Raw genomic sequence first — 71,985 nt, 5'->3', positions numbered from 1 at the left:
ATGCAGTTTACAGAAGAACACACTTCAATACACTTCAGGTTTTTATCACAGCAGACATTTGGACTACAACTGGTACTGATGAGAGATGGCTGTGTTCCATTCAAGTGGGCCATTGAGCCAGTGAACCATCATACACTTGGGCCCAATCCCAATCTCCACCATTAAGGATTTAAGGATTTTGAGGCGCGCTCCCGCAAAGTCCGTGAGGGTTTAGGGGTGTCCCACTGTCACATCGTTGAGTGCTTGAGGGCTCTCTGGCAGACATTTGGAGCCCTTTATGAACCCGTTCCCCAAGTCAGCATTAGATGCCGACTTTGCTCAAGGGAATTACCCAAAATTCATAGCAATGTGACGTTAAACACGCAGTTCCCAATGCAAGAATGGAGACGTAAAAAAAAAAGGTAAACAAAGAGGCACGTGGGCATTTAGCCCAATAAAATACCTTTACACTACAACATTACGGATTAAAGATGGAACATAAAAACACATGAAATTAGAGCAATGCAAGAAGAAAATACATATACTATTTAATTTCATTCATCAAACATTTCGTTTTGACAAAAACGAGTAAATAGATACTTTAAAATGACTTCTCATCTCGTGAGGAAGACGTTCAAATCAGTGAATAAAAAGTATAAAATAAATACACAATTGTACACAACATATTTTGTATGTAGTCATGTGATATGTTGCAGCAAAGTGCTGTCCCATTCATATTTACACCAGTTTAAGCCCTCACAGCCTCTCACACTCAACCACTTAGCAGGTGACGTCAGTAGGTCCCTGAGGGTTTCAGGTTTAGGGTTTAGGGGGGACATTGGGATTGGGCCTAAACCAGGAGGCTGGAACTGCAGCTAAATGGAATCTAGCCATCAAGCCTGCGCGTTTCCTTCTGCAACATGTCGAAATGTCTTCCGTGAAAGATGCCGGTTTGGAGACTTGCCTTCCAAATAATAATATAGTAAGTGAACCACCCTATTGTTGCCCATTATTCGGACAATATCGTTTACAGAGGAAAAATAATTGCGCACTCAGCACGCTAGGTGACGCTATCCCAGTGCATTTGACTCCCATTTCGCCGTGGGGCTGCGGGTGCTCCTCCGGTCCGCCAGGGGGCGCTGCGCTCGTCGGCGCTGTCGGGAGCGGCGCCGCGCGGTGGGGTTTTTTTTGTTCCCAGAGCTCCTCTGTGCGCTGTCCACTTCAGCACCACAAGCCGAGCGGAGGCAGCGGGCTGCTAGCTTGAAGAGGAGGGACGGAAGACGCGGCTCAACATCAGCACCGACCCGAGTCCCGAGCGACGAACATACCAGCGGCGAAGGCGAAGGACCGCCGGGATAAACAAAAAAAAGGTAAGAGTTTTTCCCGAAAGGGGGCTGAAATGGGATCAAGTTGGCGGAGGGAGCGGGGATAATAACGGGCAGCATCACTGAAGAAGAACGAGCGCTCCCCTTCCCTCGCAGGACGTTAAATACTGTCTGCGCGCATCGAGGCGGTGTTTACGTCCTCGCGCGGTCACCCCGTGGGGCGTTCAGGTGTCACTCCTCTGATGAAGGGCTTTGTGAAGGCGCCGTGTGTTTTGCAGCCTCTCCTCGCTTTGCAGATGGTGGTGGTGGTGTTTTTTTTTTTTTTTTAATAACTCGTCGATTTCCGTTGCCACACTGTGACCAGCTGCTGTTTTTTTTTGTTTTGTTCCTCCTCTATTTTCTCTCTGTCCTAGCTGCGGGGCATTTAATGTCACGTCACTGTTTCTTATATCGTTGCCATGCTTTTTGTGTGTGTGTGTGTGTGTGTGTGTGTGTGTGTGTGTGTGTGTGTGTGTGTGTGTGTGTGTGTGTGTGTGTGTGTGTGTGTGAATTGAGGGGCGTATTGTGTTGGTTAAAGCGCGTGCACTCAGTTTACACATTTACGGGATTACGCACCATGAACTCATCTACTTATACACCCAGCATTGTCTCCAATATGTCCATGTTAGTTATATGGAGCTGCATTCTCTGCAGGAAGGATGCTTGATTGACAAAGACTATTATGAGGTCATATATAGGTGGACGAGCTTTAACTTTAACCCAGTTGTATTCTTACTGTGAGTGAATCCTTTACACAATACTATACCGCTCACTGTACCTGTTTGTAGGGACTCACACACTCATTATCCAGGTGTTGTTCTATTTATAAGGGCCAGTTGAAGGGTGACACTTCATTATATGTGTGTGAGTCCTGTCATCCAGCACTCGGGGACAAAGTGTCAGGTGCACTGTGCACTGGGGGAAATGCTGTTTCTTACAGCTTCGGCTTCATTTGAAACTTTGATCTGTGCTGTCAGAAGAAGAAGAAGAAGAAGAAAAAAAGAGTCAATATAGAGATTTGTGGAGTTTGTTCTTTATAAAAGCAGGAACACAGATCACATTATAAGGATTCAGAATGAGTTTAAGTGAATTTCTTTGCAGTCATTAGGCTTCGCAAGATCCCCTTGGGCATTTCAACATATAATAACAAAAGATCCAAACAAATGTAGAATAATCTATTTTATTGTTAGAGAGAAATTGTCACACAGGAGAATAACAAGAGTTCATCATACACAGTAAATCCCACATGAAGTGGTTTTATTTCTTTTCAGCAAAGAAGACCTCAGTGCTTGTGACGGCTCTGACCCGTCTCTCAATACATGGAGGGATATATTGCAACAAAATATGAATACTAGAGCTCATACAATTACTGGAATCCATTAGTGGATTCACGGAAAAGGATTTGGCAACTATTTCCATAATCAATTAATCATTGGCAAATGTGTGATGTTTCCATCTTCTCATATATGAAGATTTGCTTTTTTTCTTCCTGCGTTGTATCATTGTAAACTATATACTGTGTAATGTTTGACTGTTGGTTGGCCATCTTGATGTCATTCTGGAGGGGCATTGTCATTATTTTCTGATTAACTGAACGGTTTATTAATTGGGAGTGAATCCTTAATATAATGAAGATAATCATAGGTGCGGCCCTAAATGGTAACAAAAACTCACAATCCAACAAGCTGCTGCATATTCCATCCCGCTGTGATGTGACAACATTCACAAAAGCCTCCAGCAGCCAATCGGCGAGATCGGCTCATGTGAATCAGTAATCAAGCGCTCCCTTCGTGACATGCAGCTCGGCTAGAAAGGGAAAAGTCAGCCGGACCCGTGTGAGTGACAGGCACAGCGACAGAGCCGACCAAACACTCGGCTGCGTGAGACTCGAGCGCCACTGTGCCGGTCCGGGCCAAAAGGAGAATATACCGAGCGTGTCTTGGAGAGCGGGCCTTCCATTTTGTCATGGCGCTGCTGTCTGGAGGGATTCGGCGGAGGTGAGGTAAGAGGCTGATCGAGGGATTAGCCGCTCATAGAAGGTGTGAGGGAAATGTCAGTCACTCTCGCAGTTATCTTCCTCCGCCGTCTGTCTCTCAGTTCCTCTCTCCACAAAGCATCTGTCTCCTGCCTGCTCCGCCTTCACATTGTTCCTGGCCGAGCAGCGATACACCACCATCACCACCATCACCACCACCACTCTGCAGCATTTCAGTGGTTTCCCTCGTCCCCACATGCAGCCGCCTTCAGTGCAGGCCTCCCCTGCGCTCTCCTCTTCTCTCTCCTCCTGCTGGCTCCTCCTCATGTCCTACATCCTTCCTTCTCAGCTGAAGGGCAAAGAGGGGGGATGGGGGGGGGGGATAGTGACAGTTGAGAGCTGCTTTTTTTGTATATATCAGGCTGAAGTGTTTCCGGCAAGCACCAGCAGCCCAGACGTTGTGTCACGACGAGGTCTGACAAAACAAACACAGAAATTGCTGCAATGTGAGAGCACAGCGGGGGTCGGGGGGCGTTCCAAATAGACTCGGATCTGCAAGAAAATTGGCCTGAGACACCACTTTCGGATTCTCCTTGAAAGTGCTCTCCAGTCGTCGGGCCGTGGAGTGCAGCATGGCCGTAGCATGGCATCACTGCAGGTGGTAATTCCTTTATGTTCTATTTAATAGGCTGTGTTTCTCAAATCCAAGTGCACTGTGGGAGTATTTCGAGCTAACGAGTTTTTTACTGCTGTATCGTGTGGGCGAAGGGGATGTAGGGCTGGGCGGTAATTCAAAATGATATTTCATCGTCTTTCAATGGATTCATATTGCGATGAGATATCGTGATACACAATTACGACGCCTAAATTGATAATAACTAGCACACGCTAACTCAAATTTGTTGATGAGAATTCTGCTTCTGGGAATAACCCCCAGTATAGTTAAATCAGGCTCATTTCCCTCAATAATCTCACTTCACAAACTGTACAGTCGGAGACTGAAGGAGGCACCGCACCACCAGTGGAAAATGAAAGCCTCTCAACAGTTATTGCAAATATATTTTAATGTTTTTATACTCAAAGCTTTAATTTGTCAAATTTAAATGCTGGATTTTGCTCCGCAAGTTGTCCTTTAAATTCTTGAGATGTCTGTCACACTGCATTTCGTAGTTTAAGTCACAGTGTTTTCAAGATTATATATATATATATTACTTTATATTTCAGACTCATGGGTCCATAAAACAATAAACACAAATACAACAATATATAAAATACAATACGAGGACACAGGTATAATCATTGCAGTTAAAAAGTCACTCGTGGTTAAAAACATACAGACACTTGTTCCAATATTTCCAGAAACAAGAAGAATACCTCGTATCACTCTGTGTTGGCTCAGTTAAGACTTTTATAATGACATTTTTGGAGTCATTTAATCGACATTTAAACTTGTATATAAAATTCCTCAACACAGCATGGAAAGTGGGAACATTACGAGTCACAAACATATGACTTGAACTGGTCCATCTGGGAAGCTTGAGCAGGGTTCTGAAAGCATCGTTAAATGCCACCTGAATCTTTTTCATTTTTGCTTTACTATAACTGCACCACATGTGGGATGTATAGAGAGGAGTACATAGGCTCTAGAGAGCAGTTTTAACATCTTCTGTACACATATGAAATTTACGTGCCATTAATGGTGAAGATAACGACGAGCTGTATAAGATCTCTCACAGACGCACGGCCAGAGCAAAAAAGTGTGTTATCAAAGAATCTCTAAAAGGCTGCATTATTAGAGAAGCATCATAATATGAGGTCGAAGAAAAGGCAGAAAGTCTGTCAATAATTTCTCGATTACTTAATGTATTCCAATCCCTTTTCAGGTACCTCAAAGACGTTTTAATAAATCGGTCATGCATTCATTGACCGCAGCTTGAAGGGCAGGTTCACAACTTTTCAAGTGTGTCTCAGAACAATAGAGCCGGTTTTGCTCTCTGTGATCATCCCTCCGGTTCATACTGGGCTTTTTATGAGACCCCTTCCCCAATATGTATCTTCAGCTGAGTCACAGAAACCAAGTGTTTTCCAAACCTGTGCTTTCATTGGTTCAAAAGAGGGAGCTTGGTAGCTGTGGAAGAAACCCACTTGATGTGAACTATATTTTCTGGAGATGTCCAGATGCTGTGACCTCCAGCCGCCTTGTGCTTGATGAATCATTAGCGGCTGCAATGAGACCCCTCAGCACTGAGTTACCTGAGATGAATTCTATCCTCCCCTCCACCGGCCTCGCAGCGCGGCCCGCGTCGCATCGCTCAGGCGGACAAATAGCACGCCACTCTCTCCTTTTCATCCATTTTTAATCCCCCTCTTTCTGAATACATAGGCACAGACTCTCTCTCACTCTCTCTCTCTCTCTCTCTCACTTCTTGAAGTTTTACCTTTGATGTTTTATCCCGTTTCTCACACAGCACATGCGTCATGCGTTTTTTCTGTGCGTAGCCAATGCTTTGTAAAGCATTATTTTGAACTCGCTGTGTGTGTGTGTGTGTGTGTGTGTGTGTGTGTGTGTGTGTGTGTGTGTGTGTGTGGGGGGGGGTTGTATTATTTTTATTCCATTCGGCATCCCCGGGCCTCTGAGAAGCCCACGTAGCATCTATATACAATGCAGCTCCTGTAATGTACCCATGAAAACGTGACGATTCTCAACTCGTGGAGGTATGAGTTGGCGTCTTTTTATTCTATGATTTCTAAGCAGACTCCTGGACTAAATCTAAATCTAAAAATGTGCATCTTGTCTCCGTGTGACTTTGATTAAGTTATGACTTTGTGAAGGAGTGCATAAGTAATCGTCATTTCGGCCTCCCAAAGTTGAATGAAGATGATCGACTGCTATATCTGCGCTCATAGAAAGAAGAAGAAGAAAAAAAAATCTAATCAAGCGCTTCCTCAACTAACAGCCAGCCACCAGGGAGCGATCCAGATGTTCTGGCTTCTCTTCGAATGTAACGAAAATACACTAAATTCAGGAAGACGAAGAGCCTTATTTGGGGTCTTATATTGATGCAGAGATCACATTACATTAGCATGAACGACATGGAAGTGAATGCAGTGCCCTTTTTTTTATCAAAACGTGACGTGAATAACAATAATTATGATAAATAATCATAATCAAAATGCTATAATTGCTTCTCTCTGTTAGCCCCCCCTGCTAGAGTGTGAGCATCTTGATAACCTATTCGCTGCGTATCTCCCGTACAGATGCTGAGCTCAGCCTCTCTCATCTGTTCGGAGCCCTTCGTCCCCTCACGTCCTTTTTGAAAACATACTTGACGTTCAGAGGTGATTAAGTTCCTCTTTCGATAGTTTGGGATTTTGATTCCTTCTGTGCGTCTGAAACGCAACTTTAAGTTCGAGGTCAGCCTCTCACTGTGGGGAGCGTTTAAGCAAACTTGGAAGATCAAGAGAACGCGTGCTTCATCTCCTGATCAAAGGGAGCTTAGCCCCAGATTCATCCTCATCAAGAAGCAGAAAAACATTACATCAAATTTACATCAAGGACTAAAAACTGAATTATTCAACCCAACTTTTATTTCTTATTTTTTGTACGTGGGTTTTGGGGCTGTTTCTGGCTGAACTTGGTCCTTTTCCGACGATTGTTAAATAACAGCATGTTTTATTCAGTTGTTTCCTCAGATCTATTATTACGCAATTCAATATTATCCTTATTATCCATTAGAACCAGTGCATTCTTCTCTCTACCAGACATGTGATTTCCATCAGATCTGGAGTGTGCGTGCACGTGTGCGCGCGCGTGTTTCTGGCAAGAGATGTGTGATACAAGCGAGGGCAAGGAACCGCGTCGCTGAAGTCAAGACGGTCATGAGAAACGGTCGCGCTCTTCTCGAGTCGAGCCCGTTTGAAGCTGTCGCCCAGCCACTGCTCAAAGGGCACTGAATGAATGCTTGTTAGACATCTTTGGGCTTTGTGTGTGTGTGTGTGTGTGTGTGTGTGTGTGTGTGTGTGTGTGTGTGTGTGTGTGTGTGTGTGTGTGTGTGCGCGCGCGTGGTACTGTCCCCTTGGGATCCCCTCCCTCTATCCTGCTGACTTCAGAGCTGCTTTGAAGTTCTTCCTCAGAGGAGAGGTGAATGGGAGGGAGGAGATATATATATATATATATATATATATATATATATATATATATATATATATATATATATATATATATATAGAGAGAGAGAGAGAGAGAGAGAGAGAGAGAGAGAGACAAAGAGGGAGGAGGAAGAACAGTGCAAATATCTATTCCTGCACTCACTGTCCTCATAGCGGAACTTCCCACCCCCCTAATAATTTGAGAGTGATGTCATAGGCTCCATGGTGTTTTTTGTGTGGGGAGAGCGAGACAGAGAGAGAGAGAGAGAGAGAGAGAGAGAGAGAGAGAGAGAGAGAGAGAGAGCTGTGTTAGGAATGCAGCGTGTTCAGGTGCTCATCTGCTCTCGGTCAGCTCGTGAATAATGGAGCGGATCAGTGTCGAGTTCCATCAGGTGATCCCGGTGTACTTTTCAGGAGCTCCGCGCGTGTGTTTATGTTTATGTGTGTGTGTGTGTGTGTGTGTGTGCGTGTGTGTGTGTGTGTGTGTGTGTGTGTGTGTGTGTGAGTGAGAGGAAAGGGTGAGAAGAATGGAAAGAAGCGCAATGAGAGCAGCTGCTGCGGCCAACACACCCTCAACACAAAGCCATCTGCCGCGCCGACTCCAGAGAACTGACACATCCCACCCTATTATCTCCTCTGCAAACACACACCATCTATTCGTCTATCTGGGGGTTGTTGCTTTACTCTCACACACTCACACACACACACACACACATAGTTTTTAATGTGGATGACACAATTCGCTTATTTTATTGCACTGTGGCTCAGGAGAACTGCACTTTTAATTTTTGCAACATTACGGAGGCAAAAAGAATTACAAGCGCATTAACCTTCAAATTTAATTTGGAAGTTCGCTTCGTGCAAAAATCCACAAAAAAAAGGCATGACATTTAAATAAGCACCCCCAAAAGCCCAATCTGAGCTCTTCAGCTCTGCCGCGAGAGATTTAACACACACACACACACACACAAACACACACACACATGCAGCGTCGGCAGGTGTTTGTTGTGTGCAGGAATAGATAGATGGTGTAGATAAAGGGAAAGAGCGAGTGGGAGAAATGATCCTCTCAGCAGCCCATAGAGAGCTGCCATAATCCTGAGTGGGTGAGCTGGTGGAGGACTCGGGCACAGACGGGATGATGAGTCAGTGAGCGTCTCTCACGTGAGGAGATGAGACCGAGCCTCAAGAACGTCTGTCTCTCTCCCTCTCTCTCCCATTAAAAAGAGTATTTCCAAGGGTAAACTAAAATAACCCCCCACCAGCACCCCCCTCCCCCCCCCCCTTTGTTTTATATACAGTCTATTTAAACCCAGTTTAAATGTTGAATCAGAACACCATTTATTTGGATCACGTACAGCCTTTGGAATAAACAGCGTGTTAATTGCTCCGGGTAAACAGTGTTGTCGGTGGGAGCGTGTAATGAGTGACAATGGTTCAGCGTGAGTGACACCCGGCAGACAGCAGCAGATGACAAAATGTCATCAGTGCTGAGCCGCGCCGCGTTGCACAGCTCCATTTATTTACCCCCGAGAGATTGGAATGGGAATGGAATTGGGGCGGGGGGGGGCGGGGGGGGGGGGCGAGGACGCAGAGGAATAAAAAGCAGGAAAAAAGTGGTGACGCTGCGAGCAGAAAGTGCGCAGAAGAGATGAATGCGGGCTCTGACCTTTTCCTGTCTCTTCTCCGCCGAGCCCGCTGGGAACTCATATTCATATCAGCACAGCCTGCTGCAGGCCCCGCCCCCTTATTTAGAGCGGGCCTAAAATAACAGTTTGTTCCCTTCATCCTCCTCCGCCGGTGCGTCTTTGCAGGCCGACCTCGGCGTTACACCGTTCTGTCCGTCTGTGTCAGAACAACTCCCTCATCGCTGTCAGGGAGAGTCACACAGCCGTTATGGGGGAGGATCCATCATGCTCTCCTGCTATGATGATGTCGAGGCCCGTGGACGTTGTGGTTGACGGATGCCCCCCCTGTCTCAGTGTGTGTCGGAGGGAATGATCCTCCGCAGTGAGAGGATGAGGAGCGCTGTGACCCAGAGGCTGCTGGTAAATAATAAACAACTTAACAGAGAGAGCATGATGCCACTTCTCCAGCAGCTTCAGTTTGACAGTTTCACTAACCTGGACGCTTCACGTTGGGGCCAGCGTTACGAAGAGAGACGAGTTGGGAGTAAAGACAAAGAAAGCTCTTTGACGAGTATTAGGAATAAGACTCATGTATCATGCAACTCTCCTACAGCACAGTGTCAAAGTGAGCAAATGATCACATTATTAAACGTGTGTATGGACTGAGCAGGACCAGCCAATCAGAGACCAGAATGCCCCCCACATCGTTATTTATGAAAACCCATCGTGTTTGTGTTAACGCCTTAACGTTTTCAGTAATTATCATGGGAAATGAACACTAATCTAATATGTGCAATAGTGTAATATATAGAGGATATGGTATGTGCTACAAAAACAACAACAACAACAAAATAAAATAGTCCATTGTTGCCTGTGAGAACAGTAGTAGCACCAGTCCGTCCCTTTTAAATAACGAGGGTCCCGCTGTCAGTGGATATTCTTAGAGAAGGCCCACTGATTTTTATTAACACTCTTATTGGCAGCAGGCACAAGTTAGATTGGGCAAAATATATCACTCAATATAGCACAACAATTTGTAAAGAGCATCAATTCTTTGTGGAATCGCATCCATAACGTGTCCTTTGAGTCTGTGAAGGCAGACAGTGAGCGAGCCTAACATGGCAGCCAGTGAGTATCTATGGAAACTACAATCTTCTGAGAGACAGCTTACAGGTATATAGACATGAATAGTGGATAGTGAATTATTTAGAAGCTCTATCAGACAGTGTCTGCCAGACGCAGCCCCCAGACTGTGAATTCAAACCTGATATTGGACTGCAAAGAGGAAGCGCTATATAAGGTGGCGACCCCCGGCGACAGACTAAGACCCACAGCAGACAGATCGCTGTCCAGCAACCCGGTCTCCTGCAAAATATCGCTCCCGTACCATCGGCCTTTAATGTAATTTGTAGCCCGTTTGGCATTACGCAGTCTAGTTAGTTGAAGACAGCGATGTCAGGTGCATTGTGGGATTTCTGCAGACATGTCAAAGCGTCTATTCTGCCGAGAGGCGAAGTAACACATCGCTGCAGTCAGTGGAGGAAATCGTCTTCACATCTCACACTGACGCAGCCCTTTACCAAACCTCTGTCACCACTTTGATGAAGCAACCGCAAGTAATAACTTTGACTAATTGTGTCCAGTTTATAGAAGGAAAGCGTTGGCAGCATGAGAGGCCAGTTCATCAAGACCTTTGGAAGGATCCGCCGGGTTCTGTCCAGATAAACATTCACCTCATGTCAGTGCTTTCATTTCCTTTGTTACACAGAAAAACACACGCCAGCAAATACAAAGTACTTCCTTTACTAAACTTGAGTATATGCTTCACTACATTTCAGTCTATTTTCACCCTGTTTCATTAATTCCCCTATAGTTTCAGTTAAACAACCGTTCGAGGCCAAGGTCAAATTGTTCAAAATTTCACAATAAAAGTAAAGATTAGAAACAAATTTGTGTGGCACAACAAGTTGGGTGCCACATATTTTGGAGACATTGAGAAATCATGAAATACAACAATTGAATTTTGTATCTTAATCAATTCTCCATTCCTCCCGATACTGTTTATCTTTAAGTGAGCTCGGCTTTTTTGGCTTTTTAGTAAATTGTTAATTTTACAATTTCATTATTCAATTTACTACAACAGCGGTATTCAACTAAAGTTCAGCGAGGTCCAGAACTCATTGTAATTCCTCTACCACACCTGCTCTCACTGTCGCAGAAATCTTTCTTTGTACCATGCCACTATCAAAGTTTCCCATCCTTAATTTAGTGAGCAATCTAAACTTCATGCAATCAGTAGAATTTGCTCTTTGGTCATGAGTGAAATGATGCCATTTCCAGCTCCTGATGCTAATTAGGATGCTCCTGATTAAACTGGATGCAGTCGGCTTGTGGCTGCAAATACAGCAGAAACGCTCTCTGTATTGTTTAAGTAGAACAGTAGAAAGAAAGAGTTCTGCTTTATCCACACGCAGGCGAACATTGGCCCCAGGAGAATGCACTGCAAAAAGAACACTAACCAACGAGAGACAATTAAACAAAGAGCCTCCAGATCAGATAAAGAAGAGGAAAACACACCGCCGGTGAAATGGAGCTGTCCTGGGAGCTCAGTGAGGCCAAACACCAGCAGCGTATATGGACCCCGGCTACCAATTTCCTTTTGGGGAGAACGTTTGGCTCCATTGCTCTCCGTGGACCTTTTAAGAGTTTGAGAAATTGGGATGTGTTGGGAGGCGGGCGCAGGGCTGTGAGGCTGGGAGGACGTCGAGGCGCTGCGCTCCTCCCTGGCGCCCCTGTTGAGTTATTCAGGGGCCGTGATCGCCGGCAAGGGCTTCAGCGAGAAGATGGAAATAAAGAGGGACATTTTACTACTGCTATTGTGTTTGAGTCGGATTTGTCCATGGCAGCGCCGCTATTTACCACGGGAACCCACTTATATTAACCAGTCTGATGAAAGGGACGCACTGACAGCCTTTCTATCTCGGAGGCTCGCGGTAGCCATAAAAGAGCTTTTGTTGACTTACATATTGAATGGGTGTTATTGTGAAGACCGGCTTTCATAGCAATGGGAACCTCAAGGCTTTAAGCCCTCTTACATCAGTAGTGGATACCTTCTAGTCCTTTAACAAGCTGCAGTGTTGCTGGATAATTGTTTTGTTGCAGGGAGAATCTCATCTCCTTCAAAGACACAGGGTTCAAGGATTCACGAGGGATATCAGATAACTAGTGTATTTGCCAGTTAGATGGATGGCTATTGGATCTGTGTCGACAGTAGTAAAGCACCAGGAGAGCGCGTTGGGTGTAAATGAGCGTCTGCCGGAGTTCTTTGTCAAACATGAAACTGGCTCGGCCATCTTGAAATATCAGTGAGAATATTTTTTGGCTTTTTTTTTTAAAGTATTAAACTTCAACCACAGTAGACGTCACATGATATTCTACTGTGCCAGGACTCAGTGGTTTTGTTAAGTGACCCTGGCCTCCTCCAGAGCCATGCCACAGGAACATTGTGTGGCCCCTGGGTGCCAGGCTGGGGCCCAACGAAGGCCGCCACCAAAACCGCTCATTTGTGTTTTGTTCCGTCCATTAACAGGCCTGGAGCTATAACGCGGAAAAAAAGCAGGAATGAAAAAAAGAGTCTGTCTTTGTCCGACGATGGCGTCTTTCCCCTTCCTTGACTCTCATCTGGATTCTATCCTCAATCCTTCAACCTCATTGATTAACCCCACAGTGTAGAGCACATCTTTTGCTGGGTTTAAAGGAGTCAGCTGTCTGGGGAAATTTCATGCCCAATGCCTTTTCCATTAGGGGGAAACAGAATCTACCTCCCTCAGGGGAACGCAGCTAGAAGTTGAGGACCATGGATCCTATAGGTTCTCTTAAAGCTCACATTGTGAGTCAGGAAGCATGCGAGGCCGCACAGCTCACTCGGCCGATACAGAGCAATGCAAAGTTCTATGTTCGACCCGTCTGCAACTGGTTGATGAATATACACTTCAAAGCGCTTCAAAGCACTCGGGGCATTGGACGCCGGGCTTTTGGCTTTGGCAGCTGTGCAGTTGTTTAAGGGGGAGGGTTTGTGAGGATGTTAGCCATTTATTCAGCGGCAACAAATATGATTACCAACAGAAAGTGGGAAATGTGGGAGCTGGACAGGATTAGAGTGAGTGAGTAAGGGCAGAAATGGATCTGTGATCTAGTTACCCCTCAGGGTAAGTGTGTTAGAATCTGACGCTGAGTTTCTATTCATGCAGCGGGTTGACTGAGATGGTGGAAAGTGATGCTTGGCTCTGATTGGCTGATGAAACACCCCGCCTCCTGGCAGTCATACCGCTGTCAGTAACCCAAAGTCTGACATGTTAGGTAATAAGCAGATTCGCTTTTTCGCTAGATGAGAAGATTAATACTATGCCACCAGAAAGCAAGTAAGGGTAGTGCAAAACATGTTGAACTTTTGCCTTAAATTGCTTTAATTATCCTCCAAGGTCGACATAATCTCTTCTGGTTTCGATTTGTAGTCCGAGTAGTGTGGGCCAATCACTTTGCAGCAGGCTTTGGTTGAATGTAGGTGAACAGTGTGGAAAGCAAAGGAGGCGCTTTAGACAAAACGCAATCTCGGAATCCAACGTCTATCGTCTTGACGACTATTCAGCTATTAATTTGTATAAATGTAGTTGTAAACTGGCAACTTGGAGACAATCCATTCACACACGTCGTCTCGCATCTCAAGAGCCCTCCCCACCCCCAATAAACTGACAAAACGGTGTGTCACCTTTGCAGCGAAGAGTAACTTCCAGTAAATGGATGTCATTTGTCAGTTTTTCTGAAATACAAAAGTGACGCGAGCTCCGAGGACAGACAGTCGTGTCATTGAAGCGCGTACTTCATTGCAGAGGAGTCGAGATGAAAGGATCGGCAGCGTGCCACATGCACAGCCTGTGAGCCGAGAGGAGGAGCGCAGACCCCCTGTGGCGCTGGAGAGAGAGAGAGAGAGAGAGAGAGAGAGAGAGAGAGAGGGTGGGGGGGGTGTTCAATTTTTAAATGTACAATATGTACGGAAACTTACTGACGACTTTGTGGAAACAGACATAACAAGTCAGAATTATTTTTTTTGCATTTCTCTCTCTACATCTACAAAATTGGCAACATTTATCTTAAATTGTCTTTTTTGTTTTTTTGCGTGTTTTTTTGTTTAAGGATTTTCAAGGATTTCTTTTGCTCTCATGAAAAATTCAACTCATAAACCTACCATGGAAACTCTAAGCTTTTTAACACCGGTGTAATCGCCTGAGAAATGTGTCTACACTCAGATGTAATTCTTCCTGCTTGCAGAAAATCCTACCAACGGACTGTTAGTGTGTATTTGTAACTGAGCATTAGACGCGTGCATGGAGAGCGTCTGTATAGATCGAGGCGCATTTTCGAAGCGAGCCGGAAGAGCGGGAGAGACCGATGCTCAGCGAGGGACTTAAGCCAGAATGCTGGGAGAGGAAACAGATGGCATTGGTGGAGGGAATGGGGGGCGGGCGGTGCCTGGCCAGAGAATATTACAGCAAGCCTGGACACACTCATCCTCTGTCCCCTGCCTCCCAGGGGATTAATAAGCCCATCATGGCTGCTGCCCATATGGGGAGCCACAGAAGGGATGTGACACTGAGGGGGGAGTTGATACTCTTAGCCATTTTGTCTTCTGATGTTTCTCCTGGTCTCCGTAATGTTCAGGGATCATGTTATTGTTGCGGCTGTAACATACCCGGTCGGCCTCACTTTGTCGAGCAATGGAGGCCGGAGGAAGAGAGTCCGGCAAAGGTGGGGGCCCCTCACTGAGAGCACTTACAAGACTGCAGGTGTTCAGCGGTTAAGTTCTGTTTACATCAGCAGAGCCAAGCTTATGATTGGCGTAAAAGCCCAACGAAGGAGCCCCCCCCCCCCACACACACACACACTTTCTGGTATGCTCCTCCAGTAAGGACATCCTACCCACCACCTCGACTGAAAATTGTCGAAGCGGCCTGCGCAGCTGCTGCTGCGTCGGTATCGACTTTGTCTGGAGCCGCATTGGTGTTGGTGACATTTTCTTGTATTCTCACATCACCTCCGGTGTGGCCGAGGGCTCTGTCTAACCTTTGCGGCGCCATGTGGTAGCCCACTGGAAGAGCAGCAGCCAGCTCACCTGACCTTTCAAAGCGCATTTTTTGGGTCATTAATACATGGACATGAATTCAGGAGGATGAGAAGCTACCCCCACGGACCTCCATCACCTCCAATCCCAGTCTTCACCTCAGGTGCCTGAGAGGAATGAAAATGAAAATCCATATGATAACATGACCTCACTTCTTGCTGGTAATAACAGCTAACACCTCTGAGAGGGGAAAGTGATGAAATGAGCTTCATTAGTTCATCATTGAGCGACACAACGATTTAAAACATCCTGTTAGAGGCCCACTTTTCTAACCCCACTCCACTTCACGTCCCTAAAAACATGCTCCTAATGTTATTCAAATCACTTCCTCGGAGTTAAAGTTTCTCGCTTCACGTTCCCTGCCTTTTCCCCACTGATCAGCTCAGGGCACGCAGAGAAGTGATATCCACAACTGCTTCACTTCCCAATCTGTGTATGAATATCCAAACCGTTGTTTGTGCCGAGGCGGGGGATTAACGCGCGACGCCTCCTCTGAAAGGTGCCTTAATCCTGCCCCCAACCTGCAGATTAGAAGCTCCTGCTTTTTGAAGATTTTACTCCATATCAGCTCCTTCCTGCGGCATGTAAACACATTTCATCAGTGATTAGCCCAGAAACATTGCTTAAGACCCCCACCCCCAGATAAATAAATAACCACAGTCCTCATGAGATATCAAAGGCATTACCACATTTCATAAAAGCATGTGCGTGTCGTTTCTCGGGGCAGTGGGGTGGAGTGTTAATGCCGGAATATGTGCCGCTTCGTAGCTCACTAGCACGTAGTCCGTTCTGACAGATGGCCCGAGGAGATCTGCAACCTGAGCCGGAGTGGTGGGATGTCCTTCGTGCTTCGTCTCATGTTGCCTCCCGTTTTGCGCCACGCATGGCCGACAATACGGGAGAGATTGAGGTGTAAAAGCAGGGAGCAACAACACAGCGAAGGGGAGGGGGGCCTCCCCTCGACAGTTTGGGGGAATTTCAAATTAAAAATGAGTTTTTTCACTGTCGGTGCGTTCACTAGTCTCCTCCTCTCTCGTCTTCTGACGGAGGCCTGCTTTTCTCCCCTTGATCTCGATCCGATCCCGTCCCTTTTCTTTAGGATGTGGGCAAGGACTCGGGGTCCAGGAGGATCAGAGACAATACTGTGACCCGTTCCCCTTCCATCAGGCAGCCAATCGGTCTCCCTTTCCCTGTTTGACATTCTCTCTCAGTCTTCCCAGGCTCTGCTTTTTTCAGCCGGTCAATATCTGAGCCAGATTAATCTCGTCCTCTCCTTCAGTTGCTGTTTTTTTTGTCTGCACAAGCAGGTCCAATTTTACATTTTAAGGTTTGCATTTTTCAGTGGGCGCAATTACGGAGAAATCCTGTCAAAACAGGGCTTTCTGCAAGGTTGACCTTGATTTAGTGGATGCTATAAGTCCTCCGGCGTCAGCTAATCACCGCGTGTCTCCTTGCAATGAAGAGAACACTTCCTTATCATGACAAGAAGGAAGTGGACCTGTCAGTGATTGTGATGGAAAGGGACGAGGCCCCCAAAATATCGGGAAAAACGACAAAACCTCCTCTAATCGCTCTCCTCTGGTGCGGCGGCATCAGACAGCGTTCCTGATCCGTCAGCATACTCCGGTGCGGCCGCCGGTGGACGCCCCCCACACACATATACGAAGTAGGAATTTATGTGCACATTATGAATGCAGAGAGGGAATGAGGCGCAGTGCTCAATCCTGTCTCTCCGCTGTCACTGAACTGCACGTACGAAAGGGATGAGAGAGCAGAAGGTAGGAGGAGGAGGAGGAGGAGGATGAGGAGGCAGATATATTTGTGCGTCTTATCTTCGTGAGAAGGGCAGCGTGTGACAGGCAACACAGTGCACTGCCTCTGAAAAGCCTCCCCAGTCACACCTGTCCCCTCTCAAATCGGTGTCCGGTCCATTATTACTGTTGACGCCCGTCTGAATGTAGATTTCGACAACTCTAATTGGAGCACGCATGCATATAATGCGCTTGTTTATTCTTATAGATGATTACATCCGCACGCAGCCGGCCGTGAAATGGAAACCAGCTACTGAGAGTTTTAAATGGACAGGTTACACCCATGTTTATTACAAATATCTTTGACAAATGTACAGGCAAGCCTCACTTATTCACTGCATAATAACTGCAGGTATTGCACAGGTAAGTGCATCTCTTACGATCATCATCATCATCATCAAAGAGCCACCATCAAACACACGAGAGTTGCTCCTCATGCTTTCAAGAGGCCTACTGTGCACAACAGTCTCCAATGGACTGACATCTTGCCCCGCGTTTTTTCTTCCTTTCCCCATTTAAGATTGAATGAAGCCTCCGCTGTGTGCTCGATTTTGCGAAAGCGCTTCTGTCCAAATTAATTTGAAATGGAACGTCGGGGTTGCCTTGGAGACACGCTGAGGTGGGAGCCACTCATTGTAACTCACCTGAGCTGTCACAGGAACGGCCGCCTCTGCATTTTAAGAAATGAAATACTCATTTCATCGTGGGCAGCGGGGACGTGGGTGAATCATAAAGGGAAATAGTTAGGATTTGTCATTGCCATTGATTTGTCAAGGCCGGTGTATTTACAGCCCCAGCAGTGTTTTACAACAGAGCACAGAGGGTTACACGGGAAACACAGAACATCGGCGGCAGTTATTCAGAGGCCCTGAAAACAGATGAAGAAAGATACGTCAACACGAAGCAATCGGCCAAAGTTCAACAACTTTTGCTTATTTCACTTTAGAGAGTTCTGTTTTCCTTTTCTCTCCTCCGCGGTTTAAAGTGGGCTCTGCTGAAGAAGGGTGAGGATCTGCAATTCAGTATTTAGAAACATTTGAATCTACATCTGATCGTTATAAGTCTGCATTCATATTAAAGTTGCTATATTGTGTCGTGAGTTTTCATACCCAACTGAAATGAAGAGAAAAACGTCAAATCTAAAACTGAACTGAATGCTTTTGAAAATGGTCAGCAGAAATGTGAAATACACATTATGTGTAGTTAAAGAGCTAAAGGTTGCAAACACATGCGGTTCTTTAGGAAGGCAAACACATTCATTTGGTCTGCACCGGTCCAATGTGCTGATGAAGGAGGTCTGCCTAATGAATCATAGCGCCTCTCTAATTAGCGTATTGTTGCCATGTTTGTTCTCCTTGCTGCACTTTAGCTCGCCGCTCTCTCAGGCCTTTTCCGCTAAAAACACTAATTAAGGGGAAATGCTAGTTCAGCTGGTTGGATACGAGCATCAGTCTTCTCCAGTAGTGCATTGATGCTCCAGATGTCAGGGTGTTGTTGCAGCCTACCTCCCCGCCTCATTGTTCTCCAATCAGCTAGCTATCGACGCAGCGCCACTAGCGCTGCTCGTGTTGGCGTTAGCGCTAACGCTCGTTGGCTAATCTTTAAAGGCAGTGTGTCGACTGCTCCTATCAATACGACTCCAACAATGCAGCAATGCATATTGTTCTCCGAGGGTGTTTCATTGGAAGAGAATGCTCTCACTCTTCCTTTGATTCACTTTTTCTTCTCCCCCCCCCCTCTCCCTTCTCCTATTGAATTGTTTCATCTTCTGAAGCCTTGGAAACTCATTCTTTTCTTTTCAGTCTACTCTCTCATGTGTGGCCCTTGTCTCGTTTAACACACACTATTCTTCTCCATTATCTTCCTTTTTCTTTATCTGCGGCGGCCCGGTGGACTGGTAATACAGTGTGTCGTGCTTGTTCACCTCTGTAACCATAGCCAGTAGGCGTACTGATACCCAGCCAGCGAGGCCCTTACCTTCTTCATACCCACTTTACATCTCCCTCTTTCTCACTTAGTTTTTTGGTGTCCCGACAGGAAAAGTTTGTGGTTTGTGTGCAGGCTCGTGGCTCCAGAGCCTTTAGCTGACAGCTGTGAAGGCCATGACTCAGAGGACGAGCAGACAGCTCGGGCCTCTTGTGAAGTCTGATTCACCCACTGAGCCGGCAGGGCGGCAGCGGCCATCGGGGTGTGTGTGTGTGTGTGTGTGTGTGTGTGTGTGTGTGTGTGGGGTGGGGGGGTCTGTGTGTGTGCCTGTAATTAAATAATTCCATTTCAATAATTACTGGATTGCAGGATTGAATCCATCTTCATGTAAACTGATGTGAATGTAGACTTAAGCTTGGGGGATCCATTGTTATGATTCGGGGAAAACATACTTTAATGTACTTGAAACCGAAGAAAATAAAGCAAAAAAAGAAATGAAACTCCGCCCGCCTACTACAATGGACGCTAGATAGTCTTTTGAGTTACTCTGGTGGGTTTACTTCACAAACGTTATCTTGTTGTCCTTGAGGGAAGATTTTTTGAAAGCTTCTTCCAAAGGCCAACTTTCAGTCACAGAAAATGAAAAGAGATTCTGCAGTGGTACCTCTCTTCACGTTCATTATGTTATCCCCATAGCAACTAGTGCACAGAATGTCACCTCTAAGCACTGGAAAGACGACGCGGTGGAAATAAATAGCGAGCAGGATACATTATTATGACACTATTGTTATAACTTTTTTCTGAGTACAGTCATCACATATTGTTTTTCGCCTTTAATAATCACTCTTGTGTTAAATCAAGCTTCTTTTTTTTGGACAGGAATGGAGATATATTTTCTTTTCCTCTTTTCTTTCCTCTGTGGGTGGAGATGGTGAAGCACTTCCTCAACACTCTTCACAGACTGTCTGTTGATAAATGGTGCATAGTTGCCCTTGTCTAACCTAAAATCCTCCATCGATTTGTCTTCCTTCTGCCTCCATTATTTTAAGCCCTGTCTGTGAAGCACAGTTCTTATTGGTGGGCTCTTTGTTGGCCATTATAAGCCCTACCACGACTATGAGGACAGTATCCTCTGTGGAATTAATTTACGTCATGTACAGGGTCGTTATGATGATTGTTTTGTGGGAGGGGAAGTTATCTGATAACTCAATAGCAAGATGATATCTCTAGATTTATTTTTGATCAATGACAAACAGACATTATGCGTTATTATGATATATTATTATTATGCATACACTATTAGAGATGTTAAGATGTTAGGGCTAAAACATGCATATAATGAAAACCTAGTTTTCTATTTTTTTACTAATTATTATGAATTAATTAATTCAATTTACTTTGGCAAGACTGGTTTTGATACGGCTGGATACATCAGCCTGGAAACGTCTACAGAATTGATGGACATTTTTGGTTCTCCTCCTACCGAGATGAAAAGACATGCATACATACATACATACATACATGCATTCATACATGCATACATACATACATACATACATGCATTCATACATACATACATACATGCATTCATACATGCATACATACATACATACATACATGCATTCATACATGCATACATACATACATACATACATGCATTCATACATACATACATACATACATACATACATGCATTCATACATGCATACATACATACATACATACATACATACATACATACATACATACATGCATTCATACATGCATACATACATACATACATGCATTCATACATGCATACATACATACATACATACATACATACATACATACATACATACATACATACTTACATGCATACATGCATTTCTTAATCTCCAGGGGAATTAAGATACAACCACAAGAGGGCCTTGAACATACGCAAAAAAAATGCGATCCAGTAGAACGTGGACAGACAGGTGCACACACACGATCGGAGACTTAACATCAACTAGAAAACGCAGAAATGCATGATGGATATTAATGAACTGATGAAGCTTGTAAACATGTAAGGGGACCAACAAACCATCTTATTAGTCGGTGCAGGATCTAGCGAACATGGCGCAGAAAGCATTAGCTTTAAATAAGAATGTATCGTCTCCGTCAACATGCCAGATTAAATTTAATGGACTGGGATGTATTGTTGGCTGTGCTCCATTTGGAGTCATATGTTATATTCAAGCAGCAGATGCAACTATTACAATCTCACTAGACTGCAGGGAAATGGAGCTGTGGATGTGTCTGCTGTCAACAGGAAGATTGGAATGTTTCTCCTCTATTTGTTGTGGATATGAGTTAACACTCAGCTTTTATCTGTGCCTCAGATTTAGAATTTACCACTGCATGCTTTTGGCCACGCTAACACGGTTCTATGGATGCCAGTCAGATGACCGGTCCACTACTGCAGTCGCATCTTCTCGAGGTCAAAGAGCAGTGGTATAGGAAAAGACATATGACATCATCTTTTTGTTTGGACTTATCCGTCGGCATCTAATTCCCTCATCGGCCACTCGTCTAGCCACTACGAGCCAGCCACTTTGTTCCTGTCAGATCGGCCTGGTCGCTTTGTTGGTTTCTTGCTTTGTGCTTTTGTGTTCACCCGACTGTCTGCCTGTGAGCCATTTCATCAACAAATCAGTGAAGTCATCCCGTTGCCCGGCATAACCAGACGTGACGGCTGGACAGATGCACATGGCCTCTGCTGCAGACATTTTTAACTTCCCCTCAGGGTTTTAATAACTTTGGTCCAATTCATTAGTTATTGACCAAATGTGCTTTGTGTTCAGTGCTAATTAACACATATTAGCATGCTAACACGCCAAACTAAGATTATCTACATCATACCTAAACATCGCTAAATCATATTCTACTCGTGTTTATCACATGAATCACGATTCAAATAGTTTCATTCATCAAAATGTGAAAACACAATTGAGCAGCAAGCGATGGCTTTACTTGTGTGTTTTGACAGGCCACTTGAAACTGGCTGATTGGTTGGGAGCATTTCAAAGGAATGAAACAAAAGCCCTCACATATTACAGGAAGTTGAAATGGTCTGGTGGTCGCCTGAACATTTTACAATGCCAATAAATCAGCTGTAATTGCAGCTCATATTCCCCTTTGTTCATAAAGACCCTGTTTACACAGTCTGCTACTTTCTCAGTGATACACTTTGACACGGTGGAAGAAACTGCTGTGATTTCGCTGCAAAGTAGTTAATCTAGAGACGCGATAGAACAATAAACCATCTTGCAGTGTCTTTTTACATCCCAGCTGTTATAATTTTAGATGCAGAAGAAGAGCTCTTTGAAGCAAACCAATAAACGCGCTTCTCATTGTTGCTTTAATTAGCTACAAGGTGCCGCGCGCTATCTCCAACCATTCATGCCATGTGGTCCATTATATTTAAGATTGTTAAAACTGTGACCGTAGAATGAAATCCATCATTGTCCCCCAAAAAACGATGTAATTATATTAATTAAAACATCAGGCCATCATGCGGAGCTCTACAGCTTCAAACTGTAATTTTGACTTGACAAATGAGGAATGCCACGAATCGTTTTCCTTTCAATTTCCATCAATCAGTTAGAAACATTTGGAATGGAACATTAAAAAAAAAAGAAAGAAGAAAAACCCCCAAACAAACTGTGTGTTAGCTGATGGGGAACTAATAACAGAATAATTTGCTTCACTCGCCTGGAGCTAAGTGACAGAGAGCCTGAGTCCCCCATGTAATTAACCAGAGGTTTGAGCTCATGACTCATCAGCCCGCACCATTTTTGTTTTGCATTAAGCGGTGTGACAGCGATGGAGTGCCGCCGGCTGCCGCTGATTACTATCTAGGAATGGTGGAGGCACCAAACCCAGATATAGAAGAGCACACGTTTTATTCCTATGGGAAATGAAAACGGGCTTTGTTTGAAACTTTGAGAGAGGTGGTGGTTGTTGTTGTTGTATGATTGGTAGAAGATGGCCGTGCTTTTGTGTGTGTGTCGGTGTCAGGGGGGCGCTGCCAGCAGTCCAGGGGTGTTAGGGAGGGAACCGTCTGCTAACTGACAGGCATCGCTTTGTATCAGGGAGCTGATCGCTCTGTGTGCCGTGTCAATTAAAGAGCAGCGGCGCGAGCAAGTGGGGAAAGAGGACGGCCTCGTTCCTGCGCTGCAGAAGTCTGGAAGATTAGCTTCGGACTGCTGCAGGCGGCAGCGACCCCATTCAGCCAGCTCTCTCTTTGACTGGCTCCGTCACCCGCATGCAGCAGGCCGGTGGATAAGAGGAAAGGTTCCCTCCACATCAAGTGGAGACATGATTAAACAGGCGGAGGGGCCGGGGAACATTTGGGAGAGTTCTTTGCTGCGGTTTTTAAATTACCGGCTAAAATTGGACTTACAAAAGGTGATGGACGTGTGGTTTGAGTTTTCCTGGACTCCAAGTGAACCTTCCTGTGGGCTGTGAACTTACAGGCTGCAACCCCCGCTCGCTCCTCGTGACCCTTTGAGGAGGAACCTCTGCCACCTGTTAGCCGCCCTGCACTGTGGTCCCACCGAAGAGGCTTCTCTTGGAAGCTGTGAGCATCCTCGCCCTCTTGCACAGACGTCCTCGTTCTGTCTGAGTTAGACGTCAGTTTAAAAGAAGAACAAAAAATCATTATCATGCAAGTAAATGATCATTTCATGGAGTATTTCAGAGTGAATAATTTATAAAAGTTTAACCATTCGAGGATGATTTTTCAGTATGGCGGGGGAAATATGTGAAATGAAGATAATGATGCCGGGAGAAGAGTTGAATTCGTGAGAACACATCAGCCGCAGACGGCGTGCTCAGAGGAAGCGCATGCTGGTATGGTGATGAGCTCTAATCTGCTGGACGTTTGATGAATTCTATAATGGACGGCCGGTTTGCATGGCGAGTGCATGGGGGCAAGCTAATCTCCAGATGGCTCTTTGACCTTCCCAGCTTGACACAGAGACTCTGTGTGTGTGTGTGTGTGTGTGTGTGGGGTGCACAGTTGAGGAAATTGCTCTTATCGCACTTCTTGAATGAAATAAGGTGTTTTTTCTTTTCTTCTCCCATTTTTGCTTAAATTCCACCGTTCAATTTCTGCAAGCAGAAGTTTGACAGAAGTTTTGAGAACATCACTTCTGGTATTAACTTGCAGCCCAGAAAGGAAGAGGGAAATTTATTGCCTCATTCCCAAAAAGCAATAAGACTCCGAACAGAGGGCTTTTCGACGCCATACAGTATTTTCCTGTAGCTAGAGTTTCCTGCTCCGACTCAGACGTGTGCGGTATCAGGTAAACTGCTTTGTTGGCGAAAAGAACATTGCAGCTTAAAGTGGTGGAACAAAGGCCAGAGCAGTTGATGAAACCTGAAATGCAACTTAAGATGGATCCGCTGAGTAAGCAAGGACTCCTGATAGAGGCGGAATGCATTAATACGTCCGACGCAGACTTCTTTTGTAACGTATTTAAGTTTAATTTCAAGAGATCTGCCCTCTTTGTCCTCTGCAGGCACAGAGGGTTTATTATGACTTAATCAATGCGGCTGTGAGGCAGATTTAGAGAAGGCTAAGCTGCTACAGAGAAATCATGTCAGGCTTTGATCAAACACATTCACGGTGTATGATATATACAATGTGCAGCATCTGTTCATTGAGGTTTTAATAAAATACTGCCGTATTTCTTAATACCCTGGTTTACTGTAATATCATAGCACTGCCTGAGCCTATACGAGATTGCAGATAAAAAATAAAAAATAAATGACATAACAGTTATGAATATCAGTTCGCTAACCTCGACCAAAAGAGGAAGAAAAGTGACTCCCAGTAACTCCACAGTCCTCAAATGTATATTTATGTTATAATTATGTAATTATGTGTGCTCGTAGCCGGCTTGCCAATGTTAAGCGCTGTTGGTTGTCCTACATTTAGGAATCAGCTGCTTTTGTTCAGAGTTGGAGGCTGCGTGAACCCCACAGCATCACCGTCGGGGGAGCACTGCTGTGTGACCTTGGCTGCCGTACAGCTGGCCGTGGACGGTCAGTAAACGCCCGTCTGCGTGTTAAACCTCAAAGTCTTGTTTGCTTTTCCCAAATGTGTCGCTGGTGGAGCCTTTGGGCTCGTTCAGGGCTGTCACCGCAAACTAAAGTTACTTAAATGTCAAAACGACTTGCATTAATCAAGTGCCTTTCTAGACCAACCACTTTTTATATATATATATATATATATATATATATATATATATATATATATATATATATATATATATATATATATATATACTGTATATATATATACACATTTTTCACACACAACTATTAAAACCGCCACCGCCACCGGTTTGAAATTGTAAATAATAATCATTAAACGGTATTTTCATTGAACTTCTCAGATTTCCAACATGCGGACGAGATTAGAGAGATAATAAAAAAAGATTTGGATTCGCTAATCCCCCAGGATTCTCTGGACGTGTTGTGCTGTGTGCTGCTGTTCTGCCAGGCGGGGGCCCACCAGCACACAGGCCTGAGCCCGGCTCTCCCCCCGCCAGTGACCCCGCTAATCGCATCAGAAGCGGCCCTGTGCTAATCATTCCTCCCCCACCCGGAGACACTGGTGGAGTTTCACGAGCCCCGTGAATGCAGTTGTGCCACGAGCCGGCTGGAGCGGACGCAAACCTGCCGAGGAGTCGTGGAGGGGTTGAACAAAATAATAAATTTAAAAAAAGAAGCTCAGTTTGATCCCGGAGGAGCAAAGCGGGGCAAACTATTCAAAGCCCTGCTCCCAGGTCCGTTGTGTCTACCTCCGGATTGTCAACCCGCAGCCCAATTGTTCACCAGGATGAGCCCGGCTGTCAGCTAGTAGACAGTATTCTGACTGTGAGGGAAATGGGACAGGGCCGGGTTATTTCTGTCACACTCAGTCTCTGAGGTTGCCAGCTATGTTTTCTCCAACCAACAGCCACATTTTTTGCAGACTCCTTCTAGCCTCTCACTCTCGTGCCACTCATCAGCATGGCGGTCGATACTTGTTCTCATCCGGTTTGCTCTATCTGCTTCGCTCCCGATGATGCAGAAAGTGGCTCTTACTAGTAGCTATAGTCTTTTGCAGAGCTCTGCGTTTTTTTAAAAGAGGAGGTGTTTTCTTTAGCTGGAGTTCTTCAGCGCAGCAGCATATCAGCTATCGGCTCCCTCTCTCCCCCCCAATAGAGTAGAAATCTCGTATTTCACACCGTGCTGCAGCAGCTCCCAATGCACCAACAGAAAAGTAAGTGAAGGACTTTACAGAAACCAGTCGCACGCATTCTAACCCCATACTAATTAAAGATGAAATGATAAATTACTTTTAAACCCTTTTAGATCTCATCCTTGCACCTATTTCACAATATATGCAACAAAAAAAAATCCTCTTTTCTTCCTGTACAACAGAATATGAAGTGCGCTTATGTAAGATAGTGCCAACTTACCCTGCACAGCAGTTGGATTCCCACAATGTCACGTGATCACGCGAGGATCTCGTAATCACGTGTGACCGACACCGAGATTTTTTGTTCAAAACAGGAGTTTCTTAATTGAAAGAAGAGCAAAAAATGTCTCCATGGAAAGTATGTTTTCGCTTTTCTCCCGAGAATTTATTTGACAGATGGTTCGTTCAACAGTCATTTATTTAAAGTGCCTGTCCCGGTTACCTTTGTGTGCAACAAAACCATCTGGCGGTTCAGGTTAAACACCAACCACTAATAGCCAATATCATGGCATCCATCCATCCATCGATCTGTAACGTTTGTGTGGAACCACAGTCCTCCGCATCGTATCGCGCTACATTTCTAACCGCGCCCATTTTGGAGCGGCCCAATCAAGTGCGAAGGATTTGAATCCCTCTTGTTGGATTTTTGTACGCCGCTCAAATATTCAGTTTTTCTGGGGAATCGGTCACAGTAGAGAAGCTCAAGACGGTCTAACTTCTGTTACACTGGGACTTTAAATCAGCATAAATGTACCAAATCTGAGCAGCTGTTGTGTGAAAATGCGTGCAAATATCTCAACTGAACTCTCCCTCTCTTGTAGTATTTAGCACAATCTCGTTTGACCGATGCTAAACCGCACGAGTGGCAGAGCTTTGGTGCAGCGAATAAGAAATGACATGCGTCAAAACTTTTTATCCCCCATTTAAACATTCAAACAAGGCCGCTGTGCGCCTTCCTGCTTCTCCATTACCATTCCTCACACCTCCTCCGCACGGTTTTGTATGCACCTTCCATCCAACGACGATTAAAAAAAGAGAAATAAACAAAAAGAGGGAGAAAAAAGAAAAGGAAAAGAAAGTTGTTTGTTTCCCAACAACAATCCAACGTGCCTCGAATGAAGACGCGGCTGACCTTGGGAGAGCTAAACGCATCCTCTGGGTGCCAAAGTGCTGGAAACAAAACACAAGCTTCCCGCCGAGGGGCAGATTATTTTTGGGGGGAAAGGCGTGATGGAAAGAGAGAGATAGGAGACAGAGGGAGACGGGGGGGGGGGGGGACGCTGTTCGTGAGAAAGTCTTCCTTCGCAAATATATTCAGATCACCTCTGGCTCTGATTTGGTTTAGCTGTTGTTGTTTTCTGAGAGACAGCCTCCCAGGATGTTTTCCCAGCTTCCCTCTGACAGTCTAGGTCAAGCCCCCTGTTACCGCTTCCCTGCAATCACGGTGGAGGGGCAGCCACCGCTGAGTGAGATCCAATCATCGGAGCCTTGGTGCACAGCACAGAGTGACCCAGCCTGCCATGCGAGAGGGGCGAAGGGTGAGCGAGGCAGAGGGAGTGGGCTTTCAGGGAGGAGAGGGGCCACGAGGAGGCCGGGTCCACTTCCAAGATTTTCTAAAAGTCAAAAGAAAACGGAGCGTGCTGTTGCCTGCTTGTTATTCCACTCTAATTGCAAAGGCATGCGCCATCAACCTGTCAATAGATTTTAATTAGACTGTAAGAGGCAGAAGATGTGAGAAGATGCAACAACAATTATTCCTGTAATGACACTGGAGTGCTGCAGCGGCCAGCAGTAGTACAGCAGTAGTACAGCAGTAGTACAACAGTAGTACAACAGTAGTACAACAGTAGTACAACAGTATTACTGCAGCGGCCAGCAGTAGTACAGCAGTAGTACAGCAGTAGTACAACAGTAGTACAACAGTAGTACAACAGTATTACTGCAGCGGCCAGCAGTAGTACAGCAGTAGTACAACAGTAGTACAACAGTAGTACAACAGTAGTACAACAGTATTACTGCAGCGGCCAGCAGTAGTACAGCAGTAGTACAGCAGTAGTACAACAGTAGTACAACAGTAGTACAACAGTATTACTGCAGCGGCCAGCAGTAGTACAGCAGTAGTACAACAGTAGTACAACAGTAGTACAACAGTAGTACAACAGTATTACTGCAGCGGCCAGCAGTAGTACAGCAGTAGTACAGCAGTAGTACAACAGTAGTACAACAGTATTACTGCAGCGGCCAGCAGTAGTACAGCAGTAGTACAACAGTAGTACAACAGTAGTACAACAGTAGTACAACAGTATTACTGCAGCGGCCAGCAGTAGTACAGCAGTAGTACAACAGTAGTACAACAGTAGTACAACAGTATTACTGCAGCGGCCAGCAGTAGTACAGCAGTAGTACAACAGTAGTACAACAGTAGTACAACAGTATTACTGCAGCGGCCAGCAGTAGTACAGCAGTAGTACAACAGTAGTACAACAGTAGTACAACAGTATTACTGCAGCGGCCAGCAGTAGTACAGCAGTAGTACAGCAGTAGTACAACAGTATTACAACAGTAGTACAACAGTAGTACAACAGTAGTACAGCAGTAGTACAGCAGTAGTACAACAGTATTACTGCAGTAGTACAGTAGTACAACAGTAGTACAACAGTTTTACTGCAGTAGTACAGTAGTATAACAGTAGTACAACAGTATTACTGCAGTAGTACAGTAGTACAACAGTAGTACAACAGTATTACTGCAGTAGTACAGTAATACAACAGTAGTACAACAGTAGTACAGCAGTAGTACAACAGTATTACTGCAGTAGTACAGTAGTACAACAGTAGTACAACAGTATTACTGCAGTAGTACAGTAATACAACAGTAGTACAACAGTAGTACAGCAGTAGTACAACAGTATTACAACAGTAGTACAACAGTAGTACAACAGTATTACAACAGTAGTACAAAAGTAGTACAGCAGTAGTACAACAGTAGTACAGCAGTAGTACAACAGTATTACTGCAGTAGTACAGTAGTACAACAGTAGTACAACAGTAGTACAGCAGTAGTACAACAGTATTACTATTACCATAATAGTACTATTATTATTACTATTACTATTAGTATTGTTATTAGTACTATTAGTATAGTACTATTAATATTGTTGTTGTACAACAGTATTACTGCAGTAGTACAGTAGTACAACAGTAGTACAGTAGTACAACAGTAGTACAACAGTAGTACAGCAGTACAACAGTAGTACAACAGTATTACTGCAGTAGTACAGTAGTACAACAGTAGTACAACAGTATTACTGCAGTAGTACAGCAGTACAACAGTAGTACAGCAGTAGTACAACAGTAGTACAACAGTAGTACAACAGTAGTACAGCAGTAGTACAACAGTATTACTGCAGTAGTACAGCAGTACAACAGTAGTACAACAGTAGTACAGCAGTATTACAACAGTAGTACAACAGTAGTACAATGGTAGTACAGCAGTACAACAGTAGTACAAGAGTAGTACAACAGTAGTACAGCAGTATTACAACAGTAGTACAGCAGTAGTACAACAGTAGTACAATAGTAGTACAGCAGTATTACTGCAGTAGTACAGCAGTCGTACAACAGTAGTACAACAGTAGTACAGCAGTATTACAACAGTAGTACAGCAGTATTACAACAGTATTACAGCAGTATTACAACAGTATTACAACAGTAGTACAGCAGTATTACAACAGTAGTACAGCAGTATTACAACAGTAGTACAGCAGTATTACAACAGTATTACAGCAGTAGTACAGCAGTATTACAACAGTAGTACAGCAGCATTACAACAGTATTACTGCAGTAGTACAGTAGTACAACAGTAGTACAGCAGTAGTACAACAGTAGTACAGCAGTAGTACAACGGTAGTACAGCAGTATTACTGCAGTAGTACAGCAGTAGTACAACAGTAGTAAAACAGTAGTACAGCAGTATTACTGCAGTAGTACAACAGTATTACAGCAGTATTACAGCAGTAGTACAGCAGTATTACTGCAGTAGTACAACAGTAGTACAGCAGTAGTACAACAGTAGTACAGCAGTAGTACAGCAGTAGTACAACAGTAGTACAGCAGTATTACTGCAGTAGTACAGCAGTAGTACAACAGTATTACAACAGTAGTAAAACAGTAGTACAGCAGTATTACTGCAGTAGTACAGCAGTAGTACAACAGTATTACAGCAGTATTACAGCAGTAGTACAGCAGTATTACTGCAGTAGTACAACAGTAGTACAACAGTAGTACATCAGTAATACAACAGTAGTACAACAGTAATACAACAGTAATACAGCAGTAGTACAGCAGTAGCACAACAGTAATACAGCAGTAGTACAACAGTAATACAACAGTAGTACAACAGTAGTACAACAGTAGTACAACAGTAGTACAACAGTAGTAGAGCAGTAGGACAGCAGTAGTACAACAGTATACAGCAGTAGGACAGCAGTAGTACAACAGTTGTACAACAGTAGTACAACAGTAGTTCAACAGTAGTACAACAGTAGTACAACAGTAATACAACAGCAGTACAACAGTAGTAGAGCAGTAGGACAGCAGTAGTACAACAGTATACAGCAGTAGTACAGCAGTAGCACAACAGTAATACAACAGTAGTACAACAGTAGTACAACAGTAGTACAACAGTAATACAACAGTAGTACAACAGTAGTACAACAGTAATACAACAGTAGTACAACAGTAGTAGAGCAGTAGGACAGCAGTAGTACAACAGTAATACAACAGTAGTACAACAGTAATACAACAGTAGTACAACAGTAGTACAACAATAATACAACAGGAGTACAACAGTAGTAGAGCAGTAGTACAGCAGTAGTACAACAGTAGTACATAGTACAACAGTAGTACATAGTACATCAGTAGTACAGCAGTAGTACAACAGTAGTACATAGTACAACAGTAGTACATAGTACAACAGTAGTACATAGTACATCAGTAGTACAGCAGTAGTACATCAGTAGTACATAGTACAACAGTAGTACATAGTACAACAGTAGTACATAGTACATCAGTAGTGCAGCAGTAGTACAACAGTAGTACATAGTACAACAGTAGTACATAGTACAACAGTAGTACATAGTACATCAGTAGTGCAGCAGTAGTACAACATTAGTACAACAGTAGTACATAGTACATCAGTAGTACAGCAGTAGTACATCAGTAGTACATAGTACAACAGTAGTACATAGTACAACAGTAGTACATAGTACATCAGTAGTGCAGCAGTAGTACAACAGTAGTATATAGTACAACAGTAGTACATAGTACATCAGTAGTGCAGCAGTAGTACAACAGTTGTACATAGTACAACAGTAGTACATAGTACATCAGTAGTACAACAGTAGTACAACAGTAGTACATAGTACAACAGTAGTACATAGTACATCAGTAGTGCAGCAGTAGTACATCAGTAGTACAGCAGTAGTACAACAGTAGTACAACAGTAGTACATAGTACATCAGTAGTGCAGCAGTAGTACATCAGTAGTACAGCAGTAGTACAACAGTAGTACAACAGTAGTACATAGTACAACAGTAGTACATAGTACAACAGTAGTACATAGTACATCAGTAGTGCAGCAGTAGTACAACAGTAGTACAGCAGTAGTACAACAGTAGTACAACAGTAGTACATAGTACATCAGTAGTGCAGCAGTAGTACATCAGTAGTACATAGTACAACAGTAGTACATAGTACAACAGTAGTACATAGTACATCAGTAGTGCAGCAGTAGTACAACAGTAGTACAACAGTAGTACAACAGTAGTACATAGTACAACAGTAGTACATAGTACATCAGTAGTACAACAGTAGTACAACAGTAGTACAACAGTAGTACATAGTACATCAGTAGTACAGCAGTAGTACAACAGTAGTACATAGTACAACAGTAGTACATAGTACATCAGTAGTACAACAGTAGTACAACAGTAGTACATAGTACAACAGTAGTACATAGTACATCAGTAGTACAGCAGTAGTACAACAGTAGTACATAGTACAATAGTAGTACATAGTACATCAGTAGTGCAGCAGTAGTACAAAAGTACCTGAGAGGCATTTCTTCCTCCAGTATTGATGTTGTGTCAGTGTTGGATGATGCACAGATTAATATTGGCTGAAAGTGATGGCCGATGTGACTTTTTCAATGGCCGATGCTGATTTTTAGAGGGCATTGTGGCCGATGGCCAATATATAATACCAACATCATGGTTTTTTTCCATTGTTTTGTATCTGATACAATTTAATACAACATAAATGTATCCACTAAATACTTGTCTATAGGTAATCAAAAAAGAAACTTTGTTTCAGAAAATATGAAGTAATAATATGATTTAAGTAGAGTTTTAGTGCAAGTAACAACCACATTTGTCGGTATCTCCTTTTTTCTGGGAGAGAACCAAAACAAGTAAACCTCCATGAATAGAAAAAAGAAGTAACCACATGAGAAGGCTGCCTGGCATCAATCTGTCACTTGCTGAACACAATCTAATCCCTTTCTCACAGTCAAGTGCAGACTGCAGTCATCCACAACCTTTATAATTATAACTGCAGAGATATACTGCAGAATGGAAACTTAACATACACAATCTGTTGACTCTCGTCTAGTATCTGCAGTATTTACATGAGCAGGCCGATCAAGACTGAATGTACAGATGGCTGCGCATATGTTCTGTACTGAAACCGTCCTGCTGTGTAGATTTGCCATAAAAAACTGCACTATAATCATATATTCAGACATGGAAAACATGCTGTAGAACGAGATGCACATTTTCTACCGGCTCAGGTGGAAGCTAATTAACAACTAGTAGCACCAAATCGCAAAACCGCCCCCCTGGCCAATCACAGCGCAGCATTGGCAATGCTCTGACCAGGTTCTGACTGGCTCTAATCCATAGCATCAAAATAACGGTAGTGATGCTCGTGAGGAAGGAGATATACGGGTTCACGTTACACTTTGATCTGTAGGTTTTAGCTTCTATCTTTTGTCTTTTGAACGTGTTTTTGCTGCTGAATCAGTTTGACATCTTGGACATGTCCCTTCAAACACATTTTGTAGAACAGTCTGCTACTAAAAATGTGATCCCATTCCTTCAGGGAGTGCAGTTAGTGACCGTCTCCATCGTAGCCCTGACAGCTTGACGGAGTAGCAGCGGGGGTGGGGCTTAGCAATGGATCAGTTGACAATGATTGTAATGACATTTATAGGTTCTATCGATGTAGAGTATATGCTAATGCTAATGTTTCATCTACTAATCGGTTTATAGACAGAAAAGCTGCATTTCAAATCTGACCCTCGCGTTTATATTTCGACTGCAATCAAATGAAAACAAGACAAACCACATTTTGCAGAAAATCTGCAAAATAAAATCCATCCCCTACTGTTATATCATTATTATATTATACTATGAGTATCAGAAGTTGAGCTCGTCAAGATTGGTGGCACTCATTCTCCAGTCAGGCATGAACATAGACACAATAAACACAATCAAATGTATTGCATGCTAAATACATTATGTCTTTACAAATACACAACCATTGATCTTCCTTCTGCTCAGGGAGCTCCTGAGGTCAATTCCTTGTGTGAATTAGCTTCTAATGGCAGGCAGTTAACTGGTAATCCATCCATCACATATCCCTAGATTGCAGTTCACAGGAGCTGCAGAGTGGTTCAAACAATGTTATTTACACCTTATTTATAAAGGATATAATCCTCCATGGAAGAAAAAAAAAGAGAAAATAATAAAATCACCATAATTAAACATTGGCTCTCGTCCAGGCCTCTCTAATGTCTCATTAGCCTAATGCTACATTAGATTCCTAATGAGACAAAGATTTTTTTCCCACAGTGTGGCTGTGATTGTTGTCCCTATTAATTGAGCTTTAAGTGTGCGATCCATCCCCTGTATATCAGATGAGTCCGCCCTGCCGCTGCGTGGGCATTGAGAGAGCTCGATGCTTGCACAGAAATCGCAGCAACCTGTCAACATTTAGCGAAGGCCGGCGTTGATTATTCCTCCGCCACGGGGCCCGTTTTAGTTGTTTGAGGCCAGGGCGACACAAGCGGAGGGTCCTGCACAACAACGGCCACCGATCAGGAAACCACCGGGGAGAAGAACAGGGTTAAGAACCGGAGCCATCTTTCTTTCACCCGATGGCATGCGAGCCTAATGGCTCTTTTATTTCAGAGCAATATCAGCACCGTCGCTCTGAAAAACACAATATGGAATGATCAAGTGCGCATTATCGCCTAGTGATTTGAGCACTGTATGGCTTTAACAGCGTCACTTAGCATAATGACTAATTACAAGCAGTGTTTGGAGGGAAGTGACAGCCTCGCACGCCCTCGCAATCACGACAGAAGAGGTTGGTGCCGCCATTACGACTGTATAGCTCCAGATAACCTTCCGTCCCTGCAGAGGACTCGAGCACAATTAATTGTACGCTCCGCCGCCTTATCAGCCCACTGACAAGTCTCCCTTTCTGCTCGTTTTTTTTCTTCTCCTTCTATTTTTCACTACGCAATTAAACGATTTAGATGTCTTAACTTGAAAGGGAACAGATTTGTCCGCCCCCCCTCACCCCCACACACACATCCTTACACACACACACACACGCACGCACACACACACGACTCTTGGGAACAAAAGGAGTGACTGCGGAATGATGCATTAGTGTAATGAGATGGCTCGATATTTACAGCACGGTTTAACATGGACACGCCGTTTGGCCCGAAGCTTTTGACTCCAACATCTGGCTTTGCGGAGAATTTCATTTGAGATGGGAGGGTCCGTCCCCCGCAGATTTTTCAGATGATATCTTCACTTCAATTAAGCTCTCTACGGCTGAATTTCAAACAGCTCTGCATGGGGAGACACACGTGCGATCTGAGCGACCCAACGATGTGGAGCACAGATGGGATTAGGTGCGGTCGCCCTGGCTGGATGATCCAGAGCGTGAGCAGTCCAGCTCACGCTTTCACAGCCACTGACCACCTGGTTTAATTAAGGAACGTTAGGAAGCATTGCCTCTATTCTCTCATTCCAATTAGCCGAAAACAAGGTCATTTTAATTGAGGGCCTTCTCCGTCTCCCTGATTGTCATCTTGAAGTCGGTTCGGGGTCACGGAGCTAGAATCTTCTCCAGAGCATGTGCAGATGAGAGAGATGGCTGCCTTGGAATATCAAGTGCAGATTTACTGTATAATAGATTAAGCGGCGGTGCCTCCTGCTGTGCCGCCACCTGTTCCGTCAGCCGAGGGCCGAGAGTCGTTTTTACCGGTGCGCCGCTCTTCAAAAACAAGCACTTCCCCATCAACCATTCAAAACAGTCCCAGAACCCAGAAGACAGAGAGGTCTGTCTGCGTGGCGCTCCCCTTGATCTGGGTGGAATGAGTCGGGATGAGATGTGCGACTGTGCATCCGGAGGTCTGTCCGTCCAGCCTCAGTGTCATCCCGTCTCCGCGACTCCGTTTTCTGTGACAGTGATGAAGTGCCTCAGCCGGGCCTTTTTTTTTTGCTCCTCGGTGAAAAATGAAGCCATTAGTTGCGGCGGGAGAGGGCCGAGCAGCCGAGCCTCGTGGGTACGCGAAGGCCTTCTTCTCCTCGTGCATGTTCTACAGTGGCCCTAACAGGACGATCCATCTTAATCAGTCTGTGCAGCACTTGTACCAGACAACTTTTTTTTTTTTTGTCGTCACCAAAATGACAACCTCATCCTTTTATTAGTACAGGAGCCAGAAACAGAAAGGTCGGACGAGTCGAAAACAAAGAACGCATTCAGTGTTGATGCAAAAGTTGCATCAATACTTTCCACTTTCCTCCCTGTCACCTGTTCTGTCGCGACAGAGTTCTCCCAGTCTGTGTCCTTAAGCTGCTTAATGTCCTCCGCTCTTATCCTCCTTCACTCTCTCCGCCCCCTAACCTTTTATAGCACTGGGCTGTCGAGTCATGAAGATGAAGCCGCTGGCGATGCATGTCTGCGTGAAAGTGCGTGTGTGTACAGTATGTTGCTCATTTCAAGCAGAAACGCTGCAGCCTGCCCAGAGGTATTACCATCTCAGCTCACTTTTCAGTGTTGGCAGCTTACTCTTCATCCCAATACGTGTGCATGGACGGATACTCCTCCTCCCCCCCAGACATCACGTTTTGTTTTTCAATCAGGTTCATCTGGATCTTTCTCAGTTGAATCAATTTGCACATTCGTTTATTATGTTGACGGGTTAGACAGGCTTTTCACCACTCAAAACTTCCAATTAATAATGCATGCAGCAAATATTAAAATAATATATATATATATATATATATATTTGGGGTTTATATTTTGCTCCTTATGGTCAGAAGTTGCCACTGATGCCAACTTCTCAAAATGGTTTCCAATGGTAAACTGGCAACCGAGCACAATATCAGCGTGCAGCTTTGTGGATACAGAGGTTCAGGGGCCATAAAGGGGCCTTCAGGGGGTCTTCAAAGTGAAGAGTCTTAATTTGATACGATATTTTACTAAATGTATGCCATGTGACTCTCAGCACCATTGCCAGTGCATATCATTCACTAATACATTAGAAATCCTCCCAGATGAGAGTTCTTGGAAAGATTGGACTCATATAATATAATATATTAACATGAAATGAAAGTGCCCTAATCCAGTCCAGTGCTCATCTGACCGTTCCTCTCCGTGTCTCCACAGAGTTCCGTCACCATGTACGATGCGGCGAGGGTGCCGTCTCCTAAGGATGGCGCAAACGGGTTGGGCCAGCCCGCGGTCCCCGGACCAGGAGCGGGACCGGCTGCGGGATCAGGTGGGCCGACGCCGACCGCGGTGCTACAGGCCAAAACTGAGGAGGGGCAGCCAGCTTTGGAGGAAGAGGAAGAGGAACAGGAGCCCAAAGCAGAGCCAGTCCTGCTGAAAAAGCCACACAGGGAGATTCTGGACCACGAGAGGAAGAGGAGGGTGGAGCTGAAATGTATGGAGCTGCAGGAGATGATGGAGGAGCAGGGGTAAGTGCGGGAATACCAATGAGCCTCATTGTCTTTTTTTTATTTTATTTTATTTATCAGCCTTTATTTTACCAGGTCGGTCCCGTTGAGATACAATGATCTCTTTTCCAAGGGAAGCCTGGCCAAGATAGCAGCATAGATAAAGTTCCAACATACGCAAGACACACAGAAATCACATAAAACAGATAAAAGACATTGAAAGATAAAGCAACAGGACTAAAACTCCGGATTTATACCAAAACAAGAACAAGTGCGGTATGAAGCATTATAAGGACAATGTAACAAATGATAATGTGGAAGAGCTCCCTCGTTTGTTTCACTGTCTGGTACATACATTTTAAATAGCTCTGCTCTCATGGTGTCATTTTCAGCATCCGTTTTCAGCAGAACAGCTCTAAAAAAAACATGTGCACTACCTGCTCCGCACTAAGCAGACAGGCAGGCACAGTCAGCAGCCAGCTGGTGAACATGGCGGAGCATTTAGCAGCTGAAGAGTCAGCGCTGTGTCTGGTACCAACTCCTAAGAGAGTGCATATTGGACAAACATACATAACTGTTCTTTAGGTCAGAATTATTACGCCTGAGTTTAAATGTTATACCGACACCAACTTAAATAATCGATAAAAATGTTACAGAAAACAAACCTTTTCTTCGTGATCTGTGTCCCAGTACATGATGCCAGGGTGTCGGCGGCTGTATTCATATCTTATAATTGTTCAAAGTCCTCTCACGGGACTGCTGCTGTTATGTTTCCATCTGCTGAAAACAACAGCGGGTGTCTTTTTTACATCTTTCTGACATACTTGCGAATGAAACTTTCCCACAAACGGAGCGGAACAGTTCGTCTTACTTAATCATTTGGGGGCCATTGATTACAGTTATGATCAAATCTCATGGATGACACTCATCAAGTTGAAACGAGCACTTGATGACCAGCTTGCGCAGTTAAGAGATTTTAATGAATCTGACCTGGAACACTTGCACTGAGCCTCACAGAGAGAGAGAGATTTATTATAAGAATATGAAAATTGTCTTGCATGAAACCCAATATGTCTTGAACACAAAAACCAACCAAGCGACTAAGCATTCCGGTCGCAATGGGGATTTGATGTCAAGTGACATTAGCGTTTCCAGTGAAACAGCAGTTGTTTATCTTTTCCTTACAGTTGGGTTATTGGGGTGGGAGCCATGAAAGCTTTCTCCGCGTAGTCGAACACTTGACATTGACAGCTATTTACCTGTACGTGTGCTGAGCTCACACGCTGCACCAAAACATTACATTAAAATCTGTAACCTGCCAAAAGTCATTTTAATCCCAATATTAGGAAGAAGAAGAAGTAAAAAACAAGCCCTAGAGGAGTATAGTAAACATAAGGGGCTGTGTTTTTGTCAGTAAATGGTGCGCAGCAGCTGGGTTTTGTTGGTATGGACATTTTTTTGCAGCAAGGTATTGAAATGAGATGGAATCAGGATGAATACATTGTCAGTGTTATGACCAATAATGTCATCTTTTATATTCCCGTTAAACAGCGTCTTTGTATGATGCTTGCATGATGATCATTTCGTGGTGGAAACAAATGTGCCGCAAATCAAACCAATGTGAGGGGATGCTCGGATGTAGACAACGGTCTCCTGGAATAAGAAGCCGTTCCATATTAGCTGAAGGACTCGACAGGGACCGTTTTGGCAGAGACCTGGTGCTTCCTGCTTGGCCAGCTGCCCCATTTAACATAATTGCCAATGTTCACAATCAGCAAGCCGGTGAAGGACCTCGTCCTCGTCCCTGTTCTAGTGGCACCAGCTTGCTGGAGAAGAAAGAGCAGCTGAACGCGAGACTGCTATCCGCACCAAAGATCTGGAGCATGCAACCGCACACCACTATATTCAATGTGATCCCGGTCACAACCGTAGACTGTATGTAAGAAGTGGACGCAGTCATTGTGATGTCAGCCGACAGCTTCGAAGCCTTGAGTTTGTCACTGTGGCCGTCGCCATCTTGGTTATTAGTGCCACAAGAGGGTGGAGCTAATGTAGGTCTGGGCGGTCTGGCCAAAAATTCACATCACGGTATTTAGTAAGATTCTGGCGGTTTCAAGGTATTTTTTTTCCGAGTAAACACATTCATTTATTGATGCCGAAAAGGACAGCCGCCGTTGGTACACAGAGTGTGTTAGGAAGCTAACATGGAGGGATTTAGGACCCAGGGAAATGTAGGTATGAATTTTGTATACATGTCATACCCGTGTTGTCACTCATCGGCAGGCAGCAACATTTCATTTTCACAGAATATAGCTGTGGGCGCAGCGGGCGGAGCTATTTACGTGACAGGGTAAGAACTTCAGTCATGGTTGCACATTCACTGCATGCTGGGTAAAGCTCACCCAATGTAATGTGCAATAATTGAATGCGACCAAAAAGGTTGCAATTAACTTTCATGAACTAAAAGCACACTGTGAAATGTTTAAAGCTCTATGATGAAAACATGGACAACCCCCAGACCGTAAACGTCGCGGTAGCAAACTATCACAAGATGGCCACACCCTAAAGTGTCTATTTTACTCGAAATGGGATAATAATTTACAAAATGAACATCATCATTGTAATTAGAGATTGAGACAATATACTCTTGTTTACAATGTTTACTGAAGTAGGGCCATAGACTTCTGTAAAATCAGACTTCTTTTTGCCACCAGAGGAGTCGCCCCCTGATGGCCACTAGAGAGAATGCAAGTTTAAGGCACTTCTGCATTGGCTTCACTTTTCAGATCCGGAGTGTGCCGCCTGGCTCATTTATCAGCGGCAGCCATTTCTGCTGCAATATCTTATCTTTTTGCCGCAGATGCAACATTACTCAGAATTAACTTTGTTGCATGTTTGCAGCCAACTCTTGAACTTCAGCAATAAGGGCCTTAACCTCCATGTAGTGGTTATTAGTGAAGTTGCCATGGAGACACGGGCCAACCTAGCGTAGCCTGTTTCATTAGCATGATGTGTGTCCTCCAGTACAAATTCATGATCAGCTCAGTGTGTGCTAACGCCAAGGGCCATGAAAATCGTAGTGACTGTAGTTGGCTCTAATCCACAATCTGAAGGCTTCTCTTAGGGTTTTCCACACACACACACACACACACACACACACACACACACACACACACACACACACACACACACACACATACACACTGCTGCTTCAATAACCACAGCTCCCAGGCAAACTCCAGGCTAGCTAGCTAGTCTGTAATTAATGACGAGCCCTCTGATCCTGCGTCGGTACGGAGAAAATTCACTTTCCCAGTAATACCTCATGACATTTTATTCACATCACATTTGTCATTTGTAGGAAGCCGGATAATCCTTTATATGTGAGGGGACTGGGGAGGGTGATTTAATTGAATGCAGGGCAAGCCAATTAGTGAGCTTTCTTTGTGCGGGGGTCAAGGCTAGATACGAGAGGTGGCAGGCTCACACTGGAATGCCAGTATGTGGGACCGGCGTTTTTCCAAATGTGTTTCTGTTTCCATCATCTCTTTGAATGTAGAGATGAATGGAATAAAATGCACCTTTAGAAGGTGGGGCTGGATTAGACTTTTCCTCCCCTAATTCTTCCACCCGTCCCTCCTTCCCTGAGCGTGACTGTGCTTGTCAGAGAGCGGGGGCTTGTTAAGCCACGGAACCGCTGCACTCCACAAAACAGAAAAAAAGGAGGGGGTGAACTGCGGCCATCTGTCAAAGTCCGCTCATCTCATCTCATGGAGTCGGCGTAGGCGAACCCGGTTCGAGAGCGATGTAAAAGACTCCCGCGCTGACCAGCCCCACCCACTCCGTCAGACGGCGACCACTCAGCCCGTGAGTGTTAAAGCTCTGGACGAACTTGAGTCGTCTCGTTAAGCTGCAATAAAAGGAGAATCGCATTTGCCAGCTTGGCTAGGCCTCTCCAATTTCTAATGTTTCTCTTTAAATGAGAGCGCGTGAGTGCATGTGTGCAGGATTAAGGGATGGAGCGGGGGATGAAACACTGGGACAGAGAGGAAGAGCAATGCCAGGCATTATGCACAATTAAAATGGTGGCTGGGGTCTGTTTTCATTTGTTGTGGATAGAAGCCAGCCGGCTCAGGCCATACGTCACCCCTGAGTCCCCGTCCTGACTGAGGCCACGGGGCAGGTTGGAAGCCTGCCTCCTCCTCTAACCCTGACAGCATGGCAGACCCTCCCCCCCTCCCTTTACCCAAAGACCCCACCCCACCCCACACAGTCCGTGCACTTCTCCAGAGATACGACTATGATAAATAGTCTGCCATGAATGATGGCCTCACCCCGGGAGCCAATTAGACGGGCTGAGCAATTAAAGCAGTCTGTTCATTTTGCTATCCGAGGCCTGGCACCATCCCCCGAGTCATCTGAGTGCTCTGCCGCTACAGGGAGCATTGCCCTTTTATGTATATTAGATGTGCGGTAGGTCCTATACATCTGATCAGTTAGAGTGGCTCTCGGAGGAGATGGTACGGCATCAAACTGATGCACCGTCAACAGCCTCCTGTCGTCGCTCCATCAGAGCGCACTGCATGTACTGAGCGTCTCAACTATTGCTCAGTGACCATCAGCAAGGTTGGCTGCGATACGATAACACAGCTCAAGGGCCACTTTGCATGCAAGGGTCCACATTCTATTTCAGTGGTGTTTCTGCCCCACTAATTGAGGCGTAAGCATGGTGCACAATTTTAACTCCTGTGGTGTCGGAGCCATTTTCCAGCTCTCTAATGAGCTCTCTTCACAGGGCTTCACTCACTCTAATCGGCAGTCTACGTGGGGCTCCCTTTAAACACACGGACCCCCATACACACATCTGTGCAATGCGCGCACACACACACATTGAAGAGGCAAGTGTGTGCTAGGTCTTTTTAATGCATGCACCAAACTGTGTGTTAGTTTGATGTAGATACTTAGACTGTATTTAAGACGTGGAGGCCTCGAATTTGGCATTTTGGTTCTTCCCTTTTTGGATTTTGGCTGTTGCCATCTTGTTTTTTTATTTTGCAACCAGAAGTGACACGAGAAGGTGGAGCGAAGAGCGAGGGAAGGATGAATAAAACAATTTTAGGTGATCAACAACTGAAGTGAAACAGACGAAAATAGTGACAACTCCCAGACCGGACAACGCCGTGGTAGAGAGCTGTCCATCACATGGTAACCAGGCCCAAGAGCATATCCTGCTTTATAGTCTATTGTAATCTAAATGAACCATCATTTACGAAATGAACATCATGCTGTATTGAAGAAGACTTGAAGCAAGCAGTTGAGACCATAATATCATGTTTACAATGTTTACTGAAGGAATAAATCAAGTGAGAAGAAGAGTCATTTTCTGATATACTTCTATACAATCTGACTGATTTGTATAACCAGAGGAGTCGCCCTCTGCTGGGCCATTAAAAAGAATGCAAGTTTCAGGCACTTGTCCAATGGTGAGAGCTTTTTAAATACGAGGCAGAAACATGATACGTGCATGTCTGAATTAGAAGATGATGCACAATGATGCATTTCTGAAATGTGCTTAATGGCACATAAGCAAATTAATGTCAAGACAACACAGTCAATTGAGACAGCAAGAAAAAGGAGGTTTTAATGTAGTCGTCAGCGGTTAAATTGCTGCATTTTGGCCCCTACTGCTGTGGAATTTCTTTAATAACATCTGCAGTGCCACTTTCTGAATTGCAAGAGCTGTGCGTAGCCCGGATCTTATTAAGAGAGCGGCTCTCTGAGCCTCTAAGGCCAGAGCAAATAACTATCTCCGCTCCGATGGAGGTTTTCCTGCATGCCAAAGCCTGTGTCATAAGGCGATCAGCCCGTGTCCTTTAAGACCGAAAATTGCAGGGAAAGGATCTTGGGGAGAATGACCCATTTCATACATTGTCAACCGGGGGCGGTCCCAAGCCAATATAGGAGGTACATGCTCGACAATAGAGCTATAAATCCTGTTGTTAGAGAAGATGAGCAATCAGAAAGAGAGGCAGTGGCAGATTGTGGCGCCCCGGCCATTGATCTGCTTATGTGGGGGAGGTGAAAGGGGCAGCTTTAAGTAGTGAGAGAAAGCTGTACTCTTTTGTTGCTCCTCGTCCTGTCTGGTCTATCTAGTACCTGTTATCTAACCAGAAAATCTATGACCGGAGAGAGCATCAATTGAAAATCCTCTGCACTTCTCCTCACTGTGGATCAGTGGGTCGTTTTAATTCTGCCCCTGAAATAGCAATGTGTGGGTGTCCGGGCTTGTCTCCCCATGTTCCCAGCGCCATTCAATCTCGCTAACTACATTGGCATCACTTTGCCTCTGCGCTCTTCGCGGCGGGATTGATGGCTCCAGAGTTTCACAGGCGCACAGCAGCGCCTGGGGACGACTTGTGGGAAAAAGAAAGAAAAAAGCTTCTTCTCTTCAGACATCAAGCGCAGAAACATCGCTGGCAGTCAGAGGGAGTACAAAAACCTACGCGGCCCGCACGCAGGCGCGTCCTCATCAAATCGATGACCATCAGCGTCAGGATGGGCTCTGGGCCACAGCTATTCATTTTCCTGGATCAGGAGTTAATGGAGTGGAGGGGGGTGCTCGGAGCTGTCTAATTACTCCAATCAAGTTCTTTAATCGGGGTGATTTGTCATGACCAGGGTGGCGGGGAGCCCCTCGCTCTGATCGATGTCCTCTGTCTCTCTCCCCGCTCGAATCACTGGGACTTTGCATGCTGTAGGCGGTGGTCTGGGCTAAATGGCTTTCATTTGGGCTCCGCTTGGCTAACTCTGAGCATCCCACCACTCAGACACAAATGAAAACATCCACGGTTTGTTTTTTCTTCCCCAAATTTGAACTCAGTGTTACCTGGCCTTGCTGAGAGTGTCCGCTCCAATCAGACCCTTCTGTGCACTGTGCCGCGGCACAAGCAGATGGTGCGCTAGGCAGAAAGCAGCTACCTTTACAGCTGCGAGACGTGCTAATGAAGTGTGCAGAGGAGTTGTTTCAGTGTGCTCATCCTAATCGACGCTGACAAACATCCAGGATGTGGCCGTTTACAGATGGATTCAGAGCTCACTATGGATATTTGCCTCACTTCGCTTCAACGTAACTCAAAAGTTTGACGATCACAAGATTTTTCTCAGACTTCTTTTGTCCATAGATTGCAGGCGACTCAGCATTCGACAGGTTCCTGTCGTGGGGGATTCTCCAGACTCTTACCTCTAAACCCCGGTCTCTTTGTTGAAGCAGCACCACTGCTGGGCCTGCACTCAGCGGCCTCGGTTAGCGAGCTCGACCAATCAAAAAGAAACCCGACTTCGCTGCCGCGAAGCTGTGCACAAGCTCAGAATGGAGCAATTGAATGGAGGAAGGAGAGAGAGAGGTGGAGGAAGAGGAGGAGGAAATTCAGTGTGACATGTGTCAACAGAAGCATTAGCTCCACAAGCTCTTACCCATCTTTTTCTTGCTTTAGCTGGAGTGTCAATAGAGATAACTGCAGCCTGCAGGCTCTAAAACCCTCACCATCATCAGCACAATGTGAAGGAGAAAGCCCTACAGCCTGTTAGTTTGGGAAGAGCGGATTCAGCCAGCATGCTCTCTCCGAGCCCTCTCACCCACTTACCTGTCGCCTAGCCTTCCTCGATGCGCGACAGACAGCTGAGAGCATCGCTCGGGACTGCTGTGGGAGTTGTGGGGAAGCAGCTAACGTACGGCGATGGGCACGGAAAACCATGAATATAAAGCGTGTGTTCGTGGCCTCCATTGTGCTGAGTCGGCGGCTGCTGGGCTGAGAGATTGCCGTACAGCAGGACCTGAATGGTGCTGTCACACCTGCTTGCTTTCCTGTCCGTTGGGCCATCTTCCAGCTATTTCAGTCTTTCCTCACACTTCTCCTAATCTCATTCTCCATACCGCCAATGCGCTGATAGCACCAAACTCAGAATGCATGGTATCGACTGCTATATTTAATCTGAGAACAGCAAACACTCCTCAGACTAATGCCATTTCCACGCAGAAATGAGCCCCCGGTTGATTTAAGATCCAGTTTACAGAATTGGTCCTGCCATGAGCCCCAGCTCAGAGAAGGACAGAGGAGAATCTGTTGCTGAGTAAGAGTCAGTGTTCCAGCACACAGAGTGACGGACAGCTCCCCGACACGTTTGCTTATTGTAAGTGGAGCTCACATGTCCCATGTTGTCACCTATTATTTCTCTCTCCCTCCTCTTCTCGCTGCATGTTTCTCTGCCTGTGCAGCTCTTTTCATCCCATCACCACAGCCAGAGCAGAATGTGGAGATGGTTTGAATGCACCAGGGGGTTCACCTCGCTGTCAGGCTCACAAGACGGCAGAGGACAGAAGCCACCGCGCTTCCTCAGACGGGCTAGATGAATTAGTACTGTGGTCATAGGCTGCTACCTTGCGTTTTTCACAAAGTAGGAGGACGGAGCCTCAAAGCTGTATTCTTGGCATATTTAGCAAAGGTTTGATTCATTCATTATCTACCGCACCAAATAATACCACAATGAAATTAAAGTATCGTTTTTTGAACGCTCTTCTGTTGCGCCCACTGTCTGACGCAATGTATCTGAAATAAATGAGCGGAAAAAAACCCGGATACTCTCAATTGTAAATCTACAATGCGGCTCAGACAGTAATTGCTTCCATGCAGCGGTCTGCAGTATTCTGTCTGTCAGCTTTGCCGAAAGCTCCTCACATCAGCCCCACGGTAACTCGCAACTCAGCGCTTTGCTTACAGAATAAAACATGACATGCAGTCCGGCGCCCGAGCAAAGGAACCCGCCGGGGTCGCGAGAGGTTGACAGCGAGTCAGAATATACACTCGGCGGAGTGTCACTTGGTACAGATGACGGCGTTTGCCATTTGTCGGACTCTGTTTGATGACACGGCTCCGACACGGGCGTCCGGCAGAGCTGTGACGGATGACCTCGTCCAGCGGATCGCCCACCCACCCCCTCCTCCCGCCGCCTTCAGTGCTGTTGTTCAAAGCTACTGCTTCAGTTTGCAGTCTGTTCATGGTTCACGTCCATCCTCCGTCTGCTCACTGCTCAGCCGAGTGAAGCCAAGACTGCATCTGAGCGTGAGTATCCGTGCCTCCACTAACTGCTGTGTCTTTGTGTCCATCCGCAGGTACACGGGGGAAGAGATTCGACAGAAAGTGAGCACCTTCAGACAAATGCTGATGGACAAGGAGGGCGTCATCACCAGAGAGGGCTCGCACCCACAGCCAGTGTAAGTTACTAGTACATCAGCTGTAATGTTGCAGCTGATGATGTGATGTGATGTGTAAGTGGAAATCAGTAGTAGAAACGGAACAGGAGGTGACGAAGTCAGGAACACACCGGGCCATATTCCATGATTTTGCTTTAAAAGTCGAAGGTTGCGCAAGCACCGGTGGGAGGGAGGCCCAGAGGAAAAGGCAGTTTGTTTGAAGTGTCAAGCTTTGTGAGGATCACAAAGTAAAAATAACTCGCAACATCAGTCAAGCTTGATGCGGCACTGCACACGTAATACAACCATCTACTGGTCCGTGTGGTTTAGCTCGTAGCCTGTCGCTTTACATTCCGTCACATCTGCATCATGGTACAGACAAGAAAGTGCCGAGAAAAAAGACTGGATCTAATGAGTTACAAGGGGCGCTTGATTTCTAAACGGCTGTTTGGACGGTACAGCAATAATGGTTGATGGACAGAATAGCTACGCGAGCAACGAGTGAATTATGCTGATTGTGAATGACGTCTGTGTGTTTTTGTTTGAGTCAATCAGGTGACAGGTAAGTGTCGGGTCATTAATCAATTACTGTGAATGAATCTAATGAAACCGAACAACCATAAACATCACACGCAACACTGTACACGCAGAAATTGAGGTGATGAGAAAGCAAGCGCCTGCCAGTCTGACAATGTCTTCAGGCGGTCGGTCCGTAATTACAAAGGTGCAATACATTTTAATTTGAATCCTTGGCTTTTTACTGACAGTGCCTCCCTGAATACACAGGGAATGGTTAAACCCCGATGCTTTGAAAATAATCAGTAGCATTTTAAAGTCTATTCCAAACTCTGCTGGAAGCCTTTGAGGCGAAGATGGGCACGATAATTGTCAATTTGTTTAAGCCTCGCGCTGGCAGGATGTTGTCTGAGGCGAGCATAGATGGAATTAAAGGAACCAAAATGAATGACTGCGCGTGCGTCCTCCGACCAGATCACGGACAGACTCGCAGACGCACAGACTGAGAAACGGCAGCAGGAGGATGTTGCCGGGGTGGCTCCTCTCGAGTCGGTCCATCACGCTGTGTCTGCGAGTGATGGAGACGGCGTGACCCGCTGTCTGGGAACTAATGACTGGTAATGACGCCGATGCTTCCCGTCTCGCAGACCAGTGACTAATGACTCCTCTGCACCTCAGCCGGCGTCTGACATTTAACCAGACCACGCTGAAATGAGGAGCGAGCCGCAGGACGAAACGTGATAACCTTAATTCAATCATTTGCGTTGTCCAGGGAAAGTCGCCGGTGACGATGCAGGAAGCTTGTGTTTGTTTTTGCTTTGCGCGTTAGTTCACTCTCAAGGGCACTCCTCAGTCTGGTCAATTGGGGATTTCAGAGCTTGCCTCACAAGTGCTGCAACTTTCAATCCCCAGAAAGGCCTTGATGTGGAAAATTGAAGGTTGTAATTTGCAGGGTTGTTATCCACCCTCCCCAATCCCCCTCATACTCCACACTCCCCCAGGCCCTTACACACACACACACACACACACACACACACACACACACACACACACACACACACACACACACACACACACAATTCTTTCTGAGTGTAAACTACGTCCCTCTGCCCACCATTGTGACTTTGCTTGTGAAGGGCCTACGTCCCTGAAGCATTATGGGTAACGTGCCTTGATCAACCGGTGGATTGGCCTCAGGGTCAAACGGTGCTATAGGCCCACTGACACTCACGGCCACCAGCAAGAAGCAGATCAAGTATTCCCTGCATTATGATGCTGAGGGTCTTATCTCACATTAGTGGCGAGGTTGTTTCACCGCTACTAATGTGCTCTAAAGCTAAGCTCCTGTCTGTTTCTGGGCCTCCTCTATAGCAATGCTAATGGATGCCTGTCCGACACTTTGATCCAGACTGGAATGTCTGAACACAACCCGGCCTCACTCTCAACTCATCTGATGTCTGCATACGATGTAACCCTCACATAGTTTAAAAGTGCCTCTCCCCTGCATGAGGTTTTAAGCGAAATATCACAACTGTTAGATTAGTTGCCAGGCAAATTTGTACAGACTTTTGGGGTTTCCAGAGTATTAAGCCGAATGAACTTGGGGATCCTCTGGTGTTTGCCATGAAATTGTGAGCACACACTCATGTCCCCTTCAGGATTAATTGGTAATAACTTTGGTGGTCCGCTGAACCCTTTTCCTCACACAAGGGGTCGAAATCCATTTTCATTTTTACTTTGGTTTACGATACAAATACCTGACATTCCCATCGGCCTCAGCTCCACTTTGTGAAATTAGATATTTTTTCATTCTGATAGATATTGTGAATGTAAGTGAGATGCATGAACAAAGAACGTTTTAGTAAACCGAGAGAGGAAATTAAAGATCAAAGATAATATGTCGAGCTAACATGAACTCTGTTGTTTTTGATAAAGTATTTTAATGGCGTACATCTCTATTAGCTGCGTCTATCCTCCTGTCTGCCAATGTCTTTATTCTGTGACGAGGAACAGTTAATCTCCTGCACTTCAAGCTAAAAGAGATATATGTAGATATGGATTCAGATAATATACTTACTGTTAGAGATGTAGATTTGCTAAATTAAAGGAGGCTCCGACACAAGCTCAAATATACTGCTGCCTTCAGTCGCTTTGACTCAGCTGAGGTTTGATTTAGATGCCATCTTTTCCGCAGGGGCTATAACTATTGACAGGCTAGGCCCCTCAGCTGTAGCTTAATACTCGTACACACTCGCAGTAAACATCCAGCAGGATGAGCTCGCTCATAACTCTGTTTACCGATGTCCCACATTGATTTGCTGCAGAAATGGATGCGAGGGGAGGAATGCAGCGTGTAGAGCTTCTCCGAGCCGTTCAGTAACCGAGCGGGATCAATGAGGGAAGCTGCCCCTGGGCTCAGCTATCGCCGGAGAACGACGCTTCTTCATTAGCCAAACAGAAGGTTTCCAGAGGAGAATAGATCTAGTGTTGCACTGTTGCAGCCAGAACATCAAGCCCCCCCAAACAAAAAACACAGAATTGATCAGCGCAGCTTAAACCTCCAGCCCAGCTGGCCCTTCTCCTCGATTTGAGCACAGAGAAGCTGCTACAGGAGCTTCCAGATTTCCCTCGTGCTGAGGACCAATCAATCCCACCTCCTCCCAGGATAACAAACTATAACTCTCTGCAGCGATAGAAATATATCCGCGCTGTCCGAGTGGGGATATGAATGGGCTGCACTGCGCTGTGGTTGTGCTCCATCACTGCCAGGTCCCAGGGACAGAGACACTCAACTCATCTGCCTATCAGGGACCAACGTTGAGCACGACCAGGCTGGACAGATGTCTCCAGCATATCTGAGCATGGCGTCACAGGGATTAGAGACAGGATGGGGAGTTAGCTGATTTATATTGTTATTTGCTCTTCTTGGTATTGTGCGTCTTCCCTACAAAAACAGCTATTTTATTACACGTTTAAATCAGTTTGTTTTAGAGACCTCATTCTTCGTGACATAAATATTGTATGTGCAGCTTAACTACAAAAGAACACTGGCCTTTACTGCCATATCTAATATTTAATATTTGCTCGGCGTTTAATTCTAGCACATTTTTTTAAAGAGAATAGACTGTAATTAAAAAGTATAATAAGGGTTGTCTGCAAAGGTTCATAATCTCTTTTCGCCGTGATTAAAACGAGTGCCATCAGCGGCATGTTTATGCGTTACACATAAGGTCATCTCTCTTCTGTATTGACTCGCAATTTCAAACTTATTAAGAGTCCCCAGCTTTGTTCAAACATTTCAAATTCCTTCTCTCGTGTAAACTGCGACACCCACACTGCCTCTGGCTGTTTACTCCTCTGAGTGTTGATTTCTGTTGCTCAAGTTCAAATTAACACTGTGTTTAGCAATGCAAGTGTATATCCACTAGAGCGGGTGTGCGTGGGTGTGTGCATGTGTGTGTGTGTGTCCAACACCTGTGCACTCAAAGCGCTGAGATAGCGAAGGGAGGTTGCTCTGCCGGCATCGCTTGGCATCCCTGCTGTGCCCAGCCAATTAAGGGCTTTGTTGCCTCATCTCCTCCTAACTAACCATCAGGCCTGTGCCGTGTTCAAATCCTCCACACGCGCTCCTTCCGGAAGCTTTACACCTTCAATAACACCAGCCAGTCCTCTCTTGGTCTCACGTAGGACGGGCTCTGTGTGTGTTTGAGAACAGTGGAGATAAACTATCCTTTGCTTTGACAAAGTGCTTTCCGGGTGTCACTTCATTGTCTTCATCTCATTACTCCTGCCTGTGTTCATCTCCCTCCTACTAATTGAGGCTGCACGGTTAGTCTTCGAGGTTACGTCTCTGTCTTCATCACTCTGATCCAAACAGCCGCTCTATATCCCGTATGCTCAGGGGCGGAATCATAAATAATATACTCGGAAATGATTCTGAAATGTTGCGCTTCCGGTTCCCTCGTCTCGGGGTCCATGGGTTTTTGTCTCTGTGGTGAACACAAGCTGAAGATATTTTCATGTTTTAATCTGTGGTATGTCATATTGTCAGTTAATACCCCTTTTGTGACTTTTGAAGCTTTTCAGTGTCTTAAAAAACCAAGTGGCAAAATGAGAATACTAAACATTATCATGCCGACTACTCCGCCTTAGTTCCTTTATAGCCTAACAATAGCTTTTCATTTTACACCTTTGACTAAAATCATAAGAGGGGTGAAGAAGGGAAGATTTGTGAAGATAATCTTGCTTTACAAAATTAATTAATTTGAGTCTCATTTCATTAAATTGTAAGTGGTGCCATTTGCTATATAATCCTTTGAAAAGTCAAATTCATCTCCATCATGGTTTTGTTTTTCTTTCTTTTTTTATAAAGGCAGTCGTAACCTATAAGAAGATGATATGCTTATCCTGCATAAACTATACAAATTATAATTAATTTGGAAAAAGAAACTATTCAATGGAATTAATAACTTTTTTATTTGGTATTTTGTTAAATACAGACATGCAATGATGATTGCTGGGTAATATGTTTGTTGATCAAATCTCTATTTGATCATGTGACGAGATGATACAACATACATGGTAACTAAGCCCCAAAGCTTTCTCTTTGACCTCCCTATTTCACAATCCAATGGCCTATGCCAATCATTTGACTGTAAAATCCGAAATATATATACGCCTAATGGGCTGTGTGTGTGTGTGTGTGTGTGTGTGTGTGTGTGTGTGTGTGTGTGTGTGTGTGTGTGTGTGTGTGTGTGTGTGTGTGTGTGCGTGCACCTCATAAGTAGCATGCACTCGTAACTACCTCACGCCACTGTAAATGCTACATCTCTGAGTAAAACGAACCAGAAAGCCCAGAGCATGACCCGCCAGGTTGGTAACAACACTGGGACGTGACAAGGTCAGACAGAGAGCACTGCATGGAAAGAATAATCAGTCTGGTGTGTGTTCTTTATCTATTTCTTTAGCCCATGTGAAGCCTGCAAGGTCAAAGCTGGTGGATCAGAGGAGGCCACATAAGAGAGAAGGCGGGTAGTGGAGGAGGGAGGATTAGGGAGGAGGCTGCCGCCATCTGTCTGCATTTACAATATAGTGTGAGTGAGGAACTCGTTGGAGGATATGAATCCCTCAAGCTGAGCTGCGAGAGTGAGAGAGATGATGATATTCTCACTGCTAGGGTGAGGCGAGATTAGAAAATGTCAGAATAAAACTACAGCCCCGGAAAAAGTTTAGTGTGCGAGCGTCACACTTTCATGCGCGTGACTTCTTGTTTTCATTTTATTGCACCCAGAGTTTAGTGCCAGATGGGGAGGTATGCTCATTAGGCTGCAGCAGCTCTACGGTAAGGTCAGTCCACCACTTTGGTTTCCACTGAAATATCTCGGCAACTATGTCATGGAGGTCCATGAAATTGTCTACAGGCGTGCATGGTTTTCAGAGGATGAGTTTTTGGAGATCCCCTGACTTTTTTCACATTTGTGGGATTGAGTGAAATGTCTGAACAGTTAATTTAAAGTATTGCTGCATGATATTTGGCACAGACATTGTTTTTTTTCCCCCCTCAAGATGATCCTTTGATCTTTGCCATTATCTGGTCCAATTTTTTTTATTTGAGATCAGCACATATTTAGCATTAGAGCTATAGACCGATAAATCATTCAATCAAATCATCTTTTTTCAAAAACAAATCAAAGGAATATATATTGAAATGTTATAATATAATAATATAATATATATATATAATATATTTAAACTAATATGGTGAACATTATATCTGAGCTTTGTCATTGTGAGCATGTTAGCATGTTGCCGTTAGCATTCAGCTCAAAACACAGCTGTGCATTAATGCTTTTTGACTCTTGTGCTTCCAGGGTAAACCACCTGCACTATCAGCCTGACGAGTATGACGGGAACCCTGAATTGGTTGGCTACGAAGATGGAGACTATGGCCATGATTACCACAGTGACAGCCGGTAAAGCGCATGAACACACCACATATTGTATAATAGCGATGTGTTGACCAGCTCTGACCCCTCAAGTGGTGAATTAAATCAGCCACCTATTATCTCCTTCACATGGCCTCAGATAAACATGCAACTGATCTCAATACACTGAATATGAAAAGAGAACTGCTCCAGTAACAGCACGTACCTGGACATGAACCCTCATTATCACAGGAAATAAATCATTTCCCCGGAGCGATTTCCTGTTTCCACTGTATAATAATGTTGCATGTTATCGCAGAATGAATTTAGGAAATGAGAAAATAGACACTTATCGACTTGCACGGCAGCAAATAACTATAATCAAAAATGCATTCCTTCTGAAAATGATTATCATAACAATCACTTGTAAATTATTTCTGCCTCTGTCTCTCTCACTCTGGATCTCGCTTTTCCATCTCCCTCCTCTTCTCTTGTTCTCGCCAATTCAGAGTGAAGAGGAAATCGAGCAGCTCTCCATCCCCTCGTCCGAAGAAAAGGAAGAAGAAGAAATCTGGCCGCCGAAGGAGTCGGTGAGTTGGAGCGGCTTCCACTGATGAAGTGGTTCGATTTTACTGCTTTTTCTTTTTTTGCCTGCCTCCTTGACAGAATAATTACACTGTGGTTACAATAAGTGGAATTCCAATTATTTTTGGTGTGAATATTGCTAAAGAGTAATCAGATACTGCAATTGTGTAGAGGGGTTTGGGGGGAGGGGATTGTAGGGAGTCATTAGCAAAGCATAGTCTCATCCTCTATTTTCTCTTGAAAGGGTCTGCAAAATAAATGTAGAGAGGGAGAGAATGAGAGGAATAAAGAGAAGAAAGAATGAGTAGAGCGAGGCAGATGCATGAATGGAGCCGGGGACAAATAGTGGCAAATCAGCTGAGTTACTATTAGGATGTCACCTTTACCAACGATCATCCCCTCTGATGTGTGATGTATCCTAACAGTGAGTGAAAAGAGCCTCATTTTGCCGTTTTGTCATTGCGCGCGCAAATTCTTTCCCTCTCTCCACCAAAAGGTTTGGCAGCTCCTCACCCACTCACAGAGAGAAGAAGAAAAAGAGTGGGAAGAAACACAAGCGAGACAGGTGAGTGTGCACAGGCGAGTGTCATCAGTGACATGTCATCACACGGAAGAAACTGACTTTTAAGCGTTTGTCAACTGTTGCCTTTGCAGTGATGGCTGTGAACGAAATATGAGAAGAAAAGGGGAGGGAAGGAGGAAAGACTAAAGCATAGGAAGTCAGAGAAAAGGAGGAAAGACAGGAATAAAAAGGAAGGGATGTAGTAAAGGAAGAAAGATAAGAATAAAAGGGAATGGAAGCATGAAGAAGGAAAAGTTGGAAAAGAAAGAGGAGGGATGACTACAAGATATGGTGGGAAAAGGAAGTGAACAAGGAAAGGTGGCAAGATAAGAATACAAAGAAAGGGAAGTAGGAAAGAAAGAAATTAAAGAAGAAAAGGAACATTATGAAAAGAAAGGGTAAAAAGGGCAAAAAGGGGGGTGGATGGCAAGAAGAAAATGTGAAAAAGAAAAGGCTGAAGGAAATGAAAGAAATGACAGGAAAAGAGGAAAGACTAAAATATAGGAAGAAAATGGAAGTGGAAAAAGGAAAGTAGGAAACACAAGAAGAAAAAGGAAGGAAAGGAAGGAAGAAAGACACGAATCAAGCGAGAGAAGGCTGAAAGGAACAGAGACGAATAGAAAAGGAAGGGAAGAAGAAAGTGAGAGTGGCAGGAAACAAAAGAAGAAGAGAGTATGGAGCCAGAGCTCATCAACAAACACTTGTGCGACGCCCCGGGATATCATAACGACAATGAGCAATCGCAGAGAGACTTTTCGGGGAGAGCGGGCTAAGCGCGTTGCTCTAATAGCCCGGCCTGTACGGGGGCCGCGAAAACACGAGAAAAATGAGCCTCTCAGCAAATTGTCGAGCGTCGCTGCACCGCTCCCCACCCCTCATCCATCCACGCACATCCGGGCACCACCCGTCCTCTCTGCTCCTCCCCCACTCTCCAAAGCATCTCTCTGCATTGCAGGTACGGTTGATATATGAATAATGTATAGATGTTGAGAATGGAGGGTTCCTCCTCCAGAGAGTGGCCCCACTCACTTTGAAACAAAGGGACTTGTGTCTATTTTGATGCACATCGTATATCTCACGTGTACCAAACAGCTGTGTCCTGGCAGCAGAGGTGTGACCATGTATGTGTGAGAGAAGAAGAAGAAGAAGAGCAATGATCTCTCCAGAATAACGCCCTCATACACATAGGTCCCCCAGTTGGGTCACGTGTGCGTTACTGTGACCGCTTTATTACTCCCCTCCCAGTGGATCAACACACTTTGAGCCGCCCAGCCCACTGCATGCATGTAGGGTATAGTGCTCTTCAGGAAAATAAGCGGCGACTCTCACAGACCGGTCTGACTAATCACTATGGAAACTGCAGCGAGGGTGAAAGCGATACGGAGGTGATGTGGCGGTTGAGACGGGAGGACTGAGGGGTGGCCGGCCTCTCAAATCGTGACCGTCCGCTGTGACCCGGGGGTCAAAGGGAAACCCCTCGGTGCATTGTTGCTGCTGTATCGCACGGAGCAGCATCTTCTAGGGCCGGCAATACATGTAAACCGAGCGTGACACCCACAACCTGTAGAACAGCAGCTGGGACGCCTGCAACATTCCATTTATTTACAACAACAACAACAACAACAAAGAACACGGCAACTCAAACGTGCTCATATTCTTTGACTAAAAACTCCCAATCATCTGTGCGCTCCGATTGAGTCTCGGCTGCTTGGGAAGCTTTCACTCCTTCGGAGGCTTAACGTAGCTTCAATATTCTTTGGAGGTGTTTGTGATTTTTTTAATTTTCTTCTTTAAAGTAAATAGAAAAGGTGGCACCCAGCACAGAATAGATTTTGACTTGAACCGCCAGCAGTTGTCCAAAATACCACCTCCGATGTCCTAGAATGGATTTCAAGAAGCGAGTTTAGTAATTCCCCGAACCACCTCAAATCTGGAACATGGACGCGTGGATGTAAAAATACCTTTTTTTTTTTTTACCTGCTTGTTGGAACAGACCCCCGCTGCACAGTTGTATCATACAGAATATTCATTTTGCAGTTCATCATTATGATGACTGGTGTTTTTTCTTGTCTTTCCTTGTCTTCGTAGGTCTGCATCCGGCTCCAGGAAAAAGAGGAGACACAGGTGTGTATGGAACAAGAGAAAAATAACACACAATACATTATAACATACATAATACGTGTAAGGTGTGTGTTATTGTCATTTCTGCCTACTGATTGTTCAAAAGACAATCCATATGGGTGAGTGGTACACTGAGTTTCCTTTTTTTTTTTTTACAAAGGGTGTGAATGCGTGTCTCCCGTGCTTCAAAGTGCGCAGCCCCGTTATCTTACGCATGCCATTTGTTTTTAGATCGGGCAGCAAGAACAAACACAGAGACAAGAACAAACAGAAAAAGAGGTGAGATGCACATAGAATCACTCTGATGCCTTCACATGTCAATGCTGAGCCCAAAGACCCACATGTCTGCTTTTCTTTCTCAGTACGACATTCGTTTCACACCCGTTATCAGGTAACAGTCGATGTACATGTACACTGTAAGAAAATAGGCCGGCATTCGTCCTCTGCACACGTGGAAACTCACCGTGAACGACAACAAGGGCTCCAATTGGAATCACGCTCAGCCTCTCATAAATTTATATTGGTATTTTACACCCATTATCTCAGGCTCGGACTCACAGAGAATGTAAATGGCCGAGCTGTAAAGCACATAGTGCATCTTCCCAGCGTCCAACAGGATTCCCATGCCACACGTTGCGCAACCCCTCCCCACCTTTGATTAGAATATATATCGAAGGTGTTTGGCGGCGCATGAACTGTTTTACATATCACAGGATTGACGACTGAGCTCGCCGTGATGTCTGCGTACATAGACATGGCTTTATGTATGTACGTGTGTGCGTGTGCGTGTGTGTGTGTGTGTGTGTGTGTGTGTGCGTCCATTGGTCGTCATCCCCCAGGTCCCCCGGTGAGACCCCCAGTAGGAGTTCCCAGCATCAAGGCAGCTGCTGTAGCTCCCGTAGCGCCTCCCTGTCCTCCACACGGAGCACCTCCAAATCTCCCGCCAGGTACACTCCTCTCGACACACGCACACACTTGCATGAACACCTCGGCTGTGTCTCGTCACACACGGGTACCGCTCCTCCGCCTGTCGAGCAGTTGCCCTGGCGACTGTCGGCCTCCCTCTGACTCCCGTATTAGGATGCCAATGGGCCTCTAATAATGAGCCCCATTAAATAGCTGTGGTATCACTCTGCACCGGTTATCATTTTATGGAGCATTAAACGTCTTATTTGTCTTTTTTTCAAAAGCTGAATTTACTATATAGTGATAGTTATTTGAACTGTCTGGCTTTGCGGTCTTGGATGTCGGGTTATTTTTATGACTCGATAGTGTTTTTTCTGTTGTGACATGTTAAACAGCGTTGGGAATTTTCTTTCCAATTATTTTACAAGCAAATAAGAGTGCAATGGGGCAGTTAATAAGATGTTCTACTCTGCCGTACGAGTTATTCTTTCTTTAAAAGAAGCCACGGACAGGACAGAATATTTATTTCGTGAAGTATTGTGTCACATTCAGCCAACGTTTCTCATCAAAGTTTGAAGAATTTTAAAGAGCAACACTGGTATTTTTCAACTGATTCTGAATGATTTTCAACTGATTCTGAATGTTTTTTCCTATGACTAACAATCTTTTGAAATTGGTCCAGTATTGAGGGAGAACGCTGCAGGATAACAAGCTGCAATGAAGCCACTCCTCACTGCTGTTTTTGCCACTGACAGGCTCAGATTGGTATTATAAGCATTATGGAAAGTACCGACAGAGAAATACACCTTCTGCTTCATAATGTTTGTTATTGTGTGTTTCAATCAAGTCTCCTTCTGAACTCTGGCATCACATCCACATCGCTGCAATCAGTTACATTTTCAGCCATGACATTGAAAATCAGTTATTTCATCTGCGGCCATTCTCCCTCAATACTGGACCAATTTCAATTCCGAAAGCATTCTCCATAGGAAAGGGCCGTCTGCCTGCTCGGTTAATGTTCTAAATATAACATACTCTTAAGCTTGTTTTCTTCTTAAATTACCTTTTGCTGCTGGCCGCCGTCCCCGACAGATCCTCATATAAAATACACTATTGCTTTAATACTTGCAGTAAAAAAAAATCACACAACAATATGTTATTTTATGATAAAAAGATGAATAAATAGGAAATTCGTTGAAATGGAAACAAACAGAAAACTAACGTGGAGCTGGGAATACATTCTGCTGCTGGCAGTCGAGCGACATCAGAGAGAGAGAGAGAGAAAGAGAGAGAGAGAGAAAGAGAGAGAGAGAGAAGTGCAGACAATGAAGATCCACAGAAAGATTTTGGAAACAAAAATCAATGCAGCTTTATTCTTGATATTTGCACCTCTGATAAATCCCCCCCAACAATGTTGTGTAGCATTCTATCAAATATAAATAGCAAACTACTTCATTCTGTGTATATTGTGTATATTGACTCAGCTACCATCTTCATCAAGGCCAATGATATTTGGTACGAACGCTCCAAAGCAGGTTCCAGGCGGCGTGTGTGAGGCAGTCGGATAAATATCGTTCCTTCTCAAGTGTGCGTCGAGCGGGAGTCGAAGTGAAAGACTTCTGCGTTCATCGATACCTCTGATCAGGCCAACAGAAGTCTCAATGTCCGACCCTTCCGCCTGGCTGTGCTTTACCCAGAGTGCCGCTGTGTGTCTGTGCTCTTCTTCCAGACTGAACTCCAAGCACAAGACGGACGGGCAGAAGGCGTCCGGCGCCTCTCCGTCCCCGGGCCCCAACGCTCCCGCCGCCTGGCACAACGGGGACCACGGCCAGCGGAGCCGCAACGGCAAGGCCGGCAGACTCAACCACGGCGAGGGCGAGAAAGGGAACGATGTATGTAATCTCCTCTATTCTGCTCCCACACCCCCCACACCCTCCCCCCCGCCCCCTCCGCCCTCCCCCACACCCGCTCCAACGATATCTCTGCCACAGTCTCTACCGATGCGTTTTATCTTGCTCCTTTTGTGTTGGTTGACATGAATTCTCATCTTGTCTGATAGTGAAGGCTATTCTTCCATTCTGTTCTCAGTTATTCTTAGGTTGTAGGCCAGTTTATATGATTACTATTATTCTTTCTGACGTGTAAAAGACACTCCTGTCCTGTGTAAAAAGGTTGCCGCTCCTGCTGCTTTGTTTCTGGTTCTCTTTGACTCCTCTGCCATCTTGTTTTTTCTTTCTTTTTCTTTTTTCCTTGTTGTTTGCCGGGAGCAGAGGGAGGCAGGGAGCAAAGACAAGAGCAAAATATGAGCTGCACGCGTTTCCAAATGAATGAGCAAAAACATGAGTTGTTTCTTCAGAGCGAGTGCCTGCTCAGGCATGAAACAAATACAGAAAAGAAGTTTAGCCAGGGAAAGGTATGACTACTTCAGACATTTGCTCCCCCACATAGGTTCATGCCCGTGAAGAAATATCACAGAAAAATGTGTCTTTTGGGAATGATAACCTCTAAGTTTTACTACAGATTAAGCCGTAATTAGCCAATGTTGCAAGAGTCACAATTACACGTCTCAGGGCGCTTCAAAGTGATAACAATCTGCAATTTCTCCTGGAACTGACAAATCCAATTACTTATGGAAAGTCTTGATCCGAGCTTGCAAAAATGAATCGTTGCTCCCCATTATCCGCTGTGTGCTGGCCCATATGGAAGATTAATAAAGCTCAAATAAAAGCAAATCAAATCAATCAGGACAATTATATTGCTTTTAGTCTCCTGATGCAATTAATGGATATTAAAGTCACAGTGAAAGGGAAATTAAAGCATTTTTAGTTTCTGTAATCTGATATATTTCTGCAGGTAACGGAATATTACAATAGTTAAAAGGAGGGATTTAAATCAAGGATGAGGGTTCATTTAATGAATTATTCCTCAACCACGTTTTTGCCTGCTGAAGTCAAAACTTCCTTTAAGATATTGCACTGCTAGCTACCTACAAGCTAACAGTCAAGTGCAGTTACATGTGATGGGCGGGTTAGCTATTTCTGCCAAAATCACATTTGATTGGATATATTTGTGTAACCGCCAAGTCAAAAATACTTAAATATTTTACCTGATTTAAAATATGACAATTACATTTCCCAAAGGCAAAGTATAGCGTCGTCATGATAAAGTGCAGGGTAGCGTCCTTTTTGTTATAAAAATGCATCATCTTTTTGTTCCACCTGATATATCTTTATATGTAGGCATTTTAAATCTCCCATAGAAACTATGTTGTGTTAATGAATTAAAATCACGACACACGGTGGACCCTCTGAGTACTAAAATCCTAAAATAAACCTGCACATATTGTCCACAATAGGCTCCTGAAGAGTTATAAATCATAGGTATTCCCTTCCAAGGGTTTAATGTGGAACTGCTCCTTGTGTGTTTTGGCTCTTTAGAAAATAAGCCGCTCTGCTCGTCTCTGATTACCTCGAAGACGCTGAGTTTTAAATCCCTTCCTGCTATTATTGAAACAACCTTGCTATTCCATACGGCAAATGGATCATCAGAGCGACAGTAGGGCGGCAGCCGATTATGTTGGAGTAAAACAAAAGACACTCAGACTGCAGGATTCGCTTGCAAAATCGTCTTTCTCTGTCGAATGTGCATCTAAATGGGCTGCAAACACTCCAGACGAAAAAGGATGGTTTCTATTTTCTACTCCAGCTTGCATGTGTCTATGAGGTCTCATCTGGTCTCTCTCTCTCTCTCTCTCTCTCTCTCTCTCTCTCTGCTTATTTCATTCATTACTGTTTCTTTTTTTTCCTTATCAAAAGTATTAAGTGGTATTTACCCATGAATAAATGCCCAAATCTTTCTGTCTCATTTATATAAAAAGCACTCAAATGCTTTGGAACCGGACCAAGTAGGTTAACTGGGTATGTGTAATGGTTTCTTCTTGTCAATACCGTTGTCTTTCTTCTCAAGCACACGCTCTGCTCAGTGATAGATCCTCTTCTCCTCCAGGCGTCCAACAGCTCCTGCCAAACCACTAGGAGTTAAACACACGCTCCTCTCCACTGTTTTACTCTGCCATGTCTACCGACGTGCATGTTGCCCCTCTAGGTGGCAGTGTCTCTTCTGTCCCTGGCGTTTGTGGTTTCTGCTCCATCTGCTCAGGCCAGTGGGGAATGGCAAGCGAGGTCTGTTTGTTAATGTATGTTAGAGCCATTCAGTTGGGATGTGGCGAGAGGGGAGCATGTAATTGGCTCACCCGTTTTTATTTTTACTTTTAAGCAGCATCTTTGTAGCATATGGCGATGTTGCCATTCTTGTTAATCTCCACCAAAAGGTAAAACATTTCTTCTTTCATGATAATCCCCAAACTGAAATCTCCACATGAGGACGGTTATGTGTGACAGATCCTGGATCCCACTGAAGTTTGACTTTACTGCAGCAGTTGTGTGGTTTAGCAAATGTTCTGTACAGCAGCTCTGGTTGTGTATCTATCTATCTATCTATCTATATATATATATCATCTCAGTTTGTGTTCCTGTAGTTGTCCTCTCGCCCCGTTTTGGAACGGTCTCGTCCGCGACGTGGCGGACACTCCCGGACGCTTCCCATAGAGAGGCTTGGGGAAACGCCTGTGCACTGCTCTTTATCAGAGGTGGAGAAGTTAAGCAGACGTGCGTTTGCAAAAACCAACGAGTTAGTCCTTCTACTCGAAGCCTTCGCTCTTGTAAAGTTTGCTTTTAAGGGTGAAATGGGCTCCTTGCGGCTCCATTTGACCAATGAGGAAGGAAAAAAAACTCAACTCCCCACCAATCATAGATAAAGTGGACATTTACAGGACACTCGACAGACCTCTGCAACCTGCGAGGATCACATGACTGAAGGAGACGTCAGTAGACTAGTTTTCAGTCAACCCGGTTGCTAACTAGCTCCCCGAGGTTAGCAGTGAAGAAACACTGAACACAAGAAATGTGTAAAACTCTCTCTATGCTTATTAGAGAAAGAAACTATGAGACATGTAGCAAGCCAAGCATCCTCCAAAGTATGACATTATATCTATTAAGAATATTCATGCAAACCAAACCTCTAGTTAACCTCAATAAGGGTTACAGATGGTTACCCATCAGCGGGTGATAGTCAACCCCAGATTCACTTTGTCCCGAATACCGCAAAATAAGAACATTACTGATTGAGAGGTATTATTTTAGTATGAGCCTAGACATTGTTTTTCAGGTGAATCCTACTCGGTGTGACTTAAAGCAGCACTGTTCACATTGTCGGCCTCGAAGAGGGCACAAAACTATTGTAATTATTCAACAAAAAACGGCATTCGTAATAATCAGATCTTACAAAAACGTATCCATCTATTGCACCGTTTTCTTTTTTCAATAAAAACTCACAAAACAACATTGTCAAACCCACCGCCATAACTAGCACACAGCGGTAAACAGGCTGGCAGATTAGCTCGCTAAGGCAGTGTTAGCTTGGCAACCCCGGTTGGTCATGTGACCCTCTCCTTGCAGGTCACGCCGGTCTGTTGGGATTCAGAATCAGTCAAAGAAGACGCAGCACCGAAACATTTTCTTCCCAACATATGTGTTGGGACTATCCGGTTGGTTCGGTAAACACATGTGCTTAACTTCCCCAAGTCTGAGAAAGAGCAGCCAGAGCCGGGAGGCGTCCAGGACTGTCTCCTGCACAGTGAACGAGCCGGTCCCAAACCGGGCCAGTCGTCCTCTTGCTCATTATTACTGGATGTCTTCAAACACTTCAAACACACGTACATGGGCTCTTGAAAAATAACCAGGACAACTCACACATGTATTAACATGATTGTTATTTTAAAGGGACCCAAGCCATTTTGAACGTAAGCTCCCCTCCCTTCCCTCTCCCCCGTTGGCAGTTGTAAACAGCAGATTTGGCGAAGCTCCTTGGGCTCTCTCTCTCTCTCTCCCTCACCGTACCTGTGTTTACAGTGATAAATAAATAAAAAGATTGCCTGGAAGAAAGCTGGGCAGACGTCTTAAGAGTAGAGAAGTGCTGCTGCTGCTGAAGAAACCCGGGCCAAAATGTGACTGGGGTCCCTTTCAAATGTGCTGACTCTCTAGTTGTCCATCTTAGCAGTGACCGCCCCTCCAACACTCTTCTACCCTTCCTCCTCCTCCTCTTCCTCCTCCTCCTCCTCCTCCCCTCCTACCTGTACATCTGTGTCATGTGTGACTCACGTCTCACTCTTGTTGTCCCGGCCTTTTTCTTCCCACGTATCTCTCACATCTGCCAGCTCTGCATGTCTCCTCCCCCCTCCCCTCTCCTCCCCTCCCCCTCCTCCTATAGCTATATACTCTACTCTACATAAATGTCCACTAATATCACAATTAACTCTATCCGCTTACTTCTACTCCCCCCCCACCCCCTCTCCCCGTTTTGATACAAATATGGCTGCATTTGTACAAGCGAAAAAGACAAAGCAAATCATGTAGTTTATAGATTTCATCCTTTGTTTCTAATTTTAGTTTGATTTGAATTCCATCTGGAATTATTATTATTTTTAGTTTTTTTTAGTTTTCTCCCCTCTATTTTCTTTGTACTTTTTGGTTTGTTTGTTTCTCCTTAGTCTCTGGACACAATATGTAGCTTTGATACTAAAAGAGGTCATTGTCTTTTTCCCATTTCGCTGCGGAGAACATTTCTTTCTCCTTTTTTCTTTTTTTCTTTCTTTCCTTTTTTGTTGATATTGCATACGTGTCACTGATTGAAATGGAAGGTAGGTAACGCTTTGCCTACGCACGTGATCTTTATGCAGATGAGAATGTGACAAGCACCCTAGCCTGAGTGACGTCAATGTTTCTCTCTCTCTCTCTCTCTCTCTCTCTCTCTCTCTCTCTGTTATTTACCAATGGTCTCTAACCAAATTGATTTTACCTCATCAATTATGATTGGATTACGTAGAGCTCTGGTTTTTCTCTTTCCTCCTTAACTTCATTCTGAAGTCCAATACCCCGCTCTATCTTCCAGGTCCATTTCTTTCTCCAGTTTTGTTTTCTTTCTGTTTTGGTAGAATGCATTCCTGTCTGTCCAGCATCTCTCTGTTTGTCGGTGAATTAGTACATCCGCCTTATGATTTTCACCACATTGATTTCCACGACTGATTTCTAACAACTGTCATGAGCACCAGTGGTTGTGTGTCTTCTTCTTCCACCGCTTAGTTGTCTTCTTCTCTAGTGGAGAACGGCTCTTCTTTCTGCAGCGACCAGTCGGTGCTTTTGTTGTAAATTGTTGATTACGAAGCAGTTCAGACTGCACATTGTAATGCATGTGAAAGAGACAGCTAGCGGTATTTGGTTTCAAACTATAAAACGCCTGTTGGAGAGTAACTCTCTTTTCATGACCGGCTTACAATGAGCAGTGTATAACTCCCCTAACTCCCACTGAAGCACTCGTCCATCTTCTATTTTTGTTGAATGCTTAAAATAGAGGCTGGGAACATGTTTGAACTCACCTTCTACTATACACAGATTATAGGATAAGGCTGGCATTACTCATTGCGTGTTTTCTTCTTACGATGAGCAAATCCCCTGAAAAGACCTAAATCGGCATTGTTTTGATGTGTATGTCAAAACTTTGCTTTTAGTACTATGTGCAATATTAGTTCCCACTGAAGATGTAACATTTTAAAAAGGTCGCAAATATGTAGTTTTATTATTAACCAAGACTAAGTCTACAGCTACACAAGTGGCTCAGTAAGGCGAAACCAAGCTAAATGCTAACGCCAGCATGCTAACATGTTCAAAATGACAATGCTAACAGGTATAATGCTGAGTGAGCATGCTAACATGTTCAAAATGACAATGCTAACATGCTGATGTTAAGCAGGTATAGTGCTGAGTGAGCATGCTACAACATTAGCTAATTCCTACTAAACACAAAATACAGCTGAGGCTGATGGAAAAGTCAACAGTTTTGCGGGTGTTTAGTCATAAACCAAAGTATTAAACAAATTGCATTTGACCTGATGCTGGCACGAGACCAGAGGATCACCAGCGTCAGAGGGTTTCATCCTCTGGGGAACATGAATGTCTGTACAAAATGGCAAATCACCCAATAGTTGTTGAGATATTTTAGTCTGGACCAAAAGTGGACCAGGCAACCGACTGACACTTCCTTCCATAGAGCCAAGCTAGCGGCTAAAAATGTTCCTTAAACGTCTGGGCACTGTAGTTTCTTTTGCCAACCTCACTCAAACCAAAGTAAATAGTGCATTTTTTAGGAACTATTCTGTGGATTTATACACATCTGGGGCTCTAGTGAGTATTTACAGCACAAGGACAGTCTTTATGAGTGTAGTTGTCTCAAAATAAACTACAGAGCCCATGCTCATGCTTATCAATAAGAAAAATACAGAATACTGCCTGCCTTATCCTTTAAGACACAGTAGTCATGAGTGAGTCTAGAAGTAACTTTTCACTTTAAAATCCCAAAGGATCAAATCACATTATTTATTGTTTTACCAGTTAGATGCGATTTTACTGACCTTTCACTGACCAAATGCTTTTCTGGGTTTTTTACATTTAGTGACTCACGCAAAAGAATTACCTTCGAATGCCATACAATGTGGTTGAACCCAAGCCAATACAAGGCTCGTTGTTGTTATATGTGGCAACTCCCTGGAACTACATTAACAGAAAAGTTGGCTATCGTGGGAACTGTAGGTGCCCTGTATCACACACAGTAGAAACTAAGGCAGTTACTGTAGCCTGTAAACGTGTCGGCAGTAAAACTGGTGAAGAAAATACTTCAAACTCTCACTAGCAAGTTGCTCTCTGATGTTTAGGAAGGTGGCTGGGCCCAGAGGATTTACTCTCTGTGTGAGGGATTCCCTGCACATTGTGGTTTTCCTCTCTGCTTTTGAGTTCTTTTCCATTGATTTCCATGCATTGTCTCATGAGTCACTGGCAGGGAAGGGTTTTGTGTCTTTTTCTCTTGCATTTTGTGAATCTAATGATGCACTTATGTTGCCCCACTTTTCCCTTTTCTTCATACCTTACCTACTAAAGGAGGGAATACCACTTTATTGGTAAGTGGATGTTAACCAGAAGGGAGTTAAACAAGAGTAACCATTAAAAAAAACAAAGAAAATGGGTCGCTGTTCACATCTCAGCAATTGTCTACAGGAAAAAAAAATCCAGAAAGAGAAATTGAGTAGCAGACGATTTGTTTTCTGATTCGATTGATTCAATAATTGTGATCTTTATTTTGTTCCTTCCATTTCTGTGATGTTCCGTCAAGTTGTCTTCTCTTTCTGTTTTGTTTCTTTTTTTTTTAAATCCGTTACTAAAAAAAAAAAAAAAAAAAAAAAAAAAAAAAAAAAAAAACTGAAGTCCTCTTTTTCTACACAACCTGTAGCTCTGTACCTTCTGCCTTTGCTCTTTAACTTATTTGGTTCACAGTTTTGTTTGATTTTTTCCCCCCTCTCTTCCTCCTCCTAGTTTTTTTGTTTGTTTTTGCGATTATGATTTCTTCAACTCATTATGGTTTTGCATGCCAAGTATTGCATGCGCTGCACCATAGAGGACTATCTATAAGCCATATGGAGAAAACCTAGACCTTTTTTCTTTTAGATGTTTACCTTCTTTTTGGCAAGTACACCGTAGCGCTCAATCACCAACCCAGAAACACTCTAATGCTCTTTTTGTCCTTTTTTTCTTTTTTGTTTTCTTTCTTCTTCTTCTTTCTTCTTTTTTTTTCCTTTGTTGGTCATAATCTTTTTCTACAGAAGCTCCATCTGCTGACTGCTAGCTCTGCAAGCATCCAGTCCACTCTGCTGAGAGAGCACAAGCTCCACAGCGCCCCCAGCAGGAGCCAAACGGGACCGACGTGCGCAGCAGGAGAGGCTGGGAGTGTGGATGGCAGGAACACAGCTGTGGGGGGCTCCGTAACCCAGGCGACAGGGAGGAGAGGGAGCCAGAGAGGCCACAATAAGACCTCCCGCTCCCCTGCTCACAGCAGCGACTCGGCCCACTCCCAGCACAACCACGCTCACAGAGGGAGGAACTCGCGCCGTCAGAGAAAGTAAGTTTGCCTCCCGCCGCACGCCTCCCCCATCTTTCCACTGAGAGAGAATCGCCTGACACCTCGCTGCGTTGAACCTCCCGTTACCCCAGGACAAAAGGAGGCCACTCTTCCAAGCGTCACCACCGCTCCAGTCGGGGTCAGGCGCACCACCGGAGCCCGTCGGCGTCTCCGGGACGCCACCCGCACACGTCGGGCAAGAAGAAAGAGGAGTCCCGGAGCAAACCCAACCTCCGGCAGCGCAGCAGCTCCTGGAGCAGCGGGCGCTCGTCCTCGCGCTCCGCCTCCAGGGACCGAGGCCCCAGCAAGGCCAAGTCCCCAAACAACAGACAGAACAACTCCAGGTACAAAAAAAAAACCCCTGTCTCTGTCACGCCGTTCTTTCTAATGCGCCTTGCTGCCGCTGTTCTGATGGCGTTCTCGTTTTGTCGCGCAGAGAGAGGGACAGCCAGAACTGCTCCGACACCGACAGCCGGGCCCGCCGCCGCTCACGCAGCTACTCGCCCATTCGCAAAAGGAGAAGAGATTCGCCCAGCTTCATGGAGGCTCGCAGGATCACCAGGTAACAGAGCCGTCCAGCATCAGAAACCTCCTCCTGATGTGTTGTCAAGATTTCTATCTGCTCATACTTATATATATATATATATAATAATATGTTTTCCCCCAAACTCATCTTCCAGCAGAACACAGAGTAACACATCTTTTACGAGACAGTTTTTTTGTGTTGAAGTATATTTTGGGGCTTTTATACGTCTGGAAATAACAGCTCTTTTTACATGACACACTTTTTGCCGGAGGTAAGTTAGACTCTGCAGTTAAAACGTTTTCCAATATTTAACTGGAGCGAACGTCGCTCTTCTTTATAGCTGCAAATTACAACAATGACGAAGTGGACATTTTAAGAACCACATCCAGATCTATTTAGTGGATACAAAATACTGCATGCATAACGAATGAGGCGTTTACAAGGTTGTATATGTTTGGTTTGGTTAGAGGAGATACTATGAAGACAAACTCTGTTTTTCTACATTAATATTATCCAGCTATAATAGAGTTGGTTATTCCCATAGTAATTATACAAAACAAAATATTAGCATTGTTTGTAAATCGCTGCGTTTGAATACAATAACCCTGTAATGGTGTTGTCTTAAAGGCCTGTCCTTTACCGCCGTAACTCTGATTGACAGTCAAGTGTCTAATATTTACCTGACATAAAAACAGATAAAAGGATTTTTTTGTTGTTGTTTCTCCACTCTGATAACATGTTGAGGAAGTACTTTTTCAGCCCTGATTGGTGCCTGCAGGATGTAGTTTGTGGTGCTATTATATTATAGTATTGTGTTTTACTGGCAGCTGTTTCTCTCCATTTAAATCAATGTGGCTGAATAACAGAAACAACCCTCTCAGTCTACAGATCCACAAAATGACAACACAACACAGTCTCGACAAACGCTGAACATCAGAAGCGTCATGAATGGGTTGTTCATTTAGGACTTGTGTAAAACTGATATGGAAATGCAGTATGATAACAAAAGGCCAAGACAAATCCGTATTCATGGATTAAGCTTGTTTGAGATACGGATCTGTTTGTGTGGTATTGTTTATTGTTCCAGTAAATATGAATCAATGCTCCACTGTACTGAGATCAGATGTCTATCGTGTATCGCCCACCGCTCATAAAGATATGAGTAAATCTAAAAAACTCACCATGAAATCTTTATACGAAACAATTTTGATCACTTCCTAATTATCATTTGATCTTCGCTCACAGAAAGTTTGTTAGGCGTGTTTCTGTTGAAATGTAGAAGGTAAAGAGAGATGTGTTTCTGTGGTGTAAAAAAAAAGTCTCTTCCCTCTCGAACAAGCGAACAAGCATGTGTGTGTACCTTGTCATCTCTCACTCCGGTCCTTAAGGTCCTGCCTGCCAAGACGGACGGGATGCTGCTGAATCCAGCCGCCGCAGGCTAGTTACCCCGGTAACAGTTGCCGCGCAGCAGGATCCGAGTAGTCCGACTCCTGAAGCTCGTCTGAACGGCAAACCATCAGTAAACCTGGCCTCCTTCTGTTTTTTTTTGTTCTTCTGTCCTCTTTCTGCTGCTGCTTCATTCAAATTGACACAAAGAAACTCACACCGGCTCTGAAGCTACACCCCTCTGCGGTTAGCCACTAATGTTGTAACACGGGGAGATTAAAATGCTATCAAGGTTTCTTTTACTGGATATCTTCATTGCGCAGGCCGTGGATTCCCGAGGCAGATACAGGAGACAAAAGCTTCGGCTGAGTTATCTACATGCCGCTGAAATGACAAGGTGAAACACACCTTGTAGCAGCGGGGACCTTGATAGCGTTTATCTCTCCCCGCACTGTTGACTCCACGATTTCTCTGGGTGTTGGCCTCCACTGAGAAGATGAGCTTCTTTTGGGAACTAACAGCTAATTACCTTACAGGAAGCACTTCCAGGGTGGCTATTAACAAGGCGATTTATGCTTAGGCTTAAACTAACGACATGCATTTCTCTGCAAAGTGTGTGTGTGTCTGCGTGTGTGTGATTAAACAGCTTGGACTTTTTCTTTAACCCATGGAGCTGCTCTCTTTCAGATCCTGCTCTGATCAAAAGTCCACCACTTCTGTCGCCTAACACTGATTTGTTCTCAACCAACTAAATCTTGTCTTAATACATCACGTGTTGAACACCCACGTCAGACAAAGGCCATGACAGACTCCTCCCCCATGGCTCCTAACGCTCCATCCCCGCCTCCTTTCTCCTCTCCCCAGTGCTCGGAAGCGGCCGATCCCGTACTACCGGCCCAGTCCTTCGTCGTCCAGCTACGACAGCAGCCCGTCACGGTCCAGTCGCAGCCGCAGCAACAGCAGCTACAGCCGGAGCCACAGCCGGAGCCAGAGCAGAAGCCGGAGCCGCAGCTGGAGCCGGAGCCGCAGCCAGAGCCGCAGCTGGAGCCGCAGCAAGAGTCGCTCCCGCAGCCACCACAGCTACTACAGCCGCAGCAGCTACGACAGCCCCGGCTTCTGAGCCCAACACACAGAGGAGCCCCGTTACGTTTGACTGTGCTCTGGTTCAGTCGTGAGCTTTGCCCACGCTGCTGTCCAGTCCAGGGCCCCAAAACTCCTCGACCCGAGACCGTTATCTCCCTCCAACGCAGAGCCCGGATCAAAGAGGAGAAATAGCACACCACTATGAAATTGTCCGTCACTGTTCATGTCTTCACGCAAACAAGGTATTAAATGGAAATGGGTCACCAGGCGTCAAAAATTAATTTTGGTCGAGCCCAAAGAACAAATCTCGCTGTATGTTAGCACTTTCTTTCTCTTCTTCCACAACGCAACCAAAAATGAATTCATTGAAAAAAAACTATACACTATATAAATACATATATATATCCTAACAATCGGAGCTGAGTAGAAGACAAGAAGAGGACACGTCGACGGCTTGCTGTGCATTTCAGTTTGTTTTCCCCTCATCATGTACTCATCTCCCCAAAGACTTCCATTCCATCGAAGCGCAGAGATCAACAGAAGTTAGAACAAAAGAAAAGGTCGGCTGATGAAACGGGGAGGCAAAAAAAATGAACTTTTTTTTAACGATAAAAATTGTATTGTATAGGTTTGTCTGTATAGATGTAAAGTCTCTTAAGTTTCGGCTTTGTAAACTATGCACTGTATATTCCATCTCGCTGGAGGAGGTTTGTTTAGCATGATGCATCAGGAGAGACTTGCCGCTGGAAGGAGAGTACCTGGCCCAAATGAAAGGTGCCAGGGTGCATCTGTGCTCCCCGCTGGCCTATACTGCAAGTCAGCCACCTGCATACACAGGTGACTGGGACGGGGGGAGGGAAGAGGGGGGACTATTTATTATGTAATTTTACTCTTCCCTGTTTAAATTACCATGTTGATTCTGCTAACCATGACTTTATGTGAGAGAGTGTGTACACTGCCTGTGTGCTACTGTACAGGACAACTGTCTGCAAAAAGTCTCCATGCACACATTTGTGTTGACCACAACTATTTATGATTCCACTGTATTTATTTGTTTATTTAATGGGTTATTTATTATCTAATTTATTACCATTTATTTATATTTTTTTTCTTCTTGTTGCCATGAGCAGTAAAGCAGTTGGATCATGCTTTGAGGATGAGATTGTGATGCAAATGTGGTCCCATTTTAAAAATTGACTGTGTGTGTCCATCTTTTACCCCAAAATGGGTCTGTCATTGTGGCGAGGGCTCGCTGTCGCTCCCAGATTAGTGAGCAGGGTGACGATGTGCCGCTGTGTGTTTGAGAATGCTCTGATTGTAGCCAGTGGAACGGAGTCTTCGCCCACATTTACTCCCACAGCCGCCATTATTGCACCCCCGGCCCGTTGTAATGGATCAATTTCGGAGCGAAGGATCAGCCTCAAACAGAAGCAAACGTCTCCCTGTGTGGGGCTGAGAGTCCATTATTCTACTCTCCTGCGTGTCTCCAGCCACCGCATATTCTAATCCCTTTGTATCATGGGCCGCAACATGTTTCCCGTCCCCTGGTTAACAGCTTCAGGAGGAAAATATATGTGATGTAACCGACATAGCAGGGACAGCAGCGGGCTCTGTAATGCCTCCTCTGTCTGCAGGTTGAGTAGTGCGGTAAACTAACTGGCGATGCGATCAGGGATCACCATAAGTCTTCCTTTCCATTCGTCTGGCCTCATGTCACTCACACAGTGTTGCAGTCCCATT

The 71,985-nt window shown here is 44.7% G+C and overlaps 1 protein-coding gene across 1 annotated transcript; it reads left to right on the top strand.

The window, feature by feature from the left end:
- Positions 1-37,046: 37,046 nt before the first annotated feature.
- On the top strand, positions 37,047-70,282 carry srrm3 (serine/arginine repetitive matrix 3; the record flags this gene model as incomplete). Its single annotated transcript, XM_079214318.1, has 13 exons — positions 37,047-37,345; positions 46,494-46,595; positions 52,961-53,062; positions 53,524-53,604; positions 54,096-54,164; positions 56,250-56,285; positions 56,514-56,561; positions 57,122-57,229; positions 58,918-59,080; positions 66,955-67,250; positions 67,343-67,594; positions 67,687-67,812; positions 70,027-70,282. 13 exons carry the CDS (start codon positions 37,047-37,049, stop codon positions 70,280-70,282), a joined length of 1,938 nt encoding a protein of 645 aa, XP_079070444.1.
- Positions 70,283-71,985: the final 1,703 nt, after the last annotated feature.

The sequence above is a fragment of the Taurulus bubalis genome, assembly GCF_910589615.1.
Source record: "Taurulus bubalis genome assembly, chromosome: 2".
Classification (NCBI taxonomy): domain Eukaryota; kingdom Metazoa; phylum Chordata; class Actinopteri; order Perciformes; family Cottidae; genus Taurulus; species Taurulus bubalis.
Note: the sequence above shows the minus strand (reverse complement) of the source record. Positions and strands in the feature narration are given on the sequence as shown.